At 44.2% G+C, this 54500-nt stretch overlaps 2 protein-coding genes across 2 annotated transcripts in view; both read right to left on the minus strand.

Moving 5' to 3' along the window:
* The window catches only part of LOC106750492 (homeobox protein Hox-A1-like), a 12098-nt gene extending 9289 nt beyond the window's left edge, over window positions 1–2809 (minus strand). The window contains exon 1 of the mRNA XM_014630869.1: window positions 1885–2809. Within this exon, the coding sequence (XP_014486355.1) occupies window positions 1885–2809 (925 nt within the window). The remainder of the gene's footprint in view (window positions 1–1884) is intronic.
* A 15912-nt stretch (window positions 2810–18721) lies between these two features.
* LOC106750509 (homeotic protein proboscipedia) lies at window positions 18722–45343 on the minus strand. Its single transcript, XM_014630915.1, has 3 exons — window positions 43786–45343; window positions 22795–22937; window positions 18722–22572 (listed from the first exon to the last, which is right to left on the minus strand). Exons 1-3 carry the CDS (start codon window positions 44315–44317, stop codon window positions 20662–20664), a joined length of 2586 nt encoding a protein of 861 aa, XP_014486401.1. The 5' UTR covers window positions 44318–45343; the 3' UTR covers window positions 18722–20661.
* Between the last annotated feature and the right edge of the window lie 9157 nt (window positions 45344–54500).

Consider the following 54500-nt stretch of genomic DNA (forward strand, 5'->3'; position numbering starts at 1 on the left):
TAAATTTTTAATGGTTTAAGTGGTAATCTAGAGATTTATATTTAATTTACATTTAAATAGTTTAATAGTACTTTTAAATTAGTTTGAAATACATAATTTTCGTACCATTGAAACATTTTGATATGATTGAGTCTTTTTTGCATCTAAGTCATTAATTTTTTCTATACGCCAAATGAATATTTTCCATTTCATTCTTCGTGCGTACAATCTTATCTATCGAATGTTTGATTATCGTACAATCGTAAACGAAAGCCAAAGTGTAGAGTAAGATAATACGTGAGGTAAGTTTCCATTAGAAATATCTCGAGAGATATTGTAACAGAATCAATAAGCTCTATTTTACAAATAGTAATGCAAATCCATTACTCAAGTTGTGCTCTCAATTGAGAGATTTTAATGATGTTATAACCTTTTTCGGTAACAATTTTTTTATGTTTGTGGATAGTAAATTGAAAAGAAAATTTAAAATTATGGAGAAGAGACTATCACTCGATTGTTCATGCTCTTTTTTCCAAGATTATTTATAAATCTAATAAATTTAATTTAAATTCTTAATTATAAAGAATCGATTAAAAATCTTAAAAACCTTAAAAATCTATCAAAAATCTTAATTAAAGAAGATCTGTATTTAAATCATGTTATAATGTAGTTAACATTTTAAAGATGTTTTCCTTTTTTCCTCATCCTAATATTGTAAAAACTGGATTAAACAGCAAACACTCACATGATCAGGATGAAAATATTAAAAAGACGTGTCCACAGGTTAAGGGTTAAAGATACTTGATGAGATGTAAGAAAATCAACAAGAAACGTAGTAGCGAATCGCAAATTGCGCACATGATTAATGATTATAGAGCGAATCGAGATTACGTGTCACGTTTTATTAATTTTGATACAGATAGATCATCTGAAAGCCGACTATCTCGACAATTACGAAATAGCCTGTTACATTTTCTTTCTGACAAATTGTTTGTCTTGTTTATTAATTTTAACCTTTAGACAAGCGACGTCTTTTAGTCGACCCGTACAATTTCAAATTTATAACTTAATGAACTTTGAATCAATCTATAGATTTGTATCTAGAAAAATAATGTTATTCTTATTTTGCTACTACAGCAGTTTTCTGCAACATTTTTTTGTCAGCATTTTTCCCGAGCAAGTTTATTGAATCTATATCATCCGAGAAATAATTTATTTGCATACGGTTTCACGAAGAAACAAAAAATGGTGAAATATGTGATAATTGAGGTTAATTGAGTATCATCCTCGTAAAAATTGTTGATCTTTGATCAAGTGTTAGTCTAACACTACATCGATGTGTTGAATTTATGTAAAGTGCCCTCAACGAGACCCGATTGGATTAAATTATGCTTCCAGGAACTGAGGTTCCTTATTGCCCTGTTGGCGATCAACGGATAAACATTCTTTATGCGTTTTGAATGAGTCTTCTAATCGTCAAACAATTACGTTGCGTTACGACGTATCATTAAACGATAAAAATTGTATGTTATATTTTATGTAAATGAAAAAAAAAAGAATATTAGCATATTTCGCGTACGCATGTTGCATCTATTAAAGCGAAACTGTACGCACGATTTACGATATTCACGCGATAATAGTGAGAATAATCGTGACTGATTAAAATTGATATCGTCCCGAAGATGAGAGAGGCACGCTATCGGGCAATGATAGTTCCTCAAATAGCAGGCAGCACAAAAGATAGACTGTCGTGATTCTGCATCTTCGTACTTCGGGCTAATCAAGCGGTTTAACGAGTGGCTACCGGATCGCGTTCACAGAATACCTAATTTCACGGTAGTTTGCTCACTGTGCATAGGCGCCGACTCGGGCGGAAATTTCAGTGAAGCGCGGATACGGACTTACCGACTGGTTTCGGTACGTTTCGCTTGACCTGCATCCATTTGTACGTCGGCACTTGCGTCTGCTGTTGCTGCTGTTGCGGATGGTGCGGATGCTGCTGCTGATGATGGTGCCCGTGCTGATGCGGATGGCCGGACTGCTGCAGAACGTGATAGGTCGTCGCGTCCGTGTTCTCCTCCTTGTAATGCCCCGGCTGGTGCGCGGAGAACTCGCTCTGCCGAATCTGCGTGTGGTACTGCAAAGGCTCGTCCGACGACGGCAATTGGTGAAGATAGTTCGAGGTACCGCCAACGGCTATTTGGTAATCGGGGTCGTGATGGTGGTGGTGGTGGTGGTGATGACTAGAGGACTGATGATGAAGTTGCTGATCGTGCTCCGTTCTCGCGTGACTAGCTTGAGGTACTGTGGTTTGATGGAGGTTGGTGGCAGCTGGCGGCGGATGGTGATGGTGGTGATGGTGATGGTGATCGTCCCGGTAGGCGGACTGCTGAACGTGGTAGTTCTGGTGCGGGTCCACCGAGGTTACCGCGTGTTGCTGTTGATTCGTGTACGATGAGGACGCGTAATCCAGATTGGTGTAACTCAGACCGTTCTCCGAGGAGATTATCGCCGTAGTGGAGGCGCCATCCTCGTGGAGAACGGCGCCCGTCGGTGAGTAGAAGCCCTGAGGTGGCGTGCTGGACGACGCGCCCGACTCGGCGGTTGGGAAACTCTCCGAGGACGACGAGGAATACGGCGCCACTGCTGTCTGGGGGTAGTAATGAGTTGGAACTATCTCCGGGGAGGCTGGCACGGACACGTGACCGCCGACGGATGATGACTGGTGATGATGATGGTGATGATGATTTCCTTGACCCGAGAACACGTAGTTAGGGTATGAGTCAGGCTTGCCGTAGGTCCCGTACATGCCCATGTCCATCATCATCATCCTCGTAACGGAGAGACGAATGCATCAATTGACCATCCACGGTCTTGTATCGTTTTGCTCTCTCGACGTGTGATATTCAAAATGAACGGAACGAGAGAAGCGATCTCTACATCTCGCTGAGAATCGTGCACTCAACCGGTCACTTCAACATCGCACATATCGTGTCGAATGATGTTGTACTTGGGAGTTTTATCACCAGAACTATGAACTTTCGAAATCTGTCCGATTAATAAACGGATTCTCGATGAGAACACAAAATTAGTTGGTACTCGACGAGAGATCTCAAGGCGAAACAATGTTCACGTGTAGTCACAGGTATGAATTAGGCGTCGAATCTTCAAGCGTAAGCCGTGGTCACAGGTGTGCACTGAAACGTCACGTCAAGGCTCACGTCGACTCAAATCTGTGAATCTAATGTAAACTTTGCGATGGACGTCCGAAATCCAAATCCGAAGCAGTCGGTATATTCCGGCGGTCCGAGCAATTAAATGTGCCGATTCCCAGGTACCACGGAACGTTAACCGTCGTCCGTGAAAGTAATTCATGCGGGCATTCGTGCGGTCGATCCGTCCGACATGGGTCGCTGAAGTGGACTAGCTTGGCGGAAAGCTGCACACAGGTGAGACCGAGTCGCAGCAGTGGTGGTCTGGTGTGTCCAGGTTCTCCTTCTCTCTCTCTCTCGCTCGGACGTATCGTCCAGAGTGGAAGCATTGCGCTGGAGTGAGGTTAGTATCAAGGGGAGTTCCACCGCCGGTGGGCGGTCGTGTAGAGCTGATCACGTGATAGGGTTTGGGCGGTGTCAGCCAATGGTGGGCGAGCCTGCGCGCCCCGAGTCCACTGCCTCATGATGGATCACCAGTGTGGATTTTATTTTTCGTTCCTTCTTTTTATCTGGCACGCTGCAGTTGACACTTATCGTCGCGGGTAGGAGTCGGGTATTATATCTTGGTACCCACCTTCTATGCTATCCGGAGGCAGGCAACCTCCGCCCTTCTATCCTGGATAGGTTGTTTTGTGCCTTCTGCCTTTTTTTCCTTCCGCTCTCTCTTGACGGATCCTTCTATGTGCTTGCGTGTCTCGCTCGCCTCAAGGTACCAGCATCCTGCGTTTTTATTAGAACCTGACGGCTGATGGTTTAATTATAGCCGCGGTCTATTTCGTTTTATTAGTCAATAAGAGAACCGGCTTGCTCTGCTACCGGACGACCATGCTTTTCCATTATTTAATTAATCGCATTTACAGAAATGTGTGTTTCCAAACGGGCAAGTAAATTTATGTAAAACAAATGCAAAACGAGAAGGATGTACAACTTGCATATAACTTCCGTGTGGATACTATTGCGTTGTCCGGAAAAAAAAGAAGGAAATTGAGGATGGATAATTTAATTTGGTGGCTGTGTCACGGTAATAAATAAGAAAGATATTTCGGCCAGGCACGCGACGCACGAAACAATTTGTGACTCTTCAGAGGGCTGGGATATTCATCATCTCCACGTCATCGAGACCCTGACATGACAATACACTACTTTTAAAGTTATAACGAAGGGCTAGGTCGCATCTTGCGCCATGTCTATAAGGATATGTTGACAATTCTATCAATTTCATGAATTCTTACGTCGAACAACTATCGTATTTATCGACTATTTATTTATTGACTCTGAATAAAACAATAAACGCCACGTTCTCGAAATATATTGATAGTGTTCACAAATATTGCCAAATGAATTCCTGATTATTGTACTCTCTTCCTCTATTGTTTAAATAAATTGTATTTTGATTGTTTTGTCATATGTTTGACTGTTCACTTTCCAATATTTTGTAATCAATAAAGTGAACCGTACAGCATCCGAAGATAAATTCAAGACGATCCTTGGCATAAGATCCGATTAATATGGAAGAAGATAATAACTTTGACTACTTCATAACACGTTGAAAATAATTTCTAAACTTGAGTTTACAGCACTTAGTCAGCATTGTTATCTCGGAACGCAAGTAAAATTTAATATCACCAAGAATGTCGCCTAATTTAAATACGCTGATCATATCGATTAGTAAAATATTGTTTCAAGTGTTGTTTAAGAAAAGAATCGTTAACATTTTGGCAACGGGAGGATCTGAGAAGGGAGGCAGGAGCTCGTTCGTCCGGAGAGGACGACGCATGACGGCACATATAAGATACCTCCTACCCCGTGCGAGAGCGCAGTGACAGGATGACACATTCCACCGTGAGAGTTTTAGAAGCGTGGTCCCGTATCAGCAGTTCAGTCAGAAGAGCTTATATCGAGGGCGCCACCTGCGGCCACCCGCGACATCCGTTCTGTCCCGTACATCAGTCCAGGGAATCTTCATCTTGATCGAGCCGTAGTGACGTTTGATAGTCCTGATTCCCGCCGTCGGCTAATCTTTTTCACCCGAACGCGCACTTACATATCTTATCTCTCTGTCGTAAGGTAATTCGAAGTTTTCGTACTTCTAAAGCGCCGGACGTGCCCCTTGAGATCGCATCGATATAAATAAATACCGGATGGCCGTCTGTATCGCGTCAGTCTTCAATCTGATTCCATCTCTTTTAGCAAATCTCGAAGGAGGGCATCGTTGCTGTTTCTTGGCATCATAAATTACATTCTTCGCTGATTAACGCGAAATTGAAATTTGCAGATGTGGATTTTTATATGCGAAAAGGGAGATTATATTATTAAAATATTTTCTCTTTCTTTATCACATCTCACTCTATTTCTTATAATTTAAGTATCGAATTTATCTAGCAAAGAATTGTAGTGGAACAGTCTATTTCCGTCTTTGTCCCGTCCTTTGTCCCGTTGAATCTTTTAATGTTAGCAAGATGACACAGTAGAAATGGGATATTATACGTGTTTTCGTGTCGATGAGATGTGTTATTGCTTGCCGGGAAAATGCTTGGGACGTGTTTTAACGGAATTTGCGGGGATAAAGCGGACAAATTCGTGTTTAGCCCGCTCTAATGCTGGATAAATATCAGTAACCCTCTTTTCGGACGGCGCGCAAACTCCGGTCGAGCTAATCCTGTTAAACAATTACAGTCTACTCGAACGTTCCAGTACCCGTCTTTCCGTGTGGCGCCACGCTGAGTTTTGACGTGGGATGAGGCACCTGCATTGTCATGCTGAGCTGCAGTCGTTCTGTTACAGTCCACGCTTTTATCTGCAAGCCACAATAACCCATCGCCTCCCGAAGTGTCGTCTTTTGTGTTGAAGCTCCTCCGTTTAGTCGACATTTAGTTGTTTACTTGTAGTCTAAACTGATCTTAATCTAAGCCTATGCGCAGTGATAAAGTAGACTAAAGCTGATGATATACTTATAGTGTAAGAAATATTGAATATTATATCTTCTGACGTTTCTCTTTCTCTCTCTCTCTCTCTCTCTCTGTCTCTTTCTCTTTCCTGGTGAGATGCATTAAGTAGCTAATTTAAAAATTTTCCCCACTATCTCACAAAGATGGTAAGAGAAATACCGAAGTGTCTCCAATGCCGTTAATTCTCCGAGAAATATTTACTTTCTCAAATATGCGGTAAAACTTGATTTCTGCCGACCGCTCTCGGATTATATCCGAAAAATGGACCCAACGGCGATTGTGCGATCTATTTGGATATCACGTTTTAAACAGCGTCTTTGAATATTGGACGACCTGTCCGTCAAAGGTTTTCGAGTCATAACAATTCAACGGGTGGCTACTGACAGACAGCTGTCTATTGGGAGAATCACACGGGATCTCCAGGAGGTTGCCGTCTTTATAAAAGTGATGCGCTGCACTCCATTGAAACGTCGTCGATATCCCGGGGAAAACGTCTCGAAGCCACGTGAAATAAGAGAATGGGAGGAGGACTCGGGGTTGGGGCTGAAATTTTCGGTGACTTTTCTCGAGGGAGAGAGAGACTCTTCACGTTTCCCTTCTCGTTGAATCCGTTCTAACTAACATCGAAATTCCTATTATGAGGCATTACGAAGAGATTACACGTTGTATAATATTTATTGTGTGACTCGATTGCGGTGCGCGTAAATCTCGTCCCAAACGTTCTCGCTCAATCGATCTTCCGGCCTCGAATTTTCCCTAATTCCACCCATTTTCGAAATGGCGTCCGGCTTTTTTTTCTTCCGTATAACGCTCGCACGAAATCGTATCAGGGACATGGGAAACCTAGCACAATGAAGTCATCGATCACTCTGCATGAGAGTTACTCGATTGCTGTTCTAACTGTGCGGGGGTCTTGTCGACTTGGGCCATAAATGTATATACGTAATCGAATAAATTCGCGAATAATAATGCTAAGCGTCATTTGTTCCGAAACACGTCGTGAATGACAAAACTTTTAACTCGGGCTATACGTGGACAGGGAAATTTTTTTGAGACAAAGGTAGCGAAATGACGGCAGGTTATGTCAGCAGGCACGGAATGACTTTGCAATGTTCTATATGGCATTTCATTCAACCTGACTCACAGGCCGGTCTATTGTACGTGTTGATCGTATCGTGGTAAATATTGAATAAATGTAATTAGGCGCTGGTGTTAGGAGGGCGCGTGCACGCGGTAGCGTTGTATTCACTCAAGCGATCCTGATGAGTATGTAATTTTTGTGGTGTCAGCGTCTCTCTCTGTACGGTGCGGCGGTAGTAGCGTGAGCAAGTGATGAAGGCAAGAATTAACCATTGTCCGCTGACACCGCTCCTTTACACCGAAAAGTAATGTAATATCAACAAGCGTGCAATTATATATTTTTAGCGCGTATAAAAGAGTCAATGCGTTCACATGGGAGATATTTGTTTTACAGGATATCTATACGAAACGTTACGGAATATTCATTCTTCATATTTCGCGTACGTGTGTGTTATATTTTCTCTCATATTTAATGACATGAAATCGATGAACGTGTGTCGTGGTAGGGTTGATGTTTGAGGGATTACGTTTCGTGCCCTACTACAACGAGAAGGTACGGCTTGGATCTGCCCTATGACGCACGAATATCATAGCCGCATGAAGGAGAACGTGCATCCACGGTAATAAAGTTAGCATGGTAATTATGACAGGCTCGTTACCAGCACGTCGCTACGGGATATGAAGTGCTAATGAATGGACGCGTCGAACCAAGGGGTGGCTGGTACGAGCGTGTATTTCTGTTTCGTTCGTAAATAAGCTTCGGATATACAATGCCAGTATCTTTTATTTAAATTATTGGACATACATATTAGTACAGATTAGCTGCGTATACGTGAATAAACATTTATACACGACCTTTTTGTTTTCAACGACATACAATATACACACGCGTGTATAATCCTCGTATATATGTAAAATAGACATATGTGTGAAATCTTTATAAAGCTGCAATAACATATCAGCATATTAAAAAAATATTATTATATAATGATGCACGTACAAGATAATAATAATACATAATGTTGTTACTTCTCATATATTTTTGTTAGAACAAAAGAGCTACAAACATATACTTTTAAAAAATAGCATTTCTATCATTATCGCATTAACATCTTCTTGTGTTAACTATGTGACAATAAGGGCTTATATTACAAAGATAGTTTAGAATTTTATCTAAATTGGTCTGAAATTCTCAATCTCTTATCGCCGATAAAGTCCGACGAGATTTTAAATATTTGGTGAAGATAAGATTATCACCGAGTTTAACCTCTTTTCATGTATTTTTTCGCGCAATACGTAAGATTACAGCTTATAAGAGATCTTGTAGTATAATTTTCCATTCCAACTTTTTAAGACAACGTTCTTACCTAAAATACGAAATATTTCAACGATCCTTCAAATGATATATTTTCTAAATTTCAGTCATTGAGAAAACAATCTATATTATGTTTATTCTAGTATTCTATCATATTTTTAGACATAGTATTACTTAAGATAAAAACTAATTTGCAGGTAGCGTCATCAAATAAATACAACAATATGTGTTTGATTCTTATTTGCAAGACTCATGCGAATGCTCTCGAGAATCGATATCAAGACTAAGACGCTATATAGCGAGAATAACAGAGCAGAAGAAGAAGAAGGAGAAGAAGATAAAGAAGAAGAAGAAGAGGAAGGACGGAGTCTCGATATAGAGATGAGCTCGGTAGGAGAAGTAGGGGGATAGACTTGATTTCAGCGTCATTACACAGACGTGGCGTTGGCCTCGAATTAATTGAATGCAGCGTGTGTTGACAGGTAGGCATATTGGCAGGCAGACACGAAGGTTGGTGGAAGCGCGACAGAGACGATGGGACTGACCGACCAGGGTTTGTGTCAGATGCGGTCGCGATATCAGGCTCGCGTCCACAGTTCCTCCGAGACCGTGTACCTGTCATTTTCGGTGACCGTGTCATTCAGCCTCCTCTTCTTTCTCGGATCCCTTCTAACTAGCCATGCTGCCGGCCCGGGTCCGATACAGAATTCGTTTTAGCTGCATCTGCACCAAGAGATAAGAACAGACACCTGCACTTAAGTCATTTGAATTCACTTGCGACTAATTAGTTATGATATCTATATGCTCGTTTACTTTTTGCTCAGCAATTAGTAATGACGTGTGACGATCCACCAAAAGCGTGGGAGGACTTGGGCTTTGTAATTATTTATGACGAAACATTCCAAGAAATGAGAATCAACTTGACTTTTTTGTTTAACGTGAAAGGAGCATTATTATTATTAATGAACAATGCATATTGCTCGATAACGCTTTAGGTAACGAGTGATCTACATTTTCTATTATCTATTATCTAGTAGTTGATGTTTGTTTACATTTTTGTGTAAAGTAATAACAAGACGGTAAATAACAACAGCAGCAGCAATTTGCAGAGTCCGCGAGCAATGCCAAGAAAAATGTTAAGAGCAAGCGGAGTCGGTGAGACGGGAAGATAGTTGACGTTGCTCAGCGATGTTATTCAGCAATTTGGCTTCGGCCCTGTTTCAAGATTCTTATCAACGTTGTTAATTAATCCTTCTCAGAGACGCACGGAGGGAAGATACTCATCGTGAAGATAATGATCCGGACTCGAAGCTGTCGGTTCGTAATAATCGACAGTCTCCGACGCAACACGCTCGATTGCAACGAAACCAAGAAGCCCGGGTGTCTTTCGTAGTAGTAGTAGTAGTAGTAGTAACTCAGCCGGGTTTAATCTTCTATTTAAAATGCTCCGCGTGCGGTTTATTTTTCACACTTGCAAACCTTCGGCCGCAAGTGGCGATATTTTTCAATAGCCCCACATATTTCGGAAACATCGCGGAGAATTCTAATTATGTGTGGTCTCTCTCTCTCTCTCTCTCCATCTCTGTGTGCATGCTTATACATTGCTTTCGAGCATGGCCGACTGCGTCGGCTGCGGTCCTCCGGGTCCTGGGCGCGTTGGCCCAGGTACATGGGAAGTCCCAAGAGAGACTCGAAACCTACGAAACCTACCTACACGATCCTACACTTTGTGAGACCTCTCGTCACGTCCCCGAGGATTTCGTATTTCTAGTCACGCGTTTAATCCCTCGGAACATGCAACTGACTCGTCGTCGTTCCCCGAAGTTGACGACTGGCGTTCGGGAAAAGGCGCAAGTTTGCGGAATGTTTAGGAATTCGTGTCTGGTGTTACCACAGACGCGTGTGACATATATATATATGTGTGTGTGTGTGTGTGTGTGTGTGTAGGAAATATGTTTGTAACTCTTGCCATAGATATAAGACACTTCGTTTAAAAAGTTCCCATTTATCGTTTACTTACGTTTCTCTCCCTTCTGCCTGTTCGATTAAAATGATCAATCGTCGCAATCGATCCCTTTATACGGAAGCGTATCATGTGAGCTTCATTTAGAAGATCCGTGATCGCTCGAGCCAACTAATCATCGGAGGATTAACATGCAATCCCGTGCATATAATCCCAAGTAGCTACTGTGGTAAGACTACCGCTAAGCGAACCGCCTCGGACGATGAGCAGCGGATGTCTCATGTTGGTGTACGCGCCGAAGTGGGTGGGTGGAGGAGGCGAACAGGTTGTCAATGGGAATTTCGAGTCTAGTCTACGGAGATGTCTGGTCTTATAGGCCTCGGAATCAGGGCTATATCCTTAGGGACAGATACGTCAACGTGGACAAATGCGAATGGTGCCGCGGTCGCGTCCGCCGTTGTTATTGCATCCGGTCGGGGTCGTACTGTGGTTTTATACAAATAATACTCATCCTCCCTTCGCGTCTTGTTGAATCTTGGCTTTTGTAAATTTTCGAAAATGTTAGCTAACGCTCCAAATGCAATTTTTTCCCTTCGTATGAAGTTACATCTTAGAATTCGATATACTTGATTTATTATAGGAAATTTTGCATGGTCGTCTGCAAAATGGTAGACGATTTTTCTACCGAGTTTAACCCGTTCTACCTTCACATGAGCGGTTGAAAGAGAAGTTTCGGACATCCTGTTTATATATATGCTATTTAATAATTTAAGTTTGCTTCTTTTGATCTTTGGTCCGCGTTTAATTATAATCTTCATACAATGATCTTCATGTCAGATCACACAGATAAACTAATTTAACTATTTCATAATTGTTTTTTTTCTCAGAATACATTAATCTCGACGACATTTCGATTACGACGCATCGACTACTCTTGGTAATTGTGATCTCCTAAAGCATTTCTTCGTTTCCCCGTGCTTGTGTTGATTTCTCTCAGACGTGGAAGTATCGCGAGAGCCGCATATTTCGTCGTTATGGGGTGGGAAAGGAGGAAGAGTGGTGCTCGATCCATCAAAACTGCATGTCAGTAGCCATTAGCACGCTCCCACCGGCGCAGCACAGAGTGCCTCGGCTTCGCATATCCACACGCCGTTCATACTCTGCTGTGCGTAGCGGTACTCGATGCGTACTTTATATCTACCACTTTGAGCTTGTCTCCGTTTCTCCGGCGCCGTTCGTTCTCGTCAAAACTGAATATCTCCTGATTGCATAACATCTTTTTAAGCTCTTTCTCTCTTTTTCTCTCACTCTCGACGATCATTACTTCATAAAATAAAACACTTGAAGATTCGTAACGGCTATTATGGAATTTAAGAATAATAATATAAATATTTAACAATATATATATTACATTATAAATTAAAAAAAAATGGAGAGAAAAAGAGGGGGAGAGAATGAGATGGACTCTAATCTTAATGTTAATTTGTTTACGGGGCTTTTCGTTATCTCGCTACGGTAGGGAATAACCGACGGGAACAGAATAATTTTCGATGGATTTCCCGAGACCGGAGTTGGTTCCGCATTTCCAGCAGCGAGCAATAGCTGCAGCGACCGCACCGACGGCAGCAGCGGCAACTGCAGCTTTAACGGGCGGCGACCATCCATCACGAAGGTGTCAGCCTCCCTCTTCGCCGAGAAACAACTAGCTATGACATTCTTTTCGTTGCCACTGCCTCTATTCGCTTTTGCCAATTCTCGCATTCGCATATCCGTTACTTTGTGCGATAGTTGTCTTCTTTTTTCTTTTTTATTCAACCAACCCTATTCTTTGTCCTCTTGCCGTGAACCAAAAATATTCATTAATCAATATTAATTTATAATATAATATTCCTGTTGTGTATTTTATTTCTAAAAAATGTACAACAGAGATATACACGATATATAAGGAGTGATAAGGAAGAAATGACAAAATGAGACGGAAACAACGTAAAAATAACAACCAGGAAATATTCAAGCAAACGTCAATGTGTCATAAAAAAAGTGAAAAACGTGTATCACGAAATAATGTGGTGCGTTACTTCTAGCTGACACATTAGCCGAGTTTCCGGCAGTGCTAAGGGGTAGTAACGTTTTAATTAAAACTGACGTTGTCGTCGGTAAATACGATAGCGCGAAGGAGGATCAATCATGCTGCTTATGCGTGTCTGCTGATCGTTACGTGATAAAATGCGTGTCTTGAACATGTGTAGGCCGCTTTCAATGAGACGTCTTAATCGGCGCGCGAGAAACGGTAAGACCGTAAGACGCACTTTTGTGTGCGGGTTTTATTGATTATTTCGTATACCAGCGAATAGAAATTCCTCGTGGTCGTATGTGTTACAAGCCGGCGCGACCTGGAGACGAGCAACGAAGACGGTTGTGCTGAATGGATGAAGGATTTAGGCATAAGTTTCGGCAAAGCCTGTTGACAACAGACGCCAGTTGTGAAGTTTTTCGGGGAACGTGGTTCCGCATAGGGCAACGTACAGTTCTATTTGTTGGATGATTGTACTGCTGCGAAATCAAGTCTGACGAAGATCGATCGGGCAGCATTTCAGGCGTCAACACCGGATCGCTGATTCCCCTCCAGCGGCCCGAGTAAGGTCGTATTCGCTGCCACTTTCTCGCAGATGCTGCCAATCCCGACTGAAGTTTCTATTAAGAAATTCTATTTAACTGAAACCATCTGAAATCTCTATTCAGCAACGGTGGGAAATTTTATCGTCTATTTTCAAAGAGAAGAAATTATTTTGCTGCATCCTGTGCAATTCAATTTACACAGATACTGAAAGGACACTTGATGTATTGGTTCCGTTAAAATTTCGAGCTTGGTTTCATGAATTTAAATATTCTCCTGTTTTCTCGTGATTGAAAAATGTTGTTACTTGTGTGTAAAAAACAATACCGTATGACACGTGAATTTACAATTTGCCAGAAAACAGTATTAAACACGATAATTGCGGATAAATTTTATATCAGACACTGCAATCGTTCTTTCCAACATGGCAATATATTATGAGATGTAAAGAAACCGACAAAAGGATGTTATTTACTGATGAAGAAAATCTCCCAATTGTTGTGTTGTATATCAATGTTATACTTTATGTTGCTAAATCGATAAAGAAAGCAATAATGGATATTGACTCGATTGTTATGGCTTATTCACCAAACATAACTTAAGATTAACCTTAACTTAATCGCGAATCATTTTAGATTATTACTCGTTTAAATCAATGCTATATATTTGGAGTGATACGTACTTCCGAGTACAAAAAATGGGGTATTCGAAAACTCGTAAACGTTGTAGTTTATAATACAAAGATTCATATTTATACATAATATTTTCAATATATATATTTTTATAATATATATTTTCATAATTTGTACGTATACCTCGATTAGATAAAGTCTTCATGTTTTTCTCATGACTGACAAAGGAAGGGAGGAAAGATATTCACAGTTGGCCAATTATATTATATCATTTAATGTTAAATAGAAATTGTAATGACTTTCTGTAGGTATAACATTGATTTACTATCGTTAGTTAAACGAACAAACATAGGATAATGTACTACTTTATTCATAAAAGGTAAAAATAAGGTAGATAGAATAGGTTTCTTCTTTATCCGTATATGGTATTAAGCGTATATAGCTACAGAGGATAAGGAAGTAAATTCATCAGGCGGTAAATTAGAAATTCGGCTGGTTTTAATTCATCATAAGGATATTCGTTGAATTTTCGATTATGCGATATCATGGGAGGGAAAATTCGTTTGTGAGCCGTGTCACATAGATGTCATAAACTTAGTTGGGTTTCTCTACACACCAAACATGAAACAGCTGTTGTGCCTCCTCAGTTGGGGGTGGTGTCTGCTGTCAGATGCTCCGCCTATAAATCAAACTTACCTATGACCAGGAGGGAGACACGCCGACGCCATGTTAACATACATAAACAAATCCTACGCATCGTAACTGATAAAAGGTCATACTAATATGTGAAACAAGCTATTTTGTTCATAGTAGAGAGATGTACGTTTTTTTACTTTTTTAACATTTTTTTGTTACAATGTCACTATATAAATAAACAATAGTACCAATTATAAATTGCAAAAAATATGTAAGGAATTACTTTTTTCTATCGAGTTAATCATACAATATATTGTTGTTCCATTTTCAAAATAATCTTGATTTTGGACATTTGTATCGCATACTTTATCTTGTGATAAAAAAAAAGTATTCAATGATTTTTTCAATCCTTTTTTTCGAATGAGAAATGTGTTTCCTATGATAATATTGCACATTCATTGCGTTATAATTAATCTATGTTGGATGGAAATTTCATTGTTATTTTGAAACATTTTTCCCACTAATAATTAGTAAATAATAATTATTGCGTGTAAATAATAAAATTTATAAAAAAAAGTAAGAGGAACGGTTATGATTTTATGACTGTCTAGCGAGCAATATGATGTGAGCGATGGACAAAGATCACGAATTGGCTAATGGTTGAAGGTGCCGGTCTTGGAGATCCTGAGACTAATCAGTACAAGCATTAATCTTCCGAGTGGATCCTCGACCTAATTCTCGTAAGGTCAAGTCGCAATGGAGACGTTGATTGGATTTCACGTCAAAGCGGAGATAAACACCTTTCCTATTATTTCACGTTATCCATTTCTCTCTTCTTTTTTTGCATTACATTCTGTAGTGAATCGAGAGTAAATTTTATTTAATCGTTTCGCATATTTATTGTTGATCAATCTAACTACCGTCAGTTATGAGAGAGAGAGAGAGAGAGAGAGAGAGAGAGAAAGAGAGAGATAGCCGAAGTAGTTCGCGTTTGCTGATTGATAATTAAATAGATCTCGTCATTTGTTCTAACGATTTGATTTGATTGATCTTTCTCTTAATACCCGACGTAACAATAATAATATTCGGGTGAGGTGTTACGGAAGGTGAATATCCGGCTGTGATCTGCCATTAATTAAAAATTAACGGATTACTAATACCACCCGCGGCGCGTTTGGGAGCAGGAAGATATTACTAGGTAATTGTAAACCGCAGCTTCCAGCTACTATGGACCGTTTATCATCGTCTCTATAGCTACCGGGTCGTCGAGTGAGGAGGTTCGGGGGTTCACCATGCTAAGAGTTGAAACCTCAGCATGACTGGTGGCCTCGGTAGCCGATAGACGTGTCATTTATGCGTCTACGAATCAATAGCCGCTTCACTTTACACCCACCTTACATCATTAGTCATTTTATAGGGCCGTTCTGCTCCGTTACACACGCACGCATTTGCTCACGACTGATTTGTCGTCTCATCTCGACGCGAGTCCGTCGCCGGGGAGGACAATGTGGATTACGTGTAATCGAATTATATCGATGTTCCATCGACTGAATCGCCAACGCTAAAGTTGTACTTTCATTCGTCTTATCATTATTGATCTCTTTGTTATTCAAGCTTCACAGGTATAGTGTATCGAAGAATAAATTTGACGTTACATCAGATGTTATGCGATTAGCAAAGTTGTATTATCGGGGAGTGTCTTGTTTAGGCTCGATGTAAGTAACCATTCGAACCATGGCGTGATACAGACCAACTCATCATCGTCGCATCGGCGATCGCATATGTTCATCGTCCTTCTTTTTCGAAATGTCCGGATGGGCGATACATCGACTGCTTTATGACCGCGGAATCATAGTTATTCCATGGAGCAGTGATGGAAAGCATTATCGAGATTAAGAAATGACGTTAGTCCGCCAGGTAGATATATTCGATTCAATTCGCAACGTCCGCCGTTAGATCGTTGCGAAGAAATCGACTTTAACGCTTGGAAATTTTCCGTCTTTCTACCTTGATTATTCCGGTTCTCACGTCTCCTAATTCCTACTAACAAGCGAACAATGTTCAAAACGCTCCTACCGGCGGAAATCTCTCTCTCACTTCTCTCACCGTTTCTCTCGGATAATTCCAAGTGTCGAGCGGGGGTCGGCGAGGCTCTCTCTTTCTCGAGAATCGACCGTCCAAAATATTCTCAGGAAAGATTAAAGGAACGGACACGCGAGGACGGTCGAAAATAAGTTTCACAATTTCGTCGTTCCGCCGGCAACGGGAGCGCGAGGCGTGTAAGATTCTATTTGCGGTAGGCGAACGAGTTAACGGCGAGAGATGATCGCAAGGTGTCCCCGTGATTAAAACTCAACGCCGTATATACACTGGGAGAGCCGAAGCTCCCGCTTCCTCCATCTATCATGCGAACCATGACAAACCGAGCCTCAAAAGCGGCCGCCAGCATAGCAGCGCTTTCTTACCTTCTTCACTTAGTCAGCCGGGCGCTCAGGTGAGCCTCTATCTGTCTGATATATACGCCCCCCCCTTCCCCCCTCCCCCTATTCTCTATCTACATTTATTAACATTTAAGCGTTAACGACATTTCTCTCGCGCGCGTCTTCGAAGAAAAGGAAGTAAGAACCGTTGTCGGCTACTCGTGTCTCTCGCTGCCTTCCATCTCGGGACGCCTTTCGATTTTCGACGCGGTTTTTTGTTCCGGGGAACACTGTGCAAAATCGATTAAATCAAACAATCGCGCGGTGATATCCGCACGACGCATTAATTAATCTATTTCGGCGGTCGGAAATATTCGCGACGTGAAATTTTCGTCGCCGCGCCCGCGAATTAACGATTATAACGAATCGCGTCGGACAGAATGAAAGGGCACGATGCTGCGGATAGTGATGCTTGCCGCGAATCAGGTTTGAAAGTCGCGGGTATCCATGCGTTTCCTGCTTAGCGGATATCGGATGGAAAGCAAAGTGGCGTGAATGAGTCGTCCCTTGACGATCGTAAGATTTATGGTCGCGACGGTCGGGCGGAAAGGGCAAGTATCGCACGACTCGAGGCTAGTAACCCTTGACTCTGCAGACTCCGGAGCCAACCCTCGACGCCCCGATATGACCACGATAGCGCCGCGTGATTGACGATAAAGATATATATATATATTGTAAAACCTTGGGACACGCACTGAGTGTACATGCCCATTGAGTTGTCCGCGCGAATTCCCACATTATGCGGTGTTTCTACATTCAGCAGCAACGGGTCGCTGAATTGTTGCCGCCGGTCGAAATCGTCGTTTGAAGTAACGCTCCAAGTATCGAAAAGTGCAAAGTGACGAAAACGCAATTTTCGTCTTCCAACTGGGCTTGTTATTTTTTTCCCCCCTCTCGTCCGGAAGACTTTTGGCCTTTGTCGGAGAAAAAGTTAATAGCTTCGAGAAATTAGCCGATGTGGGGAGGATCGTTGATCGGGGGTCGTGTTTCGGGAGGGTGTTCTGCACAGATGCAACGATAGCAACAGTTCGGCTCGCTCGAAGCCGGAGGCCACATATGAGCTCGAAGCTATGGCGTCGTATGGGCTTGACTCACACGCATCACGCGTAGTCATCCATCATTGTCAGTCTCTTCACTGGCACAGCCGTCCGTCCTAGCGGCGGACGGGGTTCTCTCGATTTGAGTTTCTTCTTTCGTTAAAGTTGTGATTTCGTATGAAACGTCAAAATACTACTACAATCTCCACTCTCTCGGCGATATTGTGCGCTGTGCTGTTATGTTCAACAACAACAATCATTCCTTCTACTCGAAAGTTACTTACACGTGATGGTTTAGAAAAAGAGAAAAAGAAGGAAAGAGAGAAAGAGAGAGAATTAACGTTAATATTTTTCCCCAACTTTATTCGGTCATGATAAATTAATTTATGTGCGTAAATGAATTTCCCCGGACATAACAAATGGCGTGTAATCTCTGAATAGAATGTAAAGTTGACACGGTGTAAGAACGTTGCTAAGAATAATATTTCAATTCAATTGCTCCGATATTTCGGGTCATCCATCATCGTCACTTCCATCTCGCCCGCACAGCAAATCGCACCACCTACGATCGAAATTCACGCGCGCGTTCCACCTCCGTTCATGGTCACTCCTTCGTTAAAGTTGCGATTTCCCATATCATTCGTTGACTTGTGTGACATTTTCAAATTCCATCCGCTTCTCGCCGCTTCTCTTTTGATCGCGAAAATAGTTAAGAAGAGAGTGAGAGAGAGAGAGAGATCGACCGCGCTTAGTAAGGAGGAAAAAAAACAGAAAAAAGACAATAAATGTAAGAACACCTTTTACTTTTCACTGTGACCTGTATTTGCCAAATGTGTCGGTGAACGAATGTACACGTGTGATAACTTTGTTTATCGTGTCAAGGGCTCACTTGCAACACAATTATACAGTTAGAATGAATAAACAATATACGGTTATCGTATACGTATTATGTACATGAAATAGTCTTTACATGAACAATGACACGGCGTCTAAATGTTTTATACAAAAAGGACTGGGTATTAAATATATTGCCGCGAGGTGAAAATTAAAGTTACATCCCTACTTATGTTTACATTTATATTGCTAAAAGAGCGACAATAATTTATTTGGTTTGCTTAAAGTAGCGCTAGTAGAGATTAGAAAAGAAACCGCGGTTTGTGAAAAAATGACGTTACTGACGGACGACACTCCGCACATTTGGAGGGTGCTGGTTACCATTCGATGTGTATTGCTCAACGATACTCGGTATCATTAGGTGACATGTTTGTATTCGTATGTATACAATACAGAATCACACATTGATCGATTTCTCGAACTCATTTTTTCACAAAACGGACAGCGTAGGTAATGTTTTTACAAGTGCGTCTGTTCCATTTTCCTCCCGCAATGGTGACCAATTTTCACTATACTCTATATTTAATAGGAGAGGACGATCTTTTCTTTCTTTTTTTATATAAGAGAGCGATCTATTTTTTGTGTTAATTAAAAACTAACAGATTGTACCTATTTCATTTCTTCAGACGTTGTGTACTCAGTATAGTAATCGTGTATAGATGCGACTTTTTCTATTTATTTGTGCTCCGTTAATCTAACGTATGATATATATGTACACAATTTCATTATTAATTATTGCTCATTGATTCTACAGCTTCGTTTCGTTTCGCCATTTAAATCATATGTGAAAGTTATCCCGTTGCACAGAGCGCAATCAATTGTCACGTGGAAACTCAACATTTTTGTAGACTCAAATAATACCAAATAATTTCGATAGTTTCTTCAAAATTAGACTGAAGATTCCTGTTATCCCGTTTCTGTTCAAGCAAAACTAGAAGCCTCGTTCGAACACATGCCCCGACAATAAATGAAATTACGTCGGAAATGAAAGAAACATCATGCACCGATGATTTGTAACAGTTACGTTGTACAAACGTTTTAACGAAACGTTAGAGAGAATGTTCGCAGCAAGATTGCACTTACACCTCATGTTTCCATTCACGAGAATCCAATTGAATCGATATACCCATTATAATCCCATGTCACACAACAGCGAATCTTTGATATATTTACAACATTTATGCACATTTTTTTCAACCACAGCTCGTACATATCAGTCTAATATCACTCACAAGTTCACTTCCCGCGAATCAATGCGCTTCGCGTCGAAATGGTAAGTTCGGCAGGTTCGTTCGCGAAACACCTCGCGAAAATTCCGAAGGTACAGGAACTCTACGTATCATCGTGGTTCCAATTTACACATTAACACAACCATTGCACTCGTTGTCACCGTTGCTTCATATACTTCAACGAAATATCCCTCAACGTTTGGAATACAAAATAGCGGGGATCACGCGCTTCTCGTCTCCGACGAGATGAGGCGTTTTAAAGTCGATATTGCCCGGATGAAATGACCGACGGAATTACAGTTTAGGGAATTACATCGTTGCAACTTAGAACAGTCGGCGAAAATTTCTCTGGTGATCCGGTTTACTTGAGATATGCTTGCATTTGTTAAAATCAGAGAGAGAGAGAAAAGGTTCAAACGTTTCAGGTTTTATTATGTACAAATATGCTAAATCACGCACGATCTTCTCACATCGCTCGTCCCCGAAAATAATTTCGTCGGATTTCACGTCTAACCGGCAGGCTTCGATAACCCCGGTCGTCCTGTCACGGACGAAGACACACTCCTCTCAGTACAAGGCATTGAGCAGGCACTGCTCGTCGCCCCAGTCCAGCTGGCAAGGATTCTCGGTCTCGTGGACTCAGCTGAGCTGATAGTACTCGGGGGCGAAGTCGTTCGCCAGATTGCTGAGGAAGTTGAAGTCGGACGAGCTGTTGCTGTTGTCGGCGGACGGCGGCGGCGCGGTGTGCACCGGCTCGCCGGCGTAGAAATTGCCGTAATTGCCGTAGGACTCGTTGTTGCTGTCAGCCTGGCCGGCGGCGCTTCCGGGTGGCGTGATCACCGCCGCGGTGGCAGCTGCGATCGCCGTAGCGGTCGTCGTCATCCCGGGCGCTGGGAACGGATCCGGCGACGAGACGTAACTGCTCGGGATGCTGGAGGCCTCTCCGCCCTGATGGACGTGCAGCTGACCGGTAGTCTGCTCGTAGTACGCGCTCGGGTGACACTTGTTAGCCGGTCGATAGTCGCCGGAATGCATGCCCGGCTGATGAGTGACGTAGCCCTCGGCCGCGTGTTGCTGCTGGGAATGTTGCTGCTGCTGGATGTCGTTGTAATAATGCTGGGCGGACACGGCGGCGTGCGCCGTGTGCAGATTCTCACCGGCCCCGTGATAGCCGCCGCCGCCGGTCGAGTAGCCGTAATTCCCGGGCGCCATGTAGCCGTCGGTGCTCTGCTCGTTCTGCGCGCCCGCGGAGTATCCCCCTTGACCGGAGCCGTAGGCGTTGGCGCCTTGCATCGATGCTCTGTGATAAGAAGCGTGATAAGGCGGCCCGGCCGCCTGGGCCGGGTATCCGTTGTACTCCCCGGCGGTGCCGGCGTACTGCTGCTGCTGGAACTGCATGCTGTTGCCGCCGTACATCGACCTCGACGTGCCCGCCGCCGCCGTTCGGACGTGGTGCGCCATCCTCGATCCCACCGCTTGGTTCTGTCTGACGTACAGGGGATGCACCTCGGCCGGATACGAGATCCTTGCTTGCTGGTACGTGTCTCTGGAACAGTAACCGCTCTGCATCTGAGTCTGTTGGCTCGGCACGCTTTGCCTGCTGGCGGACAGGCCGTTTCGGTAATCGAGCGCCGGCGCGGCCTGATAGACGCCCTGCTGCTGCTGCTGCTGGAAGTGCTGCTGATTGCTCGAGATGTTACGGCCGCCGTGAGGCGACATCGTGTCCGGGTTCGCGTGCAGCATCGGGCCCGAGGGCAACGAGGTCGTGGAGGACGGCGAGCTTCGCGGTCTCTGCATGTAGGCCGTGTGAGTCGCTTGCTGGAGCGGGCTGCCCTGCTGCAGCTGAACCGGTGTCCCCGGCGTCGAGGAGGGCGTCAGGCTTCTCGTGGAATTCTGACCGGGCAGAACCGGCGTGCTGACCGTCGAGTCCGGCATAGCCAGCAGGACGCCGTTGCTGTTCACCGAGCACATGTCCTTCGTGTTGGCCGATGGTGACCTCTTGCTCACGGAAATTTGCTGCTGCTGCTTCGCGCTGTTCGGACTTTTGTGGCCGCTCTCGACTTTCACTCTCACCTCGCTCGACAATTTCTTCGTCACGCTCGGCGACGTCACCTCGCTGCCGTCCTGCGATCTCGAGTCGTCGTCCACTATCATCTTCTCGAACGAACTGGTCACGCTGTTCGTGCTGCCGACGCTACTTGCGCCGTTGCTGTTCGTGTTGAAGCCGGGATTACTGTTGTTGTTATTGTTGTTGTTGCTGGTGTTGTTGTTGTTGTTGGTCGCGCCGGGCGTGTTGTTGTTATTGCTGCTTCTCCGGCCGGAGGAACCTAGGTCCGTGACGTCGCCGGTGAGGGTGCTCCCGACGTCGCCTACGCCCGAAATATCACAGTTATGACAGCTCTTCTTCTCGTCGTTATCGATGGACAACATCTTATCGCTCTTGGATTTCTCCATACCGTCCGAAGTGGAGCCGTCCTTCTCGTCGCCGTCTTCCTTGCTTAGCGTTTGCCGTTTGTGTTTCATTCGTCGATTTTGAAACCAGACCTTCACCTGACCGAAGGATAATATGAGATTTCGCTTAGTTTTTCATTATTAAACACGGACGAGACGAGGGAGTTGGTGGATTCACAGCAATAGTCGCCTAATAAGGAATTAACTGTGGTGTTTTAAGGATCGGATATGAAATTACTTGAAACGGAATCACAACGCTTAAAGGGGGAGCAGTAGGATGGATCATTTTCGTACAGAACAGTTTGAGTGGAATTGCGTTACCTGTCTCTCTGTGAGATCCAACGAAGCAGCGATCTCTATTCTCCGTGGTCGACAAAGATACTTGTTGAAATGGAACTCCTTTTCTAACTCAAGGAGTTGCGTATTCGTATAGGCGGTTCGCAATCTCCTTGGTAGGCCGTTTTCTGCAACATAAAAATACATTCTCTCTCAATTAACGTAATCGTGATAACTCATGAATAATATAATACGTCGTTTGAGTAAAAAGGGACGATTGGTTCTTTTAATCACACGAACCGATATATTTATATATTTTGGAAGGAGCATCGTATGTATTTCAATATCTCGTGAATGCCGCAAAGATGCCTTTGTAAGCTCTTGCCGATCTCCACTTTCGGTCACTTGTAATTTTTAGCTCTACTTTTTTACGCAGCACGTTACTTCCCGCGTCTTGATATTTGCTTTGTCTTTACCACCTAACAGTGTCCTCTTTTTGTCTATTGCAGCAAGTAAGTGGTATCCTAATTAATGATCATTTAAGCAAGAGGCAGAGAGAGAGAGAGTAAGAGAGAGAGAGAGAGAGAGAGAGAGAGAGAGAGGAAGGGGAAGGATGCGACATGACATCCTTAACAATGCATGAGCGAAGATTCTCGGCGCAGCGAAGAGGCCCATTCTGATGTTGTTCCGGCCGGTTACTCGACTCCTTACAAACTTTTGGGCAAGTTTCCCACCGGCACTATTCCATGTCGATGCGAAACACCTCCTAATTGTTATCGGACAAGAAACTTGTTCCGCGATAACAAGAGAAATACCACGCAGGATCCTGAAGATGAGGAACGGCGGGAGGGGGCAGGCGGGGAGACGTCGCAAGGAGGCATCGCGGTTTATATGGGATGGATCTGGTCTAGAAAGTGACGGCTAAACGTCTCACGGTGCTTGGCCGAGAGACACGCGGTGTTAAAGAATAATTTCCACTCAACTGCCGTAAAAATAATAATTAATAGCCGTCTATCGCATAATTATACGGAATTCGCTGGACGCCCACGGAAATAATATTTCAGTTAAAATTGATAGCTTCGTTAGCTCCAATTGTTTACAAGACGACTCGTGATCAAACAGTTCTTAGAAATAACACGTAAGCTTCGTTACAAACGTTAAACAACTTGTATGTTTTCTCTTGTTGCGTGAATCTGTCGTATCGCACGTATCGCACGAACGTTTCGACCGTTCGGTCACACCTAAGAGTGCAGAAAAGTTTGTAACAGGCGTGAACATCGCGAGGGAAATATATTGTGTATATTCCATCGGTCATTGACCACCTGGACTCTTATTTTTTCTTTTTTCTTTTTATCAAGGATCAGGGGTGTTACAGTTTTTTACGCGTCGCCGTATCACGAGAGAAAAAACCGATACGGCGTGACGCAGTTCGGACGAAGGGGCACAGCAAGGGGGTGGTTCGTTTCGTAGGCTCGAGATGCTAAACTACCCCATAGCGTGCGAGCGGATGTAAGGGTGGCTGAAGGGTGGTTCGACAGTAGGATGAGTCGTCAGGGGTTAAAGAAGAAAGAGACGGGGCATAATCGAATGAAACGGAAAAAAAGAGACATAGAGATGACGAAAGGTAAAAAGAGGAAGATATAGTGACTGGGAAAGGTTCGGAGAAGGTGTGTGATAGAGACAGTTAGATAGGAAGAGGGAGAATAGAGACGAGAAAGAAAGAGAGAGAGGGAGAGAGAGAAAGAGAGGAGACACTCGGGGGTGAGAAAGAGAGAGAGAGAGAAGGGCGTAGACTGAAGGTGTAGTAAGCTTTGAACCTAGCAAATCCTGCACGTGGAGTTTCCATAGGGTGAGGGTGATGGTGGCGAGATGAAAGTATCGCATGATTGACGTGGGGCTCATCAGCATTTCGGTCTGGCGATTGGTTGGACGAAACTGTCGATCAAACTCCACTCCACGCCCTGTATCTGTTCAATCGTTCCAGGAGTTTAATTCAATTTGACAATGAACGTACAGCGATATTAAGCTGGAAAATAACTATACGGTACAACGAATTAAACGGCGTAGTCTGCTGAATAAAAAAATACACACGATAAAAGAGAAAAACAATACGCCTTCAGAGAGCTTGCGAAAATGTGTCCGCACTTTTGGAGTTATTGCGCAAAAATAATTGGACTGTACACTTGAATTTTTATCGACACGGTTGTTATAAAATATTCGAGGCATTGTTAATGAAGATGTAAATAGACGTTACATCGGACGTCGCATATCCTGATCGTTAGTTGGTCAAACATCGTTGCTTTCAGTTGTTAAACAAAGGACGTGCAGTTATGAATTTAACGATACCAGTCGCCGCTTCTTGTCCATTCAAATTAGTGACAGGCATTACTGTTTTGCAACGATGACGACGGCTTTTTCTTTGTTTCTACTTTTTTCTTTTTCGAAGACCGGACGAAAATATCAGCGTTGCTAGCGAGCTTTTCGTTCTTGCGACACGATGTAGCAGATGACGAACTGTCAAGGTGTAGTCAAAATGAAGAGAGCTGCTTGACAGGATCGTGTGCGAGGTGAGAATGATAGAGCACGAAAATAGAGTTTGTATTTTCGTATATCACGCTGTCTGCCTCGTCCGTGCGGGCGCATCCGGTTGAAATTGTCACCGCACACGTATGTTTTGTTAAAAGAATGATCAAGAGGTCGCCGACCATAAAGATTCCGTCAGGGGGATATTGATCGCGCTTCAAATAGTCGATGACGAAGGAGGATGCAACACGCAAAGGAAAAGATATTAAAATAACAGCGAACTCTCTCGTTATAACGTAATTGCTCGTCAATCGCCGATGGAGCAGATGTTGATGTCCGTGATAAACGCGACGGCCGTCGCTTCGCGCGTCCCTTCGATACAGAACGCCGGTACGTGTTTTCACTGGAGAACGTGTCCTGTTGGTAAAACATAACATCGAGAGTGGTGTGATGCGACCTTTCTGTCACTTCTTTAAATGTATACGCTGGTCTTCTCGTTCCGATACTTTGTCAAGAGGAACAAGGAAGAAGAATCGTTATATGAAGCAGCATTAAACACCTTATTAGTGTGAATATCAAATTTACATCGTAATTTCGATTGTCCATTCATGCATTTTAGTTTTGATTTCTATTCGTTACATCCAAGAAAAATCTTTCACTTCCAAGTGTTTTACGCAGGAATTGTCTATAGCACAGAACAGCGATTGTAGGAAACAACGATTATAGAAAATAGCAAATGTACGAAACGGTAATTTAGGGAGCAACGGTGATAGCAGAAAACAGCGACCGCCGAATACAACATTTATAGCAGCAATTACAGCGATAATAGAGATGAAAGCGATCCGCACGCAAGACCTTGCTCAATTTCGACTCGCTCGCTCGTGTCCCTTCTATTCTTTCGTCTCCTTCTCCCACTCTGGAATGTTCACAAACAGATGATAGAACTCCCATGCTCCCTGTTTTCTCTTTTTTTTTTTTACGTTTTGCATTGTTTCGTTGCACTTGTGATTAATCCACGGACATTCGCGTCAGGGCGATGATGGGCAATGAAGAAATGTGTCTTAGAAAAATATGACAATTAAAGGCGCGGGAAAAAAGCAGATTCTCAACGTGAAAGTAGTTTACACGCGACCGAGTCATCCGGATCATGTATCTTCCTTCTGTGGTTGTCTTTGGTGTGTTCTCCTTTCCTCCGGACTAGTCCAGGTCGTTTATAGACAGGTGGGAAGGGTCACATGATGGGCGTCTCTGTAATTTGTCTTTTGTTTCCCCCGCGCCTAGAGGAAGAAAACTTGCGAGGAAGAACAAAGGGCGGAAAGAGCCGCTACTTCGAACGGCGTAGAGAAGAGAGGCGATTACCCTTCTTCGTCCCGTCCTCAACTTCTTCGTCTTTTCCATCCCTCTCTCTCTCTCTCTATCCATCTATCTATCTCTATCTCTATATTTCTCTCTTTCTATCTCTCTTTTCCTCCATCGCTTTCTCTTTCGCGCTTTTAGCATCGAATGGAACCTACGGCGGCGGCGTCGGCGATGTAAACGTATGAAAAATGAGTGACGAGACTTTGAAACAAACGAGAAGACAGCCGGCTCCATGTCCATGCTTTGACGTGTCCGAAACAGGTAGACGGCGGCCAAGCGAGGAAGGTTGCCGTGATCGATAACTTTCTGATCGTTTCGGATTCCTCCGGGCGTTTCAAACTCGCCGAACATTGCAAATCTGAATTCTGGGGACGATCTCTTCACTTTAAATGGTTTCATACCCCTGTAATATATATCTCGCTAATCGTAACGTTAAATTCAAATTTCAGACTTTCAACTTTGTACACTTTTTTTCGACACACACTGGCAAATATATCAAACATGTAATAAGAGATTTTTATTAGAAAAATTTGAAAGGTGAAATTTAATCGCACTTTTATTTACGACTTACGACTCTCTCTCTTTCTCTGTTTGAACTGAAAAGATCAAGAATTAATTCCCGCTCGAGTACGTTTTTTTTACCATCAAATGCTGGGAATAAAAAAATATATCGCTATAACGTTTCGTGTTTATGTTTGTAGCAATGGAGGAATTAATCATCGCGAATGATCATTGAGAATAAAGTAGGTATTTAATGCAGTATTGGGTAATTTGCGGCGGATAAGCTGGGGAAGGCTGGAAGGTGGAATCGCCATAAACTGCGGCTCATTATAGATTTACACCAAGACGTAGGACGGGTATGGCGAGGGGCAACGAACAAAACTAAATGTACGGCAACAGAATGAAGGGAGTCGAAGTGGAATGGCTGGCAGGAAGGGCTCTCTCGGTTGCTTTGGTTTTGGTGGGCTTTCGGAGGTTGCGGCCTCCACGTTGGATACAAGCTATAATCAATTAACGGCGAGCAAAACAAGAACTGCGGCCGACCACTGACCACGGCTGCAAAATATTTTGTACCTTCCTGCTCCAGTTCAGCTGAAACCCTATCGCCACATTCAAGTGGCCACCCCACTTGCCGATAGGGTTATTGTGCGGGGAAATTGATTCCTATGCTTTTACCGTTGTGCGATGATTCAAATAATATCCGTACTGTCAGAGTTTCAGCCAGCGGTATCTCCGACGTTTGTCGTACTGAGAAATAAGGGCTTCGCATATTCAAGTATCGATAACTTAAATAGACAGCGGTATCAACATATTGGATTGACATCAACATAATCCAATCGACATATCAACAGTTAAACACATTCGATACTGATGCTAACACAGCTCTGTTATATCTGATTTCATTTTGGGATCGTTGTTTAAATCGTAACAGATGACACCCACTTGGCAATTACAAGTTCTCCCTTCTCCGAGGAGTGAAATTGAATATTTACCGCGTTTGCTGCCTTTTCTCGTCACAGTCCGGTATCGATTCTGTGCAATAACTATAGCCGGTTTATCGTAAAATCTCCGTTTGCTTCGGGTCTCTATGTCCGCGTCTTATCGACTTATTTCTTGCACGGCGTACTAACACTCGAGATATTAGCATAACGTTTCATATAGATACCATGTAATGATGGAAAAAGGAAGATATCGCCTTAGCTAGCAACGTACCGTCGACAAAAAAAGGAGGGGGGTAAAGAATAAAATCGGTTAAAAATGCAAGAACGGAGGCGGACGGAGATGATAGGGGGAGGGGGGGTGAGGAAATGTAAAAGCGACGTACGGAGGAGTTCGCGTGGTTAAAAACAGTTGGCAATACCGCGGAGCCGCGAGCTGGCTCGACGCTGGCTGAACACGCAGCAACGACGAGCGGCTCTCCGCCGCGTTGGCGGCCATGTTTGCCTCTGCACAGGCTCGCCAACCTGTGATTATGGTGGGCGCGACTGCGAAGGTGGCCCTTCGTGCAAGAAAATTGGACGCAAGGATCTCTCCTGTGGTAGAAAGAAAGGCAAGACGTGTGTATACGCGCGATTCAGACTGGCCGAGTACGTTCAGAAGGCGTGCCGGTGCAACCTGCAATCATCGGGGTGGAGCGACTCGAGGTATATACCCGATATCTCTTCGTGCACGACTGGCGAGCGCGCGAAATTTTATATAGCTTCAAACGGGCATGCCGCGTGCGGTGCCTTTTTCTCTCGTGTCTTTGGTTGATTTGTAGGGGCGAGGGGGTGGGGGGGTTCAAGAAAAAAAGAACTGCTTCGTAGAGGCGTACTGTACGTGCGAAATCGCCGGTCAAAAATTGATGTTTGCGAGAGATGCTCGCAATTAGGATACACGATCCTGATTAATGATTCCTCCGCATTGGGTTGGTAATAGCGGCAGTTATTGTTTCACAATAAAGATTCGCGACGCTCCGATACTAATCGCTGTTATTCCTCGGAGTACCTGACGGTACCGGTTTGTTATCGTATATAATCCGGCACGGCGTATTACTTACGGCAGTACGGACATTTCACATCGAGAGATGTAATTCTGTATAATTGTAAGTTACACGCAAATTCCATCGCGAGCCGCGTGATAAGAAATTCCTGCTTAGCATATTCATCTCACGGCACTACCTTCGGGAACCTTCGGTAATCACGTAACAAGATAAGTGCGCGGCCACCTAACAAGCCAACTGGTGTCTTGCTCTCGCGGTTTACGATTGGTTGAGGTTAATTCCGCAATTATCGCACACACGCGCGAGCAAGCATAGGCAAAGCGCGAGCTCTCGGATCGCCTGCACGGTTGCACGTGGCATTTTGCCGCTTTGCATGGTTTTCTTCCTCTGTGATTACTGCAACATTCACGTAGTTTAAATAACAGGTTATATAAGGACGCAGTGCGTAGGAAATGGATTTCCAGCGCGCATGTCTTCATTATTTTAACTCATGGATCGGATATCTACGTCCGTGAACGTAAATTGTGGCGTTGCCGTCATGGTAATGGCATATTGCATTACTCGCTGGATATTTTCCAGCTTTTGAAATATTCGAGCACAATAGTGCGTAAAAAAATATTTCAATGCTTGGAGACGCTTGGTTTAATGTGAATACATTTGTTTGCGCAATGAATATATAATAATTAAATTATAAGTTAAATATATGAAATAACTGCGATCACTTGAGTATAGTTCGAGACCTAATTACGACATGTGATAAATATGAAAGATACAGTACGTAGAAAATAGGGAGGGATGAAAATTTACAATTGGAACGCTGCATCTCAGAAAGGAATAACCGAGAGGTAGCAGTGATATGTAAGGCGTTTGGTACGTAAAATGGGAGTGGTCTCCCGGGAAAGATGAAAAGCGCCATCTTTCCATTAGATGCAAGATTGATTTTGCGAGAGCTCCTTTTCGATGTGTTGGAACATTAATGTGATTAAAATAATCCGGCAAGGATAAAAAAATACGTAACGGCTCCTGACTTTCCCCGATCAATTTCCTCCGGTTTTACCACGTGGCAAATTGAGGGTAAAAATAAATTGAAACTACACGTGGGACGATCCCGGTTAAGCCAGCGAGGATACGGAGACATTAAAATCCCGCGTACATATATACATATATATGTATGTATATGTGTGTACGTATGTACATGTAGGCGGAATACATACACGTTCACGCGAGATAAACAGTTATGAAATTGGTATCAGTAATAATTCTACACGCACCATTTTGGTTTCGCTCTCATAAATATTTAAGACATTTCTATCGCGTTCAACGGGCGCTATCCCACGAGGAACGAATTCGAAACTAATTTCACGACAATTTGCGGCGCAGAACGTAGAACCCTTCAACAATTTTTTGAATTATGGTTCAAGTTAAGAGATTCTCATTACATCCTCCGTTCGCGTTACGACCGCCTTTTTCCGAGCTGTTCTGAGCTTCTTGTCCCGCAGCAAGCTTCTTTCTTGTCTACCGTCGTCTCCAAACCCTCCTCCTTCGTCCTCTCTTCCCCCCCCCCTCCTCCTCCTCCTATGGGACCAAGAAGTCGCAGCCGGATAAAAAGTTTATTTTAATCTTTACAAATTTTAAATCCTTCGCGGCTTACCCCAACATCCGTGTAAACTGTCGCGACAGAAAATAAGAGGCATCCCCTCCACTTCTTTTATCTTTCGCGACCAATTCCCACTTCGTAAATCTTGTATCTCCTTGACATTCTGGTCTGGAATACTTCGAAAGAAATTTCCTCGTTACCTGACAATAGCAATCTCATGCGTACGAGCGAGCTCATTGTGTCCTACTTCACCTTGTCTAACGTTCACTCGGCTCGTTGCGCGTGTCGTTAGCGTACATCACATCCCCAGAATAATATTAAAATTTTAAATATGTACCTTCCGTTATTATCTTTACAAATGTCATGTTGATCGTTATCGAATGATACCCATTACGCGTTTAAGATCGTTCAACTGGTCGGTGATGGACGATGCCATTATATCTAAGCACACACGCGTTTAATTATAGGTGTCTAATAATTAAATTATATGTGTAAGACGGAGGAACGTAAACCGTAAACTACCACGACGATGTACCGTCGTCGAAGAAGAATATATGCTCACGTTGGATCGATATCGCGAGAATCATTATTGCTAACTACTAATTTGTCAAATTTGAATTTTACACGATACAAGCAACCGCTTCTGTCTGCGGTAGAAATAATATATATATATATATATATATATATATATATATGCGTGAAAAGTAATCCCGTTGCAAGAAATATTAAGTTGAAATTACAACTACGGGGTGAGCTAACGTTGGTGGGTGACAGTACTAGCGCGCGCTGTGGCGGCGTTCAAGAGAGCGAAGAATCGTACGCGACGTTTCGACGGATCGATATCGCAGTAATTAGGCGTCTGTCAGCTGGGTCGACTCGTGTCTGAAAAGAGGAGCATGGTCGATAACTGCGAGCGATTTGTGCAAGACGTTTTCTTTTCCACGTTCCCGTGTGAGTGCGTATGTGAGTGTATATATGTGTGTGTATGTGTGTGTGTTTGTGTGGATGTGTTAGTTCATCATCTATTAAATGGTGACATTAGCGTCTACCTTCCCAACTTGCGGCAGGGCAGTTTAGTTAGCTGTATGAGGAAAATGTTGGTCTTGAATTAATTGCGCTAAACTTTTTTTCGCAAGATACTGCAACGTCATGCAAAGTTTTGGACGATTAAAGTACTGAGAGACGGAGGACGTGTGTTGTGTTATCGACGATGCACAGTATATTTCTGATAAGGTTCGATGTATAGATGTACCTTTCGCGCGTAACAATCATGCATGGTGGGTAATTTATCGAAGTTTCATCGTCATTTACCGAACGGATGCAGGCCGACGTTAATGCCGGTCCCCGGCTCTGGAAGCTCACTAGAAATGTCGAATGAAACGCACGTCGTGCCGAATTATCGCACCTGACGTAACGTATGAACAGAAATCTTGTCGATTATTCGAATTAGTCGAGAAAAACGTTTACCGAAAGAGAAGCTGCTGGCTCTAAGCATACATCAGGCCGTCCACACGGCCAATAGGAAGTGACGTTTATACGCAGCCGGCGATAAATTAACTAATATCACGAGTTACCTTTAATTAGTCTCGACCCAGCGGCACCGCAGCAGAGGTTTCCTTTCTTGATTTTTTTTTTCTTCGTTTTGCCGCGAAGCGACGAGCGGGTTATTAATTACATGAATTTCTTAAGAACGTTCGTTACACCGTGCGCCGGCATTTCAGGTAATTACAAAATCACATGATTGACTTCCAGGCGAAACGCCGAAAGAACCGTTTCGAAAGCAGTTTTAATTACCAATTTCCGTTGAACATGGCGATTAATTAATCGGCGAGAGAAAGAGAGAGAGAGAGAGAGAGAGAGAGAGAGCGGTAACAATCGTTTCAGACGCATTCGTAACGGTCCAACGATTCTTTATCATTTCCATCGGAGATTTTCCTATTTCTCTCGCGCTTTTTCGGAAGCTGCGAACGGAACCGCACCTTAAGCCCCTAACAACATCAACGTACAACAGCATCATCCAAGTTATAAGGGAGAGACGACTTTTCATATTCGATTTTACCGACTATATCCAGAATTTCGAGTTTATAACGCGCGTCCGTACGATTATTTATAGGATAATATTATTTCCGTGTATCCCGTACGCGCGCCTCTAAAATCGCATCAGAAAGTAGTAAGCGCCACTTGCTCGTCGGAATTACGCCCTCGATCGTAAGTCCTAAAACGTGCCTGGCCTCTGGAAAGAGAAGAAGAGAGCGCCCCGTTTCAAAGACGTGAAAGGTGCGAGAAGGGGAAGGGAGAGGAAAGCAGGAAAGAGTGAGGAAAAGGGATTTTGCGGTTGCAGTTAAATAAAACTGGCAAAAATTGGCCCCAGCGGGGCACAAAGGGTCGCTCTCCTCCGGAGAAAGGGTCGGGTGGTGGGGAAAGGAGCAGATACGTGGAGAGAGCACTCAGACGGGCGCCATGTGTATAATAATGTTAAAGAATGTTAAATACGACGGGGTCTCGAGGACCGGAGCCGCATACATTAGTTGTTAACAATGCTATAAAGCACACTCGCCCTGTACACTCACCCTTTAACACGGGTAACGGAGTCGCGGAGTCTTCTCTAGCGCGGCCAGAATTTACGACCTTTCCTTTCCGTACGATTCTTATGTAACACACTTCAGCAACATCGCGGAGGGATAAACAGCGTGCTACAACACGCATTTAGGTTGGTGGCGATCTCGGCACGCGCGAGAATTAACGGGGATGATGTATTTGGACGCACCTTGGCAACGGATCATGAATTTTGCTCTCTAGTCGTACGCTCGAATAGACGAGCTCTTGTTGTTACTGCGGCCTCACAATTTTACACGTGAAACATTATTATCGGGCTTGAACGTTGCGGCATGTAAAGATGTGCATGTATTAGGTATATTATATTTGTATCGTTTCATATATGTAACATCCCGGATAATATTAAGACGTCTCTCAAGACATTTTAGAGACATCTTTTGGATAACGAGATGTCTAGTGGACGTCTTTGAGACGTCTTTTGGACATACGTATTCTTTGGAGTTTTTATTATAAATTCACCGTTTTTCAGAGAGAGAGATTGCACTTTAGTGATAACGCTGCTTTACGGTTTAAACTCGGCGGGAGCTTTAGAATGTACGGTCCGAGCAACACTAGGTGTAATAATTTACCACCCGTGTCGGCTCGTGTACGCGGTCAACCCTCGTGATAATTGTTTAAACCGACCACTGACCACCCCTTTAGTTCGACTCGAACACCGTTCTGAGACCTATTCGCTCCCGCTAGCCTCCTGTGCTTACTGCGGGGCGTGTAGGGACTTAATTACGATTGAATTGCTCCTCTTTCTACCGATGTAAATTGCAAAAGCGACATTATACATTAAGGAATTAACCCTTTCGCCATTATATATTATTAAAGCATGCAACTTATGTCATTGTCTTTTACAGCTTTTTCTTTTTTTGTAAAATTCTTTACAATTGAATTTCGTTGAAAATAATTTCCGATGGAATTTCGAAAATGTACAGGCAGACACGCGTACGTGAGAGAATAACGAGCGATATATATATATGTGTATATATAATTTTAAGGTTCCCCGCAGGCAAATGTAATTTCAAGGTTTGCGAGAGAAGAATTCGATTGAATCTGTGTGAAAAACTTTATCGAACTTTGGCCGGAGGGGAGAAGCGCTACTGGAAAGTTATCTCCCCGGGACCGATCAATGGAATTTCAAGCTTTGTTCCTTCAGCCTCCTTTATTCAGTCCCGCTGAAACGAAGGAAGTTTCAAATAAATACAATGAGAGACATGGTTATTTTAGTTACCAGCATACCGAGAAATTCCCGGCGGCCTCAGCGCAACCGAGGTATAATGTACGATTAAAATACGATACGTCATCGTACATTACCGTGCGTACGCTCTACATACCTTCCGAAATAATACAAATGTCCGGCTTGAGGGAAATAAGTCTATGAGCGAAGAAATATGAAATAAAGCTTGAAAATAAGTCCTCTCGCGGCGCGAGAGCACCACAATGGATAGGGTTTGGATGGCCTCCAAGAGATATAGCGCGGAGAAGAACGCAACGACAAGTGGAGGAAAGTGGGGATAAAGAGCCCGAATACTCGGTTGAGTAAAACGAACCCAGAAGAGGAAGTCTGGGTGAGCAAGAGTGCGATAGCGAGCAAATAATAGGGAAATGATTTGCTCCTTGTTAGATAAAGGCCCTGCGAGGGGACTCGCGAAAAGAAATATTGCTCCCAATGAAAGGAAGTGGGCGATGGGCTACACAGCGGTGGGGTGCTGCGGGATACGAGGGTGGATCCATCCCGCTTGTAACGGCTCCTTCGGCGGTCGTGTCAGGTCATCCATACGCGAATTCTGCTCGATTAAGAGTTAAATAGCACGGGCGTGCTTGTCGCGTAACCAATTGCACATTTCCGCCGTCTCTTCCAGAATACTTCCTCAGCGTCATTCTTGTTGCAACAATTCATCGTCAGTTACACATTAGAGGAGAAGGTGGGTATTGTGACCCCGCTTAATGTCTCTACTATTAGATGGCGAATTCCAGTGATTACTTATGGAATCATTTATTTAGCAGTTACAACGCATTTTTATTTTAGAGTATTTCGAAACGTCTTCAGGGTACATCTTAGCATTTAATCATACATACTTCCTCATTCTTCTTGAACTTGAGCGTGTCATCGCACGAATATATGTATATTTGAGTGTTGTATTCGTTGTTTAACATTTCATTCGGCTGTATAGGTTTCGAGTTAAGCAAAGTTAAAGGCTAGTTTTGTTAATGCGGCTCCCCAAGTCACTCTCATCACACTTGAACGTCGTCCGTTGTTTCCCGACCTCAAGTCCACGGTCATTGACCTCATCCCGAAAATATGTTTTCGTATTTTCCAGCGATGAATAAAAATGTGACTTATTCGTGGATTGATGATTAACTCTTTCGAGGAGAGATTCATACCTGCTCGGTTTATACGTATATACACGAGCATCGTTGCTCTGCAGATAGCCGCTAAACCGCGTGTGTTATCCGCGCACAATGTGGTTTTCTTATGCGCATCCGAGCCGTGCGACCGGTTATATTGTCCACCTGAGAATGTTGCGTTCTGTGTATTAATAATCGAGTTAAGAGTTACTTTTGCCGCCTCTCTGAGACGAATTTCGCTGAAGAAGGACAAGGTGCTCCTCCTCGAGCAACGTAAAGAGATTAGGGCGGAGGCGCGATTCTGGGAATGAGTCGACGCGAACGAAGAGGGTGAAGCCTGGCACTCGCACCGCGCGCCTGGGGTATGGTAGACGCTCGGTGAAGAACGGAGGAGAACGTGTTGGGTAGGGTATGCATGGCGGCGGAGAGTCCAGTAGCGATCATCAATCAGAAAGGCAGTCAGCCGTCCGTCGGTCGGCCGACTGGTCAGCCACGTCCAGCGTGTACAGAGTTTCGCGCGGGAGGTTTCCTCTACCTACGAATCCACGAGTCATGCTTGGACTGCCATCCTGACAATCGATTGAAGCTGAGCACTAACATCCAATTCCGGAATTGTTCTTTCCATTATCTTGCCGTGTCTAAAGATTTTATTCGGCTCGCCCGCCGATACAGAGATATGAGAGGAAAAGCCGAAGGCGGATATCGAATTTTTGCGATCTGCATTTATTATTTTTCTCTCGGATTGCTTAGGATGCAGCGATGAAAGCAAGTTGGATCGTCGTTATGTAGACTCCGGGCGCGATTAATGTTTTAACTGTTGACAGAACTAAAAATGTAAACCCAATGTAAGAACGAGAGGTGGACGTGCGAAGCAAATGCGAGGGAAATTCGCAAAAACGCGTGTAAATAGGATGTGAGCGAGGAAGGCCGAAAAGATAATCATCTATCGAGATGAACAAAGTGCGATCAACGCGCAAGAAAATGAGTTATCGTGATTACTAGGTGAAGTTGGGCTCATTTATCTTCCGGGAAGAAAATAATTTTCCTCGAAAGTATCACGGAAGAGAAGGCCGCGGGTTTTTATTCGCCGTGTATCTCCATGCTGGTTTCCGTGAACAGGTCGCCAAAGCCTAGGTGGCTGAATGTGCGAGTTGATAATAAATCCACGAAAGGTTCCCTTATCCACTCGCTTCTTCTCTCCCTCTCTGGCTGTCACTGTCGTCGATCTTTGATGTAGCATGACTCTTTATTGGCGCTCTGACATTTTATAAATAGAGTCGCTCGGGTTTTCCTGTCGCGACAGACCTGAGTCGCGGGGAGTTGGAAATCTTTCAGCGCTATATCGGCCCGGTCTGGCTAGCTAATTACTCCAGACAATTCCTCCCCCTTCTGCTGACAATTCCCCTTCACCATTCCCTTTCTCTCTCTCTCTCTCTCTTTCTTCGTTCTACCTACAGCGTCCACCCTAGCATAACCGTGCGTTGTCTTCGCGAAAGAAAAGAAGCACCGGTAGGGTGAGCTCTCCATTGCTCTCGGGGCTAATGTACCCTAACAGTAAAGTACTTAGGCCACGTTGGTTGTAAATGTCCACGTGATTGCCGCTAAGCTGATTTTAAATCCGTGTTAATGCGGTATTTACTCGCAAACTGGTAAAATTCGGTAAAGACTTTCGAACAATCCAACCGTTTACGGCGACTTTCACGTGTGTAAATCACACCTACTTCAGAATGTATCGGCGTATACTCACATTAGGTAAGATGAGTGCGTTGAGATTTGAAAAAGGAACGAAATCGGACGGAGGACTCAATTGGACTAGTCCGGTTCGCGAGTTAACACGGCTCGCACCTGATTATTTTACTGGTGCGTATCTGAAAATAATATCTCAGTAATTATCAAGATTTCTATATGACATAAATTATATTTTTCCAACATTATTCTCTCTCTCTCTCTCTCTCTCTATCTTTCTTCTTAGTTTTCGTCCATATATATATTCTTTTGTCGGTGGTAAATCACTGCTTTGTATTATTTATAACCGTCCGAGGGCATCAAGAGTATTCATAAATACTTGATGAGATACAATTGCATTAAAAAATCTGCGATTTGTTTGGTGCGTTTCGAGTTGAATAGGATGACCTGCGTGTTCCATTGTCGGTGGCTTACATTAAAATTACTAAATTACGAAGATTGAGGCGTATATACGACAATTCCGAGGCAGTACGCTCACCCAAATGATGCAGTTTCTTGTGCGTCATTAAAAGGAATAAAAAGAGCGTGTCGTACCACCGCTGTGGTCCTACCGTCTCTTGTCTCGCAAAACGGTGCTTCCTTGTGTCAATGTCCTGATGTTACGTCCGATGGCGACTCAAAGAAACATCAGAATAGCTTTTGAAAGCGTACCCACTCCGACAGAGAGAACGATAGAGAGAGAGAGAGCGGCACTTTGATCACCGAATGACTCGCGACTTTGCATTATGAAGCTAAACTGTCGGCGAGGAAGAAATGTAGGCTTCTGCTCCTGTAGAGTTGAAAACTTTTTATCGCTCTGTGAGGCCCATTATGGGCAACAGGTTTTGGTTGATCTACTGAAAGAGGGGAGAGGGGGTTAACAGGTAGGTTAAGGGTATGGAAAGATTTTCAAATTATGCGTATGTATGAAATTGAAGCAAAATCTCAGTCGATATCAAAATGATATTTAGATTCAGGTATTTATACATAACTTAATATTACAAAAAAAAAAAATATATATATATATATATATATATATATATACATGAAAAATATCCAATAGTGTCCTTATCATTTTAGAAATTGATCAATTATTTAAAAGGTTCGCCCTGAATCTTATATGCGATAAATTTTCGAGAAATATGGCAAGTAGCATTGAAAACGGTGTATTATGTATTATGAAACATTCAAGTCGTTTCGAACACTCTCTTGCCGCGCGATCCCACTTTTCCTCGCAAAAGGAGATCTCACACTGGCGAAATCCTAATCGGACGTGAAGCGTGCTAAGCGGCATGGTCGAAATAAACTTACTTTCTCTCAACGATTACGTGACACTCGAATTATGATAAACGTTAATAGTAATCATCGCACTTACTAGAAATCGGGAGTCGCTCCGGGCTCGCTCAGATAACTCGGCTCTTCGGTCGTATTTCCATCGCTTTATTCTTAATCGCTCTTTGAGCCAGCCAACATCCCCGTCTGGCGTAGCACGATTCACCCTCGCGATTCAACACAACCGGGCGGATAGTCCCAACCAGGAAAAATAATGCATTAGAAATTCAGATGACCGAGAGTGAGACAGAGAGAGAGAGAGAGAGAGGAGGTCGCGCCGCGATTTATCAAATAAAAGCGGTAGTACAGTCAAATACCCGTCCATGTCGTCAGTGGAAGCGACAGTTCATTTTTAATATAAAGCACGGGTAGAGGTGGGATCTTCCGGGATGTAGCGGCAAAAAGAATATGGCAACTACTCTGGGCAGTTACCTGTCTCGAGATCTACGAATTCGCGGTAGGATTTAATGGTTTGTGAAAATTACGACTGTGGACAATTTATTGCGATACTAGTACTAGTACTAGTAGTTTTGTTTGTGAAAGCGTTTACTAGATGTTAGAAGTCGAATTTATTTTCCATTGAAATATAATTTTAACCCTATCGGAAAACAAAATTGTTACATTACAACGTACTATTGAAGTGTATTTACAGCTAAAATAGTTGATTATGTCACTGCTTTGTTTGATACTCAGGAACAAGGATCAGGGGGTGACCTATGTTACACCCGATTGTGTGGTTAGCCCTCTGGCATATGTTATCATCCTTTCTGAAAATTTTTACACCTACTTTCCTTTTACGAGTGTCTAGACTAACAGATATAGGAACCCTCAACGTCTTTTATTCCCATCAGCCGTCGCCAGAAAGGGGAAGATACGCGACACGGGTGATGTCTATCCGACAATATCGTCGCCATTCCAAAGCTTCGCCTTCGAGCATTTGCATAAAATTATTATCAAAATCGAAAATTGCGGCCGTTTGGCTTCCTTTATGGAACATCATAGAAGATCCGGCAAGAACGAATTGCGTTTCAGACTGTGTTGTATTTGTGTATGTCTTACGATTATGATTTCATGAATGTTAATGATGAATGAGTCGGAAGAATAGTTGCTTCCACATACGTGTGTATGTGTGTGTGTGTTCATCCCATTTTTATCACTCTACATATATATTTCTTTATATAAAGATATATAAGATAAAACTATAGTCACGTGAGATTATACTGGAAAAAGTAGCGTGATCTGATTTTGAGAAGCAGGAAGGAATCCTTACTTGTCAAATACATAATTATATGTATAATAAATTATATATAATACACAAAGTCCAATGGATGTCCTTTGTGTTATGCATGATTTCGTATTTATAAACGATCGGTAGGACAAGGATTTCTTTACGTTTCTCAAAAGCGGGTCGCGCGATATTCTCTCCGCTGCAATCTTGCCGTGCAGGAGCGAGAGAAAACAGCAAGAAAGGAGGAAAAGACAGAGCATAGCGAACCCCACCGCTTTTATAGCGGTCCATTTGGCGCAACAACGAGCGTGGAAACTTCTTTTAGTGTCGGGCTACAGATTCCGGGTCGAAATACGCGTACGATTATGGGGTTCCGGATTATCAATTTGTTATACTGTGTTTATTATTTGAGCCCGGAGAGCGGCGCCCCGCGTCGTTCGTTGCGGAAACCCCCTGCAGCTGCAAAGCTCGTCGTAGTCGGTCGATTTTGGGGATAATCTGGAATATGTTATGCGGTGCTATCCCTCCAGATGTTTGCGCCAGGACCAAAGAGCTGGGAAAAACTGTACACGCATAAGAACTACGTTTCTTACTTTCCATAATTCGCTTTGCCAAGTTTGGGCAACCCCGCCGGTCGAATATTTACCGTTACTTCGCGCTACGAATGTTAGCACGAAGTAGTAAAAGCAATAGTAGTAGTGACGCTTATGATGCGAGTATGATGTGAGATAACGCGTGTATCCCACGGGAAAATTAACGACACCTGATCGGTAGTGGCATGACAATCATTGTGACATGTAAACAGTGCTTTCGTCCTTTTCTCTCTTTTTTTTCCTTTTTTTAATTTCTTTCTTTTTTCCTGTGTAAACTGGTTTATTAGATCGTTTATGTACAATATTTCCCGATCGATTAGCGGAGATAGATGCGAGATCGATCATTTGCATAAGCAGATATTGGAAAAGCTTTATCGTACATTGAATTCGTTCCCTTTTCTCGGATATCGCCGCCTTAAGACCCCCCTTTTCGTTCCACGAGCAACCGCAGCGACAGAGGACTGCTGAGTATCATAGTAGCTGGGATTTTCTAGGAGAGTTATCTCTAATTCAGCGAGGATTTACTCGCCAATGAATCTTTAAATTAGATGCTCTGTTCTTTTCGTACCGCGCGCCCCACCCCGAGGGAGGGTAAAGTCCCGCTCGCTCAATCACCTATATCATGGAATCGCCGAATATAGTCAATTCCTTCCACCCTTCTTTCGTTATCGAGCCTTTACGCCCTCAATTCCACCGCGCTCGCCAATATTTGTGTAGGCTCTCTCTCTCTCTCTCTCTCAGAAATTCCGACGGTTTTTAACCGTGCCCGCCATTACTTTCGATCGGTACGGATTTACCTCTCGGATAATTTTGCCTAGCTGATTCGCGAGCGTCTCGAGCTCTCTCAACTATTAGCGGTATCAAGTATCAGCGCTATATTAATTAATGGCGGAAATGTAGCCGGGCCGTAGTTTGGTAAGAAGCAGTTCGCCCACGAAAATGGCCGTCCCGCAGGAGGGTGTAAGACGGAGGATAGAAGATAGCGGGCGAGGATGATGATAATCCAGCTTCTAGCCTAGTCCTATCCCGGGGGATGCAGGGATTAATTGACACATCGGCGTCTTGGAGGAGTCTGCTGGGCTGACGCTTCTGCTTTGGCACCCACCGACGTGACTGATGAGACGCCTGGAACAAGGCGTCGGGAAAAACACTCATGGATTCGTGGCTTTTTTGTAGAAAAGGTATCCAGCAAGAATTACCGACGAAGCATGGAACGTCGGTCGCGCTTCTCCTCCTGGCAAATAACTCAACTAATCAGACCACGTCCTCCTTTATCGTCCCCATCCATGGCGTCCCCGGGCTAAAACATCTCGGCTCGAAGGGCACGTAGATGTAACAGATTGAAATTTAATACGAGCAGTATGGTGACATATATACGGAAGGACGACGGTTACTTAAGGTTTCGTCGCGAGACCGTTTTCATGACGACGGAGGAGACGGCACCGTCTTGGGCAGGGAATCGTTAGCGGGTTCGACAGTTAAAATCATAATAACGGAGTAATGAGTTTAAGTTTCTCCCGTTGATTGTAATTCACGGGAATTTATGAGCGCGGACTTTGAAACGGAGGAGGGAGGAATTTCCAAACGCCATTCGGGCAATATCATTCCTGATATATTCGGTGTGTTTCTTTTTAATAACAGCGTTATTCGGACAATAAAGAAATATCTAACCGCAACGACGCGCGGAAATTTCTTTTAATTACACCGCCGGGCACATTTACATTTCTGATTTCTTTCACTTTTAAGCGCGATTCCCTTTCGCACTCGTCACCAAGAATATAATTATAAAGAGGTCCGGTAGGCTCGCACAAATCACAAAGAGATGAGCGGACGGGGCAACGATAAGGGATAACACGGTGGTTGAAAGCAAAGAGCCGACGTGTACGAGGCGTCGGTGGCGGCACCCCATGTGAGTTATGACCGTCCCGACGCTCTCTCTCCCGTTAGTCCAGGGCTCAATTTACAGATGATTCCGCGTGTTACCGCCTGGCCAGCGGCTGGTTAACCTCCGTGCCAAACACTTAATCTTCCGACGTGTCCTGTGAATAGTCCGACCGCGTTTTGGAGGCGGCACGACGTTAAATCCGCCGTCTCGCTGCCGCGAGATCGCCGTGAGAAAGAGAGAAACGGGGATAGATAAATGGACCGAGACGGTAGGGTACAGATTGTAGTCAAATGGAGGCCCTAGTGGCCCATAAAGTTAGCCAACCCTCCAAATTGTATCGCCACCCACTACCGTATACATGCGAGCTTCGGTGACATGTGGAACGTGCCGTGAACGGCTCCACAAATTTATTGGTCCTCGATAGCCTCTCGCCGCAGCCAACAAGTTGTTGGAAAACGAGTGTCCGCAGAGATATCTCCGACTTAACGCTCATTCGCGAAACAAACACTATTCCGGAAGGTACCCCCCTACTTTCCCTCATTTCTGTATCGCGCGAAACATGATCGAGTTCACGTGCGAAAAACGCAAAAGTGGATGAAATATATTTGGTGTATATTATATCTTGTGTTACGTATTGTTCTGTGAACAAGCCGCAAGATCGATGAAGCGCCGCTCAGTTTCTTTCTTATTGTTTAAAGGGTAGCTGCATCCGGACCATGCATTGTTGCATGAATGGAAACAATGTAATGTTATACGGATCGCAATATTTACAGACGCGCAGGCCTGAGCATGTTATGTCTTCCAGATGTGCGGTATGTCGACGGTAGTAGGAAAGGAGCGGCTTAGAACTGTCATTAGCCGTCGGATGGCACCCCGTGGCGCGCCACAATGTAGCGGCGAGGAGCCAATAGACTCCTAATGCTATAAACGCCGCGCCGAATCCTACCAGCCACCGTTAATTGACTTGCACGTTTGTCACTTTACAATCCCGACAAATTTGTAATTATGTTTGCCTAAGATAGGCCCCCGGGTCGACAGGATTCTCGCGTGTTGATGTCATTCTCGCACAATGAATACGATGAAGTTTTTACTTCAATTGATAATTAAGGAATTTGACATACGTTAACGATTGTTTGATTTATTTTTGCACAGACAAAGCGGATACGTTGAAATTCGACGATAATTATGAATAAAAATGTGTCGCAAATACAGACGGTTTATAATGCCGGTGGCTAATCTTTCATCGGGTATTCCATATTCAAGAGATAGCGTCTCGTAATTTCTGAGAGAGTTTTCTCACTCGGCGGAAAAATTGTACGGACGGTTCGCGAGATTAAACGTCTATCCTTGACAACTTACCTTGCTGGTTACTTTTCCTAGTGGTCTTCTTCTCCTTCATCCAAGGATACTCAGGAACATTGACACCCGAAGGGTCAGCGACACCGTGGGGATCCATCATGGTATGATACGCGGGATGGTGAGTACCGGGACTGATGGAGCCGCCGGTACCCGGCGAGTGTTGCATGTTGCTGTCTCCGGCTAATTGTGGTAACGCCGTCATGAATTCAGCCATGGAGGGTTGACTGTTGATAAAGCCGGTTTCGGCGGATCCGCACGTTGGCTCCATGGCTGGGTGATGAGTCCCGTGCGGGGGCAGCCCGGCCGGGGTACCTGCCCCCGCGGCCACCGTGGCCAGCCAGAAGCCGCCCCCTCCGTCGTTCGCCAGGACGGGTGTCGTCGGCCTCGTCTTCACGCTCGATAGATCTTTGCCCGCGTGAATCAAATTCTCAAGATGATTACCCAGCCGCGGATCGCCGGACAGCTGCGGCCGCCGCGGCTCTTCCTCGGCGCGTTGCTTGCTGCTTATCAACGCTTGTTGCTTACCGCGCATGGAACGATACGCGCCGACTTCTTTCGCGCGAAGACAATTGAGCCAAGTATTTGAAAACGCGGCTACAAGAGACGGGCGAAACCTTCTTTAACGTCCGATAATTCCTCACAATGTACGGTGGGCTTCGTGGGACACATTATTCACTGAATTCACTCGGTAAAAATTCCGAAGTTAGTGCCGCACCGTTATCAATCGTGAAAACTTGTCGAGTCAATATTTACCTTGGAAGAAAGTATAAATCCGTTGACACGCTCCTTCGCGTATATTGTCACGTAAGTGCGCGTGTGTCATTTCAGCAAGACGGAATATGTTCTTCTCCTTTCCCTCGATGGAAACGCCTATTACTTACGCCACGCGTGATTTCACGTCAAACAAACATACCGAGGATGAAAACTGCTCGATTCACTGCTCACTACTGTGCATCACCGTGTAAGTTGCATGTTTTCAAACGAATTCACAATACTTGACACGCCGCTTCACACTACGGACGCGTAAAACCAAATTCAGATCGGACCGAGCGATCTGAGAAGAAGTCACCGAGCACAGATCACTGGTATCACACTGGTAGCCGCGCGACGATTTGATCGATAGTCCAACCGATCGACGGAGAACCGCCGTACCGAATCGCGGCTGCCGATCGGCCAAAACCCAGCGAGCAAGCGGCAGGCTAGGGTAGGCCAAGCAGTCACCGATTGCGGTATACTTGCTAAGTGACGGAGGAGAGGGAGGAGATGGAGATAGCGGGAAGGTGGGGAAGTCCGACGGAGTGGAGGATACTCGGTTGGCCGGGAAGGTGATGTAGGAAAGGCGGGGGACGGTACTATAGAAAGAGACGGTCGCGTCTCCAGTCACCAGAACCGAAATTTCCACGATCTTTTTCGCTTCTCCCGGCGTTCCCGGTGTCTCTGTTGTTACTGCTGTCTCTTTCCCCGCGTACCGCAGGAGGGGGCGGCGGGGAGACACTTCGGCCACCGAGGTGGAAGTCGCCCCTTAATGCGGCGAGGTGGTCCGGTCACGTGACTTCGCTCGTCGGAATGGAGCGACCAATCATGAAGCGGTAACGCGAACGATGAGGCACAGCCCTCCGCCGACGTAGGCGGGCTGGCCTGTCGTGGCGACGGTGGCCTTGGAGGGCTCGGAGGGCACACACAGCCAGGAGGGTACGACAACCAGGTCCGTGCCGTGAGAGTGCAGGCGGGCGACTCTCGTGCGGACGGGCACGTTTGGGCGGCCACGGTTACCCGGCGCAACTGTGGGCGGTACGCGCGAGCGCGTCGTTCAATATCGCGCCAAGTGGTGGGGAACTTTCTCACGTGCTCGGCCACGCGGTCCTACACCTTCGCTGGATCGTATCGTCCGAATCAAAGGTACGCTACTATCTCTCACCTCTGTTAAATCCTTGAATGATACCGCGAGTTCATTGTCGAGCCGACGGAGTCAGCGATTGGGAAACCGGCCGACCGTATCGCGCTCTGTTGTTTACTCTGGACACAGTTGCCTTTGCTTTCGATCCAACGATGTTTTTTCACGTTAGGCCCTATCGTGTTGCAACAATAGAACGGTATTTCGACTGGGCCCAATTTCTTCCAACTAATTCGGAGCCGTGCTGCGTAAACTATATTAGTGGCTGCTGTTCTTCATTTTCGTTGCACCTACGCTATTCGTATACATCGGCTTGAAACAGGGGATCAAATTGTGTTTTGATGAAAAAAAATATACGTCTGAGGAAATAAAGAACCTACGGGTGATTTTCTCTTAGAAGTGATTCTACCTGAAATCAAGTCAAGTTGATTGTAAGATACCCTTTGGGGAAAGAGAGACGTCTTACATAATTTACCTGCTGCATAGTTTTGAAATAAAACCGTCAGTTTTTCGGAGGTAACATTTCGTGCGGCAACTAGTAAAAGATCCTTCATCCTTTGAAAGGGATTTTGCGAACTGAATCGGTTTACATGCATCGGCTGCGATCGTGTTGTCGCAACGGTCGGAACTGCTGGGGGCGCCGGATGGTATTACGACGGCTCGCAGTGGGGCAGTTTTGATGACAGATTACTCTGATCCGCTTTGTGGAGTGGCTCTCATTTAGACAGGCGGTTTGATTGAAAAGTTCGCTGCCGCTTTGCTCGAAAAAAAATTCGTGTCACTACCCGTGGGCAATCGAACGAATCCGCGTGAACAAGTCGTTTACGTGCTCCACACAATTGATTCTTCCTAGCGTGAGAATGTCAGGCCCACTGCATCTCTCGTGTACGTAGTAACATTCAATCGAATAAATTCTACGCGAAGATTGTACATGCATATATAATAGGATTATTTTATATAATTGTATATGCATTTACGTACATGTTTATATATCACGTTAAGACCTACGATAAGGACGAAATTTCTATACATTCAGATTTATATTAGCGATGTCGGCGTGTACTGGGCATTTTCGATATCTGTTCGATACATTCATCCAGATATTGGCACTACTGTCTTAATTTATATATCAATTAAAATGGATTTTAAGAGTAATGCTCGAGATTACAAATAAATGTATAGACAATAGTTATGATACGAACGGTCGGTTATGATACGATGAAAATTAGGACACAGTGAGAGAAAACACGGGAAAAGTGACAATTTTCCGGGGATTTTACACACGTGTAAAATTAAAAGCAAATCACACTATCTTTTCATGAGTCTGCATTAGATACATTCAATCGCGTTAGCGGGCTAGAGTGAAATTTCGGTGAGGTGGTGGCAAGGGTGCCAACTATTTCGGGGCGCAAAGCGGGCACGGATGGTCACGAGAGGAAAGGGGGGGAGGGGAGGGGAGAAAGCCGAAGGAGAGTAAAGAGGGCGAGAAAGGCGGGAGGGTGACGGAGAGAGATGAGAGAACGGAGAACACCCGCCACATCTGCCGCCAGATTTAACTATACATTACAGACACACGATATGTCAAAGTCCTATACTTCATATCGACTCCGCCATTTATTAAAAGTTTCATCGCGCGCGCCTCGCTCGCGCGCCACCGATGTTCAGCAGCCCGACCCCTTCTTTTCCCGGGCATACCCCGAAAACATATAGGAAGAAAGGCTCGAAATATACGAACGAAAAGTTCGAGAAAAGAGCACGGCGAAAGAGAGAGAGGAAAGGGGTGCGGCGCTCCTCAGATTGACGTAGTTGCAGCGCCCTGTGCGACGATAAAAGCGACTGCGACTTATCTTTCTTCGGCGATCCTTTATTTTACTCTCATCGGCCGTGTGAGACGGAGTTTCCTGATAACGTATTCCGAAAATTCCTCCCCCCTCGGGGAAATTGCGAGACGATAATTTTCAACGTTTCGATCTGCATCCCGCTTTATATTAATCGGCGAGATTGCCCGCCGTCTTGCGGCGTCCCGTCGTGACACTCAAAAAGTTGCCACGAAAATTTTTTATTTCATAGCACGTGACGCTGCAATTTTGTCGAAAGTAAGAAGTAATATTTAGAGCAATGCCGCGCCGCGAAAAGCTTAATGCCGGAAAAATAAGATCCCTTCAGGCATCCCTTTTTTGTGGCGCGATCGCGGAATTTCTGTGTGTTCCCGGATCTCTTCGTTTCCTCTGGCTGCTGCCGATTGCGAAATGAAGTTTTATATTAAGCTCGGAGTTTTCTCTCTTTCTCCTGTGCCGTGAGCGAGCGTGCGCGCGCGCGTCCCTCGTCTTTTCTTTCTTACCGCCGCTTTTTCTCCCACGCTTGTCTTCGCTCTTTGTATATTTACGTACCGATAGATCGTTATGTCGGCGTTTGCATATATATTGACATTGCTGCTTTTCCCACAACGACGCGTTGATGTATGCGCTGCCGGGCGATACAAGAAACTCGTATATATAGTGCATCGTTGTTATAACGATTCGATAACGCGTGCATTGCGAATGATTATATAGATATTAAATATTATTATAAAATGATTTGTGCGATGATTTGATATATTTGAAAATATATACGTGGGTGCATGTGTGTGTGTGTGTGTGTTCAAGTCAGGTGGTTCGTGTGTAAACACAGAAATTTCGCTGACAATTGATACTTTCACGAGAGAGGCCGGTCAGCCACTCCGCATTGGCTAGGTTATGGTTCTTCGCTCAACGAGTCGTTATAATTAGTTACAAGAAGTGTGTGTACCGGGAGTAGCATATCCACCATTAAAGCAAACCATCTTTCATCGCCATTTTAGCCATGGCAACCGGCACGAGTCCGCGAGTAGGGCTCGACCTGTCAATCACCGGATCACTGAGACGGGTCTTTGCCGGGTCCTTGCTTCATTGGAAAGAAGAGCTCGCTTTTCGTGCCTAAAATGCTCCGAGCCCCCGCCGACTCTCTTCCAACTTTTTCTTCCTCGACGTCTGGGGTAAAAGCGAACTCGTTAGACGCTTCAAGTGAAATTTTCTCTCGTTCCACTGATAGCTAATATGCTACCGGAAGTGTTATGGAATTCCACTTTCACTAGCTGCTTTTAAAAGTTGACCCGCCCGCATTATACCAAGTGTCGCTCAAAAATTATCATTAAGCATCGTGTTCGTTGGAAAGTCTCGATCGATAGTTGAATTTCCATTCAAATCGGTCGTGTATGAGCGACGAGCAGTCTAGGAAACTTTTTACCCAGACTGGCCCCTAATTTCTCACGGATGTTTGGGTGTTGAGATGAGAAACGCGATTCAAAGACAAAAAGCACCTGATTTAAGTTTTATATATATATATATATATATATATACAATAATTTAATAATTAAACAATGGCTTATAGCTGGAAACGTTTGATAATTGTTCGTCGCGATGCGATAAGAGCAGAGACGCGCGATCGGCGAGGGATGAAAATAATTCTTAGAGTGAAAAGGAGCGCGGGGGGATATTGTCACCGACGCAAAGATACGTACGTAAAGGTGAGCCGGATCGTGCTGAACAGCAACGACGGTTCTTGCGATTAGTGCGCGACTAGGGGGAACTGCGTAGCCGAGGAGTCTGAGGTTTTAATTAAGCATTCACTGCGGATGATATCGCATGCCTCTTTATACTTCATAGCGGCCAGATGTTGCTACGAGAATGTTCCTTGCCTTAGGTCCTCTTCCCTCACTCTGATTCGAGGCAGCCTGAACCGCACGAGCGACGTTCCGCCCGTCGCTATTTCGTTTTAATTATGCATATTTAATTTGCTTATATCCTGCCCTCGTTTGATACGTCGCCGCTGCTGGATGCGTTCATTCCGCCGGCGATCGTTCGTCCGTTCGAAGATGTTAATTAGCGTATCGCTGGGTGGCTTTTTCGAAGCTCGATTTTTCTGAGCGACTTCGCGATTTAGTCGCGGAAGTCGATGGATTTTTCACGCTGTATTTATCTCGTTCGAGGGAGCGAGAGAGAGAGAGAGAGAGAGAGATTCATACAGGACACCTTATATTGGAAAGTTTTATCATTCTCCCACTTTCCGTGTTTTTTCCATAGATTCGGAACTTTTCTCCCGAGTTATTTTTCAGGGATGGGGAAAGACAGAAGGATTTCCCCACAAGTGCTCGTGGAACAAATCTACCCCCAGAACTCGAGGTATACCCAGTTCTACAGCCGACACTTGGCGCAAATTGCCCCAGTAAGTGTAGTACATTAATCTTTGGTTTGGTTTGGTCTCGGCCACCGCGTGTGTTGCGGTAGCCGCATTTCTCGTAACCTTCTCTCTCTCTCTCTCTCTCTCTGTGCACACCGAACATGCCGCATGTTCGAAGACTTTCTCCACGTTTTCGTATTCCTCTTCTCTCGCAACCATCTGACCGTACATGCATGCATTTAGGTGTGTCACATATAGTGGTTGATTGCGCGTAATGTTTTATTGCTACGGAATAGGTATGCTTTTTTCATGCTTAAACATGTCTATTGTGCACGCTTAACCGCTCTTACGATATTCTTTTTCTGTTTTTACAAACAGACGCGGTAGGGAAAATACGATTATGCTACTGCACTGTGCAAAAATGGTGTGTGCGCGTGTGTGTGTGTTTGCAATATATATGTAAAGTAAGCAAGTGGCAGAAAGTATCTCACACACACACTTGAAAGTACGGCGTTCGCATACTGGACAAAGGTACCACGCTTTTGTTCTTCTACCCTTGTCGGTCTCTCATATTCCTCTCGTCCTCGAATGAGTTTCAGCAACCCTTCCGCCCTTAACAGGCCACCTTAACTGTAACCTCTGCACACACTTGTTACTCGGGCGGTCAGAAACCCAGACACGGCCTTTCGTAATGCGAATACCATGTCGCACACCAGGAATTTCGGAGGCTCCAGCGAGCCCTTCTTTATTCGATTAAATAAATTGGCAGCGATTACGTTGACGCGGGTTTTCCGAATGGGACTCTATGTCTAACGATGATCGAGCGTAATTAATTGCGGCCACTTAACATTTATCTACGTTACTCTTTCTCAGTCTGCACATTATTATCGGTGATACTCCAATGAAGTGGGAAAATACGATGAAATTTACAGAGAAAATTAGATAGGCTCTGCGACAGAGAATCATAATGTGCGAAAGAGAGACAATTAAATTTCTACTAGCAGTCTAGTGTAACATATAGAAATCAGTATAATAAAATCGCAGTATGTCTACTTGGCCTACGTCCGTTTTTGGGGAAAAATTACGATCTTAAAGCTATTTACATGATATTGTGATGCTCCATTTGTGATGCTTACGATTACCGTTAATTGTACGGTAGGAATTGCGTTTGGGGCATATCCGATGATACTGGGATCTCACAAAGTGCGGACAAAGGCCTTAGCATCGGGTAATACTGTTGCTTTTTGACCTCTATACGAGTTCTCGCAGATTGCATCATAACGACGTCGTAATTCGGCAAACAATCTCCAAGTGCACCATATTCGCCGTGCATTCGGTTCTCGATGATCACCATAATTAGGAGAGCCGCACGCTCTCAAATTCACGGAGTTTTGTGAAATCGGCTTTTCTCCGTCTGAGAATTGGACACGGGAAAAATAAGGTTTTTCCGATCGATGAGAAGATTCACACAATCATGCTCTGTATTCGCCGTAGGGTGTATCAAGTTATACGCGTACACCTTCGGGGAGTAGTGCTCTAACTTTAGGCGTCTCATCACCCCCTTATGGAATTTGATGACTTGCACATTCGCGTCCAGAGCGTGAATCCGCTTCATGTGCATGTGGCGATGGACGACATGCTTCATCCTTCGAGATCGTTGTCTGCTCGCGGATCACATGTCCATTTATTCTTGGCCGAGGAAATCTGATCGCCGAATGACAATGGTGTTATAATTTAGCTCTGAAATTCCAGATATACGATATCGTTATAGGTATCAAACAAGACTAAACGGCATTAAATTCAGTTGAAGTTAGCAATCCCGCTGCGTTGTTTAACATCGTCAAACTTTACAGTCCATATCGGATCTTAGCGGTTTAAATATAATATATGATATAAACATATATTTTTTTATAATTCTCTATACTTATGCAGTAATATAATATAAATATAAGAATTCCGAAGGCTGTGTGAGACGGAAAAGAATACCGGCGCCATATAATGATGATTTGTGAAAATAAAAATCTTTGTTTTGTAAAATATCGCTAAGCAATGCATTACCTTAATGAATTAGAAATTGGCCGAGCATTCACTGGACTGAAAGTTCAATTAACTTTAAGAATCAGATGACATATTTAATTTCCTCGAGATAATGAGAGTAGGTAGGAGGAAGTGGAGGCCAGCAGCGGGCTGGAAGATACCGGTAGGAGTTTCCGGAAGGAGACGCCCGTTCCTTCACGTTGGTGTTAGAAGGGAGAAAGAAGCGTCAAACTTATCGAGAGAAAAAAAGAATTGCTAGAGAGAGAGAGAGAAGAGTTGGCCTTATTTAAGATATTAAAAACACTTATATTAAAAACGAGCGGGGTTAAATGTGTTATTTGAGGCAAATACGTCTAATAAGAAAGTCTGATTGCAACGATAACAATGTTTCATTACAAAATTTTGCCGCCGCATGGTTATTTTGTAGACATTATTTATTCAATTTAAATCACCGTTTCTAACAATATCCGTCAGCGGTATTTATCGATCAATTCTCAAAATTCGACTTATAGTGGACTGTTTCGAAGTAACGCGGGTGCAGTTCAAATTGATTGATTATGAAGAAACCGCAGATCATGCGGCGATAGGGTTTGCTGTCGCGGCTGAATTTTGTCAGGAAGCTTTTATCCTTTGGCAAAGACTAAATCGTGCGGTCACGGCGTACATCTATTTGTCACTTGGACTGCTTCGTAGTGGACGTCTTCGGGAAGACAGTAGGGCGTCGTGACGCCTGGCCAGAGTCCGACATCACGTCGTACGTTCTTTCTTTTCCTGCGGTCTTCCCTCCCTCTCCCTCCTGGGACCACTCCATCTTTCCTCCCTGAACCGGATCCTCGGAGAGGAGTAGGTAGCCCTCTGTTAAAGAGGTAATTTGTGCCACGAGCAATCCAGCACACTTCCAAAAGTTGTGCACCTTTCCGCGACTCGTCGCGGAATGATGTCGCTTGCCGGACGAAATGTTTCCACTGCATCACTGCTTTCTCTCCCCCTCTCCCTCTTTCTCTCTCTCTCTCTCTTTTCTTTCCTTTTCGATATTTCACGAAATATTCGCGGAACAATTCATTCTACACTGTCTCGAGTGGAGATCCGATCTCTTATATGAAAGAATTTATTTTGAATGAGCTTAGATTTTCATCATCCAATTACGGCTCGGTCTTAAACGCTTTCACGTTAATCGCGTCTAGATTATTACACGCGACTTTTCCGGCGGCTGATTTATCCTGCCACCCTCTCTCTCTCTCTCTCTCGACTTCGGAATAAACTCAAGGTAGAACTAAATCCCTATTTTATTTACCGAAGGACGAAGACGGGGATGAAGACGGGGGCCAGGAAAGGCCCTCGGCCGTGTACTAAATTTAAAAGTAAAACCTCCGCCTTTGTTGCCGAATCCCCGTGCTGAAAGAGAAGGTTGCTCTGCTTCCACGAGCCATTCAACAGATTTAAATAGCTCCCGAGCTCCCAATAGCTCGATGGCTCTTTTTCGTTGTTTTAAAGCTCTCGCAGCCTGTAGGTTAAACGATACCGCATTCTCATCGGGCAACGTAACCGCCGGTTTCGATGCAATTTGTCAAGAAAGAGAAGACCTATTTGTAAATTACGCCTTTGATACGCCCCTATTCGATGTGCCCTATAATGTTGAAGTATATGCTCATACCTCATACGTAGGAAAAGGCCACACGCCATTGTCCGTTTGCTAATAGTCAATAATACTTTGCGCGTATATTGTGCGAAATTTCACGTCAGACGTTTTCAGCGCGAGGCTACCGGCTTTACAAGGCCGGTGATCAGTTAAATCAAATCATAAAAGAATCCTAATTAACCGCTCTTTTGTGCGGGCGAGCTTGCCGGTTAGGTTAGGTTAGGTTACGCGAGAGCTTACGAAGTAATGGCGATGAGAAAGCGCGGGCAGGGTTCACTGTCTTCGCTCGCGAAATTGGGACTTCCGACTTTCGCTGCCCCGCTAATTTTGAATAATATCCGCGGCAGGCGCTGCAAGTATTTCTTTCCAGCTGTAGATTTATAGCCGGCTGGACGCTACAAGCCCGTAATTTGTTGAATGTTAGTGTAATTTATTGCCGTTCAACCGGAAAGATGCGCATATGCGCTTTATAATATTTATTTGATAATAAATAAATTCGAAGTAACTGAGGAGAGGAGGGAAAGAGAGAGAGAGAGAGAGAGAGAGAATGAAAAGAAGAATGGAGAAAATTCGGGGTACATTGACCCTTTTACATATACATATATATGTGCAGACACACAATCTGTGATATTAGTTCAACGTATAGAGGCGATTAACGGAATCATGGGTGGCTTGCAAGGATACGTAGGAAACTGGTGATCGTAAGGCTTCCGCAACAAAAACTGACCCTTGACCGCAAAGCACCTGGCAGCGTCATAAAGGACAATAATATTTTTATAATTGAAATTAATTGCACGTTGACCGCCGTAGCACATGCTTGTGCGACCCGCGATGAAAGTGGGGAAACGGTAGAGGTCGTCCTGCAGACGACGACGAATGGAAACAAAGCAACCGTACGACGACTTACCCTCCGCGTACTACAATGAAAAAAACGCCCCCCCCCCCCCC

Source organism: Dinoponera quadriceps, unplaced genomic scaffold (assembly GCF_001313825.1).
Source record: "Dinoponera quadriceps isolate SergipeBrazil2010 unplaced genomic scaffold, ASM131382v1 scaffold5809, whole genome shotgun sequence".
NCBI lineage: Eukaryota > Metazoa > Arthropoda > Insecta > Hymenoptera > Formicidae > Dinoponera > Dinoponera quadriceps.

Excerpts from the sequence above, each read along its gene's own strand:
- LOC106750509 (XM_014630915.1), bottom strand. The coding sequence starts at position 44,317 with ATGCGCGGTAAGCAACAAGCGTTGATAAGCAGCAAGCAACGCGCCGAG. Across the intron at positions 22,938-43,785 it reads TAGGAAAAGTAACCAGCAAG|AAAACGGCCTACCAAGGAGA; the intron begins GTAAGTTGTCAA and ends TTTATGTTGCAG. Across the intron at positions 22,573-22,794 it reads TGGATCTCACAGAGAGACAG|GTGAAGGTCTGGTTTCAAAA; the intron begins GTAACGCAATTC and ends TCCTTCGGTCAG.